The sequence below is a fragment of the Opisthorchis viverrini genome (assembly GCF_000715545.1).
Source record: "Opisthorchis viverrini unplaced genomic scaffold opera_v5_308, whole genome shotgun sequence".
In the NCBI taxonomy this organism is placed as follows: Eukaryota; Metazoa; Platyhelminthes; class Trematoda; order Opisthorchiida; family Opisthorchiidae; genus Opisthorchis; species Opisthorchis viverrini.
Genome location: NW_008751957.1, coordinates 499,816 through 557,839, shown reverse-complemented (window position 1 = coordinate 557,839; position 58,024 = coordinate 499,816). Strand labels below are relative to the sequence as shown.

At 44.3% G+C, this 58,024-nt stretch overlaps 2 protein-coding genes across 2 annotated transcripts; one reads left to right on the top strand and one right to left on the bottom strand.

The window, feature by feature from the left end:
* Positions 1-4,289: 4,289 nt before the first annotated feature.
* Positions 4,290-43,577, top strand: T265_09726 (hypothetical protein; the record flags this gene model as incomplete). Its single annotated transcript, XM_009175889.1, has 10 exons — positions 4,290-5,746; positions 6,659-6,821; positions 7,785-7,896; positions 10,383-10,505; positions 27,724-27,823; positions 31,504-31,646; positions 33,523-33,819; positions 36,622-37,364; positions 39,382-39,576; positions 42,787-43,577. The coding sequence occupies 10 exons, from the start codon at positions 4,290-4,292 to the stop codon at positions 42,955-42,957; spliced, it is 3,504 nt and encodes a 1,167-aa protein (XP_009174153.1).
* A 374-nt stretch (positions 43,578-43,951) lies between these two features.
* Positions 43,952-44,266, bottom strand: T265_09725 (hypothetical protein; the record flags this gene model as incomplete). The annotated part of the gene is made up of 1 exon (XM_009175888.1): positions 43,952-44,266. The coding sequence occupies one exon, from the start codon at positions 44,264-44,266 to the stop codon at positions 43,952-43,954; it is 315 nt and encodes a 104-aa protein (XP_009174152.1).
* Between the last annotated feature and the right edge of the window lie 13,758 nt (positions 44,267-58,024).

The window sequence follows — 58,024 nt, the reverse complement described above, 5'->3', positions numbered from 1 at the left end:
GTAACCGTAGTCTGGATCTCACGGAGCTGTTGCAGCAAACCTGCTTTCAACCCAAGGTGGATGTACATTCCACCGGCCTTCTGTCGCACGCAGCTACGACGGGGGGTTTTCATTACAGTCCGTGGATCTTTCGGAAGAGACGGAAAAAAGAATCTGAGTTCGTCCAACACAACGGCTAAACCGGATAAAGGTAGGTTCAGCCTTCGCGCCATCCGACGAACAGCCGTTAAAATAATTCTACCTGATTGTGAATGGTTTAAAAAGGATACTGATGAAAAGCAATATAAGTGCAAGCAGAACATACGGACTGATCCCTTCAACGACTTGCAGTGGGCTATCTTATGGCAAAAAGCAGGAACCGAAAGGTTCTCCAGGGAGCGCAGTGGTGAATGTCTTTCTGGCTCCGAAGTCCTGAAAACAGGGATCGGGGAAACCGCCGGCCAACATCGTGGTAAATCGGAGCCCAGTTTATCACCTGGAACCGTCAAATTTGACATACCTAAGCCTATCATCTGATTAGTCATGAATTTTACCCTCAGACAGTCGACTAGAGGCATTATGGACGCATTCATCAGTCGGGCAACGAAAACAGCCACTTGCCGCAAACGCCTGTCGTACTTTCCTATATAGCGTTGTTCTTGAAGAGCCTTTACGAGCAACACGAACAAATTTCGGGCACAGTGACGGTTACTTGAAATGAAAAATATTTTTTACGGTTTCGTTCACATAAACACACCACGAGTAAAACATATGAAAGCACAACAAAACCCACTCTCAGCCGTACGTGAGGACAAGCAGAACGCAGAGCTTCCCGCGAGCAATGGCACCGCACAGTAAAACAAAACCACTTAAATCGGTTGACCGTTTGCATTTCCTAGGCACACGGAAATGTAGGGTATTGTGTTTTTTTTATTGCTGTGAAACGAATAAAGAAGCTTTGATGTCTATTAAACGTCTCAAGCTCCCGAGGCTTAAAAGCCGAAAATTAGTGCAGAAGTTCTGCGCTAATTCCGCACAGGTTCTGCACACAGGAGCGGACGCGTACTAACTGGGAAATGATGAAATAACGATAATGCCTGTGTTTGCAAGCCTTCTTATCCCCAAACTAGTGTTACCGGCATAACAAAGGCCAAGGACACAGTAGGTGAGATGAGCAAACAGTACAAAACTATGCACGATGTGTCGTACTTGTGCTGCGAGCATCCACATTGCTGGAGAAATTTCAGAGCCCTCTAAGCATATCACCAGGACGTGATATGCAATAGGATACTTGAATATGATTGGCTATGTGAGCTCATATTTGCGACCAATCAAGGTCGTTAGCAAGAGTGTTACTCAATCGCTCGCGAGCCTAGTCTATTGAAGCGTGCCGCGTCGATTCTCGTTGTCGCATTTTGATGTTCGCCAGCTGCGGTTGTCGAAATTCATAAATTTTTCCTGAGGACCTGTATGCTACTTTTTTTAGGCAGACCGTTCCACACGTCTGCTACCTTAGATAACTGAGTTTTGGAAGGTTTCATGAAACCTGCAGGTGTAGCCTCTTGTGGATAAAAATGCATATTTATACTAATATTATTCAACTCGATTCTGTTATTACCGAGATCCCAGGATCATTCACTGAATCTTTCAAAATGTTCAGCCCTATCTAATCAAGAAATGAGGTTTGTTTTTAAACCTGCTGAATATGCGTTAATTACGGTAGTGAAGTGTCGGTGTTGATGATGATGTGTTACTAAAAGTCGCGGAAGTCAGAGATCTGGGATTTGCAACTGGCACATTGCGACTTCCGACCACAGCGCATGGATAACGCTGGATGTGGAGTAGGGACCGCAGGTGAAGAGAAACCGTGACTAAAGTTCTAGCCCATGTAAACGCAATTACGGAAACCGGCCCATTGGTAAACCGGACAGCATTTGCCTCACACTTGATGAGGAAACGAAAACAAACGAGAAAAGGAATTTGCCGAAGTATGCAGAAGAAGGAACCAAGCGGGCGCTCACCAGGATTGGTAAAAAGACATCTGGGTGGGCTGAAGTCGTGAGAACTGATCCAGTAAAATGTAAAACGGGCACGGTTGCTTCCCCGGTGAGTCGTTCTTGGTGTGTTCCATTTACGGAAATCGGACAAGCAGATTGGATTTCTCTCGGTGATTGAAAGACCGCTCGATGAGAAATAGACTAGGTACAAGATACTAAGGACTGTCCGTGTCGCTAAAGTGATAGAAAGGTCAGCACACTCGAGTGCGTTCAACTGAACAAAGGTCCGTTTTACGCCCACGAGCTTATAGGCTATAAAGCATGTCATGGATCTTCCGTTCGGCTGGGGGCCGAGGCCAATAGGTGGATATGAAGCAATCAGTCTGTTTATCAGCCATAAACCTTGTACCAAGGGTTCATTTGTTCCAGCTGCCACAGTTTCGTTCTACGGAAAATGGGAAGACAGGAAAGACAGAGTCAATCACTGGAAGTGGTGCCATAACCAGTTAGTTCTGCTACGCATTGAAGTCTGACCCACAAAGTAGTGAGCGGACACGGTTTTTTCTGGGACTCTTCGCCCAGCCTCTGACTTAAAAAGTCTGAATCGCGATACTGCGGTCCTCAAAGTTTTCTTGAGGGACCCTTCTCAGAATCAGTGATGCAATAGTCGAACCCACTTGGCTGCAGGGGCTGGATTGGCCTGAGCGATCAAGAAACAAAGCCTAATTGTCTGACTTCTAATGCCGGTTTACACAGGAAGTGTCTTGTGCGCAGCATCAGACTGGTTTTTAAGCGTTCCAGCCGTATTAACTAATTCATCAGCGATCACGATCAACCTTTGAGCAATCGGAGTGTATGAGTTTTAGGGCCTACGTTTTCCAACCCGTCCTTCGGGGAACATCTCTGCTTCCTGAGCTATGGACACACTGTTCGCCTGGAAGAAAACATTACTATTTTCGCATTCCCATTGCAGGGGACAGTACAACTTAACTTCCAGTCCGATTTTAACAGTCTATTAGCAATCTAAGACGCGTCATAATATTTACTAGAATAATCCTCTGGATCCTCACTAGCTTGAATGCCCTGTTCTTCCCTGTGGTGGAAGTGTTTCGAGTCATTCAGCACTAACTTGGTGCCCAATTGTCAAGCCGCACAACTTTATCTGTTATTCACCAACTCTGATGGCAGACCACATCACCTGAGGCACCAGGAACCTTTGGTGTTCAGTAACTGCCTGAAGCTAGTGATCCGTGCAATCCAACTGGGATGAATCCCTTCTGAAGTAAAGTTATTTGTAGTGCGTGCCAACCGCAGAGGAATCGGCTTGGCTTCGATTGTGACGTGACTTTCCATCGCTTACCCAACATCGTTTTACGAGGGAGCATGAAGACCTGACTCGATAACACTAAACATGAAGGAATGGGCCGTGTGAAACATATCTTCATACTCCCTCAATTCTCACAGCAGTGGCATGTGTTCAGGCAGCCTACTCTCTCGACTTTCTCGTACTTCAAAGATGCATTTAGTTCTGTCGACCGGTCAACACTCTTGCGATACGATGTGCCCCAGAAGTCCGTGAACATCGTGTGTTGTTTGTATTCACATGCTTATGGGTGCGTGAAAGTGTATGGAGAGCTCTCCAAAAGCTCTCCTACAAGCAGTGGTGTCTGGCAAGGTTGTCCACCATACTTGTTTAGTTTCGCCATTGATGAAATAACCAGGCGAATTTTCGAGGTTCCCGAAACTCCGATGTTCACATCTCTCCGACCTTGTTGACCTGGAATATGCAGCCGACATTGTTCTCATTTTCGAAAGGGAACAGGAATTGCAAGCATTATTAGGACCATGTTCAATTCATCCAAACCTGTGGAATGTGCTTCGCGCCTACAAAGTGCCATGTCACGGTGCGGGACTTACGGTTTTTGAATATGCCTCTGAATGATCAATGGGTAACAGTTGAAGTCGCATCATCTATAATGTTTTCAGAGGGGGCGGGATTGCTCAGTTGTTAGAACGCAAATTTACTGTCTTGAAGGCCCGTGGTTCGAACCCGACCTCTGCATCGCGACTTGGACAATCCGGCAGTATCGCAACCTTCATGGCAAAATGTGAAAGGAGCTATGCTAGCGGCGTTCAGTGCTGCCTGCCTGACTTCTCCAATTCGACCACAAGACCACTGGATGTCGTCGAGGTGCTAAGAAAACGATACCAGTAGGCAGCGAGTACGACGGCGCGCGCAAATCCCTCAAACACCAAATAGTGAAGAGTCTAAGGAAAGACCGAGAGCTCTGGTGGATATCGAAAGCTCGGGAGATGGAGAAGGCTTTTGCTACGGGGAACAGCCGTGCCCTTTATCAACTGATACGATCGACTGGCCCTAGGAAAGCAACGGTCAGCGAGACGATAGGTGAAAAAGATGGCTCATTAATTCACTCGCAAAAACGTCGACTGGAGAGATGGGCCGAACACTTCGAAGAGCAGTTCAGCTGGCCTCCTGCAACACAGCCGGTGGAGATAGTGCATACGGGCGAATGGAATGTAAACCTTGATCGCCCTTCGGAAGAAGAAATAAGGTATGAAATAGCCGTACTGGAACGTGAGAAGGCACCAGGACCGGACGGTCTGTATCCAGCCCTCTTCAAAGAAGGCGGAAATTCCCTGGTGACCCACCTGACAAAGCTTATTGGTACTATGTGGGACGAAGAGAAAGTGCCTGCAGAATGGGGCATGTCGACAGTTATCCCTATCTTCAAAAAGGGTGCGCGGACGCTATGTGATAACCACCATGTCATCAGCCTGTTAGCTGTAGCATCGAAGGTGCTCTCTGGCCTTATCCTTCGAAGGTTGACTGAACACAGGGAGAGGCAGATCCGTGAAAACCAAGCTGGGTTCCGTCCTGCAAGAGGTTGCATCGATCATATCTTCACCCTCCGACAGATTCTGGAACAGCGACACTGCTTCCAGCAACCAACAATGGTTGTTTTTCTTGGTCTGAAAGCTGCCTTTGACTCTGTGGACCGCCAAGCACTATGGCAGTGTCTGTGGTGCAAAGGTGTCCCGCATAAATTCTTGACCCTCATTAAGGCGCTGTACGCCAACTCCAGCGGCCGTGTAAAGGTCTACGGGAAGCTTTCTCCTGAGTCCACCACATCCAATGGTGTCCGACACGGCTGTCCTCTTTCACCTTTCCTGTTTAACTTCGTCATTGATACGATCATGGAAGACTCACTACCAGCCTCTAATGCCCGTGGGGTCGAAGTGCTCCCTGGGCCTCCGCTCACAGACATCGAGTACGCAGACGACATAGCTCTTCTTGGATCTGACCCCGTGGCAATGCAAACAATACTAAATAATCTAAATAATTCTGCCTCGCGGTTTGGTATGCGCTTCACACCTGCAAAGTGTAAAGTGCTACTGCAAGACTGGGTGGGCTCGAACCCTAACCTCATGCTTGCGGATGAACCGATTGAGGTAGTAGACAAATTTGTTTGCGTGGACAGCTGTATCAGTCCCGGTGGTTTGGCGAAAGATGATATTTCTATCCAGATTGGAAAGCAGCTTCTACAAACCTACGTCACCTGTGGCGTAGGCGTGACATCAGCTTCTCTGTCAGGGTCAAGTTTACAATGTTGCGGTGCGCTCCATATTACTATATGGCTCAGAAACCTGGCCGCTGCGCGCCGAGGACGTCAAAAGACTCAGTGTTTGACCATCGATGTCTTCGGAGCATTGCCCGAATCTGGTGGGAATACCGGATCAGCAATTCTGAAGTACGTCGAATAACTCACTGATCACACTGCATAGGTTGCCCTGGCTTGGCCACGTGTTGCATATGCCAGTCGACCGACTTCCTCAAAGGGCTCTTTTCGCACAACCACGTGAAGAGTGCAATAGAGCCAGAGGCGGTCAAACAATGAATTATGAAAGCCATTACCAGCAAACCCAGCTGCGCTGGTCACTGCCGTCTTCCTGGATGGGGACCCCGAGACGGGCCACATCAATGGCTTGAGACATTATCAGACATGGCCCAGTCGCGCCCTCAATGGCGCTCATGCATCAAAGCTATTGCCTTCAATGCATAGCTCCTTTTCCACAACCCCCCAGTTGACAGCCCACTGACAGTGCTGGATTTATGCATCAATTTATCAGCTCCCGCCTGCAATGCGCAGCTTTCTACCCCTCCCCCGCAAATCATCGGTGAACGAAACTGCGACAGCTACAACCAGTGTACGACGAGTACGTGGTTATTACAACTAACAATGATGATGATGATGATGATGATGATGATGATGATGATGATGATAATCTACCGTTTGTTCTGTTCTCTATGTTAATGGTGCGCCCTCAACAGAATAAACTCACATTTTCCCAACACGATTTGAAGCCCCACGCAAACCTTTCAGTGATATAGACAAGCTGAGCACAATAATCCAAAATCACTTACTCTCGTGTTGTGAATAAGTTCTCAGCCTTCACATGCTTCCAGTTAAGATTGGGAGTAGGCGACGTACTTTTTGTGTGAGGTTACAAATCCATTAATTTTCGTGTTTGATTGTAGTTTTACTGACTTTTCAGCCCCCCAAAATTATTTGAGCCTCATTTGCTATGGCGGAGGTGTTTGTTACGATGACTCCTATTCATTTCGACTCCATGAAAACCATTCGCTTTGAGCGATCAAGTAGGGTGGATGTGAATTTGGCCCACCACGTTGCCGGCGGACAACATTCCGGGATAGTTGTGAACAAGGGGATAAAAGGAACTGATGGCATGGTCCTAGATGTGCCAGAAATGCAGCTTGAGTTCACTTGTATTATGTTCAACAAAAGAACATCGGAAACACACGCAGTGAGTTCCCAATCTGGTTTACATTAAATTGAATGTGTTATGGTTTTTTTGTTGGGTTGCAGGGACCAATTACGAGATTCCTTTCCTACCGGGGGTCTTGTAAGCCGCCGACGGGCTGAGGCATCTGGTTAGTTTCGAAAAAGTATCTCGTGAAGAAATACTTCTTAGCGGACACTACCCTTGAACAGACGGTCGTTGTCAAGTTGTCAGCTCAGGTCATATACTTGTCTGTCACTGTTTCGCTAGACGGTGGCTTCTTGGGTTTTAGGAGAATATATTGCATATTTATGCACCCTGCTTGTAAATGCTGCATTGGCCGACAGGTACATATCCAAGAAGATCAGATCTTTCAACTGTCAGATTTCCAGGCGAAGTCAATTTTGAATGAAGCGAAGGAAATCAGCATCTCATTTTCTAACTGGGAAGGCTGAGAGGCTGACCAGGTAATGGGTTTCCGAATGGATTTCATACTTTATTCAAAAACGCCTATCTGGTTTGATGCTTTGGTGAAAAAATAACACGACGTTGCTAAAAGTAATCTCAATGGACACTATTGCAAACGGTCTATTCCATGGTACATACGGTATTTAGCGAGTGTTTAAGCAGTTTAAAGGGAGATCGGTGGTCAACGGCCTTTTCATATTTTGTGGTTTCACTTCATCCATTTACCATTTTTTGGGGTATCTAGCGATGGGTCTTCCTTTTTGTGCAATAAAAAGGTAATTGTGCAAAATTTATCAGTACCCCCACGGCGCGTTATCTTCAGGGCTTTGTTTCTTCGCGTCCATGAAACGCTTTGCAGCATTGCTTTTCGGAATCTATCTCTTTTAATGTTTGAATCAAAGTATTTGATTTGGATCTCGCGTGACACAACTCAAATAGCTTATCTTTGTTATTTTCCATCAATTGTTGTGCACGCGCAGCAAGCTTGCAATTACAGTTACTATTCAACTTGTACTATAGGAAAATCGACGTCTTAAATTCTGGTTCACTGAGGGCACCCAACAAATCGCTCGTCTCAATGAATCCTACTCGTTTTTTCAAGATCTCGTCAACCCTGATGTGTTTCCACGAGGTGAGTCCATCAGTTTTTCCACCCAATGTGTCGTGCCTGTTTGTCCACCTGAAATGAATGGTAGTTACATTTGTATATTCGGTCACACCTTGAATTTCATCCGCTTCACTCTGGTTTTTATTTTCTCAATGATATTGCTTGGCAAACGCATCCTGAACTTGGCCAGAATTCCGTTTGTAATATCAATAGGTCGAATTGGGTTTTCAAGAGGCACCACTGTTGTTTCTATACCCAGCCTAACTCCATAGGTAATTTCACAGGCAATATAATACATAAGCTGAGTTACGCTGTTGCCTTTGTTCGATGTCCATGTATTTTGTACTCTGATATCCTTTTGATCTCTCAGCTGTTATGCTTCTTTCGAGTTACGGCTATGCATCGAATGATTTCCTTGGCTGAGCTAACGATGCTTGTCGGTGGAAGCTGCGTAACAGGATCGTTCATGTAAAACGAATCGCACGAACCGGTATCTGTAGAGTGTGGTGCACTTTGAATGTTTGGACAATCCCACCCCAGGTCTTTTCTCTCTTGGGCGGAGCAAAAAGAACGAATGAAGAACAGGACACTTGGCAAATTTCACATATCAACCAACTGTACACTTGAAACTGTCTCTGATGATCGTTCTCAGGGGTTGGATGTAAAAACTGGATCACATGAAATTCGTGTTCACTAACTTTGCATCATTTTTTCTTCACGTACTAATTCAATTGATGTTTCTTCGAATTCTCTCCCCATGGTCGCGAATATATACCCCAAAATATGTGCACAGTTTCGAAAAGCCTATTCAGAGTGAATGAAAACCGACCAATTTTAACTCATGCCTTGTTGCTCGAATATGGGGATGTTCAGACCTTCCTGTGCACCTGAAGTTGACAGTTGCGATCACTCGACAACATGCTTCCTTGTCAGCTTTCCATTCTTATCACTCGATTGTTTGTTTTCTTAATAGAGTCAAGGTCGTTCTGTTTCTTTGGACGTCCTGCAGATATTAATGTTTCATATGTTTTTAAATCAGAGTTCCTCTAGATCCTGTCTTGAAACGTGCACTTGAGAATTACATTGTCAGGTGTTGGTCTAAGATACCAACCCTACTGAACTGAAAAGAATGTTGAATGAAAAGTTCAAATGAAGGCTTAAATGAAGAATAATCTCTAATAGTGAGAGGTGGGTGTTTTTATGAATGCCTCATCTGACTTGCCTTTCCATGCTTCTACTGTGGATGCCCTGTTCACTGGTGTCTTGTAGTAGAGATGTCTCCTCTAAAATGAAGTTCGAAAGCCCTACAACCGGGTTGATAGGTTATTGGCTGTTCCCCCTAGGGAAGTTCTTAACTTCTTATTTAAGCCATCCTTGGATGATGTATGAGGCACACAAGATTGTCTCTTGGACGCGGTTGGAATTGCTTTCATGAGGGGCAGGGGGTAAACGATGCACCAACCACTCCGAACGCATAGTCCTATGCAAAGGACAAATGAATTGGAACTTCATCGATCAGCCCCCAGTTTATTGGATTACGGTTGCTTACGCAGCTTCAATGCCCTGCTGCTTAGGCGTTTTTGCCGGAGACTTTGGCAGTCCCAGGGTTTCGGGCAGCCGAGGGGTATCCTACCTGCAGGAAACAACTGGATTCATTGAAGTTCAGGTGGCATACATTTCGAACTCCATTTTTCATCATCTCAGTTTGTTGTAGGTGACCGCTTGTTACATCACAATCATCGTTCATGACCCACCGTTGGACCGTGGTGGATCATATTGAAGTCAGTTGTCGATAGCTGCAATACCCTCGGGTCTATGTAGGTACCGACGGTTTGCACGCAGAACTAGATTCGGATCAGCACAAAGCCTTCGTGGCTCTCTTAGTGTTTACAGACGTCCAGTGGTTTGACCGCTGTTGACCGGGTGGTTGATCGGGTGGTAACCATATATGTTCATGTAGGCGTGGGAATTGGAACAGTTATATATCGAACGGCTGATCGGAACGACACCACTCGCTTATTACATTCAACTGCGCCTACGCATTTTACTTTTCATCTACATCATGCTACGTGGATGGGCAAGTCATACTTATATCACCACGCAATTACTTAGTGTTACTGACGCCGGACGGTGAGGCGAGCGCGTAGGACGGACATGCAGCATCTCTATCAGTCTGCTTAGAAAGGTTTATAGCAAGCGAGGATTTTTTTCTCATAACATGTTCAATGCATCAATCACTACAACAATAGCTCAAATTTACAACCGCATCGGGTGTCAGAATTTTATCCTGCTGACTGCTTAAATTGCAAGTTGGTTTACAACACAGCCGCAAAACACGAATCAATGTTCATTCAAGAGTTTCGCGTTAGGATACCCTAGATCGTCACTCCAGTCTAGGTTGTGACCAGCAGGTTAGTGTACAGCACGCCATCTCGTGTCCAAAAATTGTTGTGGTGCCTGCGTTTCACCTCCTTCTTTCTACTCATTTTACCCTTGTGTAATTCCCTTAGATTATGCCGGATTCATCAAGAAAATACTGGACCAGCTACACGGGTCTCGTTTCCCTCGACTCCGTCGCGTCGACCTGGATCTGGTAACACTCGACCCTCGGGAACAAGAGGCTCTAGTACCAGGTATGTTTGACTGTCTTTGTATCTAAATGTCTATTCCACGACCAATATCGATTACTGATGTCGGACTTAGTGTGGGGTTGGTGCGTATCGGAGAACTCAGTTCGAACAAGCTACTTTTCGATCTAGCGCAAGTTTTTTTTATCTATATGTGGCATGCGATTGGCCTTTTTTTAATACGCACTATCAACCGATGATCACAACCGCTTGGTCTGCCTACTACTAGAGAGGAGCCGTTTCTAGTTGCATGCATTGATGGTATACACACTTTGGCTCGTAGGAATGTCCGTAACGCCACAGGCCACTGTCCATTTAGGCAAGTTTCAATTATAAGTGTCCGGCGAGTACACATTGTTTCACATCAGTTTTACTTCCAAACGACTCGGTCGATGTTGGATGGATCTAAACATGTGGCTCTTAACTTGGTGTATGCGTACCTTTTGGGAGCTTGAGACAATTCGACTTTTTTGCGAGTTGGTTGCTTTAAAGAAACGATTCCCGAGTTAATTACCTCTCTGTGCGTAACGCCATCACGTGCATTTCACATGCATTACATGAACAGTCAAACCAGAATAGCCATCTGATGTTGTAAGGTGTTTTAAGTCATACTTCAATAGAGATCCTGTTGAACGAAGGAAGTTACGCACGGTTTAGTATGCACAGTCCCCGAAGAGAGACTGCTTTCCAGGAGGGACCTAGTGTAACCCCTTCTTAAGGTCCGATTGGCCGAGTGTGTTTGGTGAATGGAGTTTGTCTCGTTGGGAACTATAAAGTCTGTTTCTGAAGTTAGGAAGGCGTAAGATGTTGGCACTCCGCCATGTACCCGGTCCTCACTTTATGACGCTTGTTCCCTTTTTTCAACAACGCTCCAGGGACGAGTTGTGAATCCACTTCGTCAGGGTCATTTTTATGAGATCAGGCCCTTTTGGTTTGAGCTTCACGCTGACAACACCGACCGCTGCGCATAGGCTGGTATGTTCCTTGCTTTCAGCAATCTGTCTTCTCGAGGTGTCTGACAAGACTATTTCAGGTGACCGGCGATTTGCGATGTTTTAAAACCGTCGCGGATCTATCTGTCTCTCTAGGTTAATCAAACTATGCCTCCGTTGCACCAGTAGACAGAAGATTTCGATTGAGACTCTATTATGCACCAGAGAGTAAAACAAAGGATGGCACGCGAATCCACATTCTTGAAAAGTGATGAGCGGTATGCCCATCACCAGACATTCCAACGTTGCCCTAGTGTTTCTCTCACAAAGGACTGTATTGTCCGACAGTCAAAGATGGCAGAGGCCAAAACTATAAATTAGATTAATTTTTTATTGTGACAGTACGCGAGCTGTCCTGAAAACGCTAATTACTAAAACTTGTCATCATCATTGTCATTTTTGGCCTAAAATGTTGGTTCTCTTTGAGAGACCAATTTTTCTCTCTAGGCCATTTGTGTTCGCATTATCCATATTACTGTCCGTTCCCCAAACAACACTCAGTAGCATTGCTTGTTAATTTGGTGTACATAAGCGAGTTTTCTGAGGTTGAGGTCAGATTTCTCCAAGAACCATGCGTACCTCAACAGTAGTCAAATGGTCGAACTGTCGCTCGCTGCTTGTTGACTGACCTATCAAGAAAACATCAGTGCAGAGTTAAAATATATCAGTGGAGGCGAGAAGTTCATCAGTGTCAAATTATATGTTTGGGGGAGGAGGAGGAGGGTTCGAAGAACAAACCAACTGGGATACACTGCATGCTGTGCAGCCATGATATCACCAGTATGATAAAGTAGCCCTTGAAGGGGCGAGAGAAAGTTCGACCCTCGTCTCACATATTGGGCAACCTATCCGAAGAATGAACAGAGAGCAATAGGGCTGAAAGTTATCTTACAGTATTCGCCTGTTTACAGCAACTGAACTCAACGAAAAGTCAAGAAAAGTGTGAATTATGTTGGACCTGTCTCCACTTACGATTGTCACGGTTTCAACAGACAGTAACCACAGGGTAAAATCTGGTCCGAACGGGCTGGTTCTAATCCCCGCTGGGCTTGGTCAGGACCGGGTGTTTTGTTGAATACAAAACCCAAGGAATAATGATTCGGAGTACCTTTTGACCCTTTGGTTGTACCTTCTGACCAGTTTATGGTATCCTGTGAGGTCTTGGCCGTGGAGACCTCAGCATGCCAGCCACATTTGTCTCCACAGGGTTTCCATAGTTATTTCATGTAAAAGTCAGGTATAACAGAACACACTCAAATGGGTAAGCGAGAGTGAAAGGACTATGCACAGGCTCGAACAGCTTCTGGACACATTCGAATGTTTTGGAGAACCAACGGAAATATTCTCAACTGCGACTTCCATCACAACTCGACATTTGTTAGCGTACCGGTTTATGGACATCTTCAAAGCGTTCTTACGACACTTCGTGTGAAACGATAAAAACATCTTAGCAAAGTTTTTAGTATGATTATCGCCTTTATTAGTATTAATATTATTGTTAGCAAGGCTCTTGTCAATTTGGTCGGACTTGATCTTAACATTCCCTCGAACTGCACGACAATGCTTCTGTCTTTAACACCCTTGCCACACCTCGTCCTCAGTTACTACGATAGAAAAACCAATCAATAACCAGTCCATCGTAATTGGGCTGTTTCTTCATCTTCGTTGTATAAGACACTCTACCCTGAGTGTTGACCGTCATTGTTAAGATTTGGAATCGCGGAACGTGCACAGTCTGTCACATATCCCTTTTTCACTTGCCACTACACCTTTAGCCGGGCCACATCCAGCAGGTAATCTCAATTACTAAAAGTCCGTTTTCCGGCTATCGCTTCACCTAACAGTTTCTTCATGAGATATGCCGGCAGTGAAATAGCCCTCTTTGTATAGGGCATCACTCTACGCTGCAGACCGTATTACAAGTCCTGACTGGTATCAGAAACGATATACCTCTGCTAAATTCCCCTGCTTGAGCTCTGAGTAGTCAGTGGCAGGGCGAACGCCGCATGTTTGTCATGATTTTTACAATACTGGTTTGCGGTGCTATGGTAAGATATCATTCGTTTCTTCTGCCGAACCCTTTTTGCTCAGCAGTGGGACCAGATATTTTCATCGGCAACTCGTTTCGCGTAGTTCATATCCTCTGAATAGATTGTGACAGCATATAGTTTGTTGACAGTGATTTCGCTAACTGTAACGTGTGTACAATCGATACATCTTTATTTCGGAGGCGATCTCCATTAGAACGATGTGATACCGTCTCGGGTACGTTGGAATATCGGTATGGTGTACCCGATGCCTCGTTTTCATTCGATTACTGACCTTTACCTTCGTGGTTGCGTTATCAGTTCGACGCGCTTATGGTAAGTGTCCGGTAACTGGCCGACCATTCTACGTGGCGCATGCATGTTTTGCGTGCTTATACCTACTGGGTACCGTATGGCTGCGTGATGTACTTTTCGTCAGCGACTACTCAACGATGGCATCTTGTGACAGATTTCGGCTTTTGACCGATTTTCCAATGTGCTTCTGGCTTATATTTTGTCTCGACCCCATCATATACCCAGGAGACGTGCTGTTCGCTTAGTTTGAGACTGTCAAAAAAACAAACAGCGTCGCTTGTGACTCACCATCGCTTTTCTGCCGCACCAGCTAGGTGTAAAGTGGTGGTGGTGGTGATGATAATGCACAGGAGTGGGTCTTTGTGCATGGAGCGGTCGCATGTAAACAAACGCTTGTTCGGTTTGCCTACGTTCGTTTGGTTTGGCCATGGATCAATCTCGCTATTGGTCCACGATACACACCTATGTGTGCGGCTCTGCAAGTTATTTCGGTTTCCGTGCATGAACTGTGGCTAGGCGAAGCACTCACCCTAGCCTGCTTCCCTGGCATGTTTGCCTTCGGCTGTTCACAAGGCGGATTCGACTTGAAATCTGATAGGCTCGTTTCATTTCATAGTAGCTTTTTTACTGCTCATATGAGCTGAAGGTTCAGGCAGCACAACTATCCTCACATTCCGTACCTCCGTTTTTGGCAAAGCCTTGACATGTATGCTGAGAAAGCCTGTCTTAGTTTTACCTAACGCAACTGAACAAGTTTTCGTGCCTGGACCTACGTTCACCTGATTTGTTAATCTTTTGAACCGTGTACCCTGTGTAGGGACTAGTGTGTCTGACCCAACAGTTTCACCTCCCCGCGGTTGATCTATTTGTTTTCGTGTTCAAGTAGCCAAATTTCAAGCACGGTTTCTCTTAAAGAGGAAGATTTATGCTTACGGTTGTTTCAGATGGTTCGCTAGTCAGTGGCCTAGCGGTCTCTTGTATCAGAGCTTCGAAGTTTGTTAGCCTGAATCAACCTTTGTAGGAACTGTTCGAATTGGAGAGGAATTTCCAGTCGCACGATCAGTTGGCTGAAGTCATGGATGTATATGGCTTGACTCGAACGTGATGTTTGCCAGTCTGCTTCCAAAGAAGACCCAAATCACCAAAAGTGGAGTTAAATGTCTATTTTTAAGCTGAGATCCTGTTAACGTGAAAATCCACTAATCGACTTGTCTGTGTTCTTCAACCGGATATGCAGTACGTAGGCTGCCTTCTAACCCAATTGTTGTCTTATTTCACGATTGGTTTTTGCCTAAACAAATGGTTTTGTTTCGATTGTAGGTTCGTAAGTTTGTGTTTGTGACCCTCGACTCATGTTTTTACTTCACCATGTTTTGGATTACAAGGTAAACAGCAGCTTGTGTTCAACATCAGTTGTTCAGATCTGTGTTTGGTTGCGGTGCACTTGTTATGTATCTCTCACATTGTTAGCTGAAAAGTTAGCTTTATGTTTGGTAAAGCTGGTGTGCATCATTAGCCAATATGCGAGGTGAAGTGGAGTTTCACCACCAAACTGGACCACCTTTTTATAGCTTTTGTTAGATGGTGCTAACTCGTTCGCACTGAGGTAATTAGATGCTGAGTTTACAAACAGTTCCATTGAGAAGTGCGTCCCACTTGTTGGGTTGTGGGCCATCGTCTACCCAGAAGATCGCTCTTTCGCTTGCCTGGTTCGAAGTGTCTCCATGATGGAACCATTTGGAGGACTGCAAGAAATAATCTTGTGATTCCCGGATTCGACCACTTGACTCTGCGCCGAGTTAGAGAAGCGATAAGCTGACTGCCACCCGGTTTCTGTAGCATACCCGCTACCAGTTTGAATAAGTTATTTCATCGAATGTTATGTTTGCAACTACCTCCGAATGTCTCTGGCAGGAAATCACTTCCCTGCCTCTTTTCACGATTTCAGTAACTTAGCTTGGTACACAGGTTTTTGACACCCGCGCTAATAAGTGCTGCTGTTTATCTCACCAACCATAAAACCCCAATGGTACTGCCAACATCTGCAACCGTTTGGTATGAATAGTCTCCCCCGGTATTTTTGTCAATTTCAAGCCTCCCAACAGCAAGCGTCAAGCGGCTATTAACAAGGTTTCAATAGTTGGTTCAACATAGCCTCGTTTTGATTTAGTGCTAGTTGTTTGCTAAGTCTTACATCAGGGTTTGTTGATGCAATTGGTTTTGCCGATTTTTCTTCTTCGCTTTAATTTGTTTTGATCCATCTTCGGGACTGTTAGTTCCGTGACATTATTCGCCGGGTAGCCTTGCTTAATCTGACGCTCATTGTTTACTGGTTTGTGGAACTAACCTGTCATTGTTATTCAGGATTCAAGTTATCTCATCTCAGCGCATTCTAATTGAAATTGTCTACTTTGCTCAACCGGCAACATCGCAAAACTGCAACAACTCGGTGGTTAACCTACTACTGGGGTGTCTGGGTGGAGGTTGCTGCAGACAGGTGATTAACCCAAATGACTGCGCTGAAAACCACTTATTTCAGAATATTACTGTAACATCTCGACCGTTAACCGGGAATCTTTACTGGGACCTACTGTGGGACGGTGAATCAGCCCCCCACCGCAGGTCATTCTGATGGTACACTTAATTGGTTGTTGCGTTTTATCTGTGACTGATGGCTTTCTTCGATGAGTCACTGAACTGCAGTTGACCTTGTCGAAAATGTGGACTGTGTCCCTATTTAGCCGAGGTTTTGGAAGCCAAGTGAGAGGATAAGCGAATTTGACTTCTTGTTTGAAAAAGGTTTGATTCCTAGTTCCTTCCAAATTTCTTTACCGCACAGGTAAGGAAGTTATAGTGTACACGCCATGACTGTATTTGTTTTGTTTTCTGCGACCAGTCGTTGAGCTTGGTGTACAGGGGAAATTATAGGTGTTTTTTTATTATCCCTGAATCAAGTCAATTCGGCTACATGAATTGTCAATAAGAAGAAAATTCACGGAGCTAGTTTAGATAAACAGCATAGTTTGAACATATCGGGCATTCTAACGGGATTCACCTGATATCGGCAAAATAAGTAGTAGTTCTGGCCAATGAAAGTCTAAACTGAGAACGTCTGCACATTGGGATGGTGCCAAAAACCAAGCATTATGAACATCCATTAGGATTCTTCGGCTGCAATCTGGGCCGGCAGGAAAGTATTGACTGATTACACACAACTAAATAAGGCCATCTTTGGAATTCCACTGCATCCGGAGACGTGATTTAGAGATCTGACCATCATACAGTATTCTTTCTCAAGCAGTCCACGGAAAAAGACCACGGAGTTGCAGATCCATCAGGGTAGGTACACGGGAGAGTAACCTTAGCGGTAAGTTATAGGTAATGGTTTCATTCTTTAATATAGCAGCATAGAACGATAAGGACCGATTTTGATCAGAGCATATATGATATCGTTGACACAGTGTAGATATAAGTGGAGTAGTGGCGCGTGGAAATTTCTCAGAGGGGTCTTGATATCACGTACTTCAGGGGATTTAAAACCGGAACTCATTACATCTAGGTGTATTGAGTAGGGAACGCTGATCGCGCCAGTTTATTAAGTCTACTGCCTAAACGAACGCACTTCAGAATCAAAATGGTTACAGCTCGTTGCCTTGTGATCCGCGTACTTGTGTTCAGCGAGGAGTTCCCCGACGGGAAGACCACGTGTGTACAGGTTGATGGGAAGAGGGGAGAGCAGTGTGAGCTGGCACGAGAGAAGAAATTCTCTCATTAACATAGGTGAAATTAGTGCCGTTGGTTAAATCCTCATTAATCCTATGGATGAGATGAGTCTTTACATCTCCTTTAGTCTACTGGAGCGTAAACTCTGTCAGCGCCGTCGAAGGCACTGGTACAATAATAGATTGACAGACCTATGACCTTAGTCTTTCTTTCTGTGACGGAAGCAAAAAAATGCGCCAGCCACAGATGTCAGTAAGTGAATCAAGGAGATTCAGCGCCAAGTAAGGGCCATTCACGGGAGCACGGATGTAAGTGATACTGTTATGAATCTCGTCACAATATATCGTACCACTGTTATTCTTTCTGCTTGTCAGGCATTTGTCTAATGAATTTCATGGAATTGCGGCTGTACGTCAGAGTAATGTCATTGAGGTGAAGGCAATGAATATTAACCGGTTCATTTAGGTCGAAGTGGTGTTACATCGTGTAGATCTAAGGTGGATTGCATCGTTGCACTTTATGGCTGATTTTAATGGCCCTGCCTTACCATTGTCAAATAATTTGGCTAATCTATACGGCAGCCACCGTTTACATCTAATTTCCACTGTATCCCAGGGATTACAATATTGGTATCCATGTGGGTTTTGGAGCAACTCCAATGTGCCCCTTATCGTTCGATCAGTGCGCTCATAGGCGCTCGGGGACGATATTAAGTTGGGAGACGTGCTGTATTTGGTCCAACTTTAAAGGACCTGAAGCTTGACGCAGTCGTCAGGTATTTGGTGCCCATGCTCATCGACTGATTCTAGGAAATAAGATTTCGTATGTTTACCGGCCAGTCTTATACTCTCGGGTTGAAGTATTCATTAGAGAACTTGTCGCGATGTATTTTGCTTTGGCAAGCGGTTGCGATGAACGTCCCCTGCGGAAGTTGATAGAGTGTCACCAAACATTAAAATTAGCGTTTGGAAATTACTGCGACTTTTGCAGCTTGGGCGCGTTCGTTGGTAGTTGATCAGGTGGCCATTGATTTGTTCGTTGAGCTTGGCACTTAGCTTGCCAACCTTTCGTTACCAATCGAGGTGACGAATTCAAAGAATACGGACCATAACGCAGCAAGACTCGAAACCCACTAATGGAATTCCGAGGAACGTGTGTTCCCTCCAACCAACCACAATAGTAGACATCAGCTAGCCTTTAACAATTATATAAACTCAGGCAGGTAAGGAGGAATCACGGACGTCGCCTCGATTGGTGACAAAACGTTTGTAAGTCAATTGCCAAGCTCAGTGAACAGATAAACGGTCACCTGAACAACCACCGATACCCATCCACTGTTGGACGGAATAAACTAGTTGTGAGCCTGCATCTGTTGCGAAGCTACTTGATACCAGTCTTCGTCCAATACTCTTTTGAATAGCTTCAGAATAACATAGGTACACGCGATTGGTCCCAGTTTGTTTGTCTCTTCCTTCGGTAGGGGTGTTTTTTAACCACTGGTCAACAGTCAGGAGTTTTTCCATTCGATAGGTAATTGATGAATACAACGGATTTTGGCTTACTACGAGTGTCAGAACACACTTTAAACAAGGGGGCGGTAAATAATGGAAATCAAAAGCTTCCTCAGACCTTGCTGATAGCATGTTCGTGTACGCTTCTCCTTTGTGTGCGCCATCCGTGAAGTACGGTCATCAAAGGTGACACTCGGTGAACGGATTTTACAGCCAAAGCTGTTGGGTTTGTCAAAATCAGGGCTGGAGGAGTAGAACTTTGATCCTTGACCCCACAGCTGGTTGAAAGCCTGCAAATTTTCGCAACAGCTTTTGTTGTTGAGCTCCGCATTGACATAGATTTCATTTCTCGGATAGAATTCATTGTTTGATCAACTCTGTAAGTTCATACCTCTGCACATCTTCCTTTTTCTAAGCGCTTTCCTTTAACTGGAATAAACAGAGGAAAACCACTTTTCAGATCACAGATGCACTCTGTCCAACATCGGGGCTATCTCAAGGCTTCAGATTCCAACGTTTTTTGTTCGGTTCTCTCTCCATCTCTCTGTGTGTGGGTTTGTGTGTGTTGATTCTTGTGATTATGGAGCGATTGGCAACGACGTGTCATTTAGTCACATACTTTTTTCCTAGTTCACACCATGCTAGCGAAGTTTTCCGTTATGGGACCATACAGTTGCAAGTAATATGGGGCATTGGGCGAAGTTTTCCCGCAATTACCTATGCGAAATTGACTAAATCATCTTTGACGTTAAAATGTTTGACTTGACTGTACTTGTCTTGTATTCACCAAACGACTGTCACATGGCGAATGTAGCGCGCATGGTGTGGTATGTGTACTGGGACAGGGTCACACGGCGAATGGAGACACACGTTTTCCCTCCCCTTGAATTTGCACAAACTGCAGACTCCACTTCTCAGTGTGGTAGTTGGCATGCACCTGGGCAGATTTCAAAAGCCAGTTATCTGGGTCTTTTGGAGGATGGCTGAAGATCCACCACCTCGGGATCTGGTGGTGTAACTAGCTGTTTACCATCGACTTCCGTGGTTGTTCCCCTTAAAATGGGTGTTCTGACCAGCCTTGTTATCCCCACACCCCACCGTTGTTATGAACAGCTGTGGAACCGTTCGGGTTGTCGGAACGATCTGTTGGTCAATTGATACTGCAGTTTCCTAATGAGTGTATTTCGATTTTTTTTTAGAGCGTTGAATGCCAGATGGTGAGGTTCGTCTGTACACGAAATGAGAAAAGCCGTGTAATTTAGATCTTAAAGGTATTGTTCTTCAATAATCCCCTTGATTCTTGAAGTGAGAGAATCGGGATCGAAATTTCCCATGAATTTTCGATGGTAGAACGGTTGAATAGTAAAGTTTATGACGCAGTTAATCGTTTCACATTGTTGTGCAGTATAGAATTTATGGGTAGCAAAAAGGTGGCATCTTCAGCTTTCTACAACGGAGCTTTCATTCATATATACTGGGTAATTACCGTGGCTTGTTCATAAGTACCCAAAAGCGTCTTCAGTGGTTTCCCAAGGGAGTACATTTTGGAGACGAACAGAATTCGTGCTTTTCTTGGGGATGTGCCCTCTCCAGGGGTCCAGGTCGAGATTTCCTAACGTGGGGATCTGGTCCCACGGAGCGAAGGGGCGCGGGGCGTTCCGTTGAGGATGGAGGGTGTCCTCTGTTTAAAAATACTTGATCTAGGAAGACCTAATACGGAGTTCGTTTGCAGCAACACTACTGTCTTACAAATTTAAATGGAAATCGAACTAAGGCGAAAAGTGATTTCTGTCCTCTCCTCAAGCGGACTCTCTTGTATCTCGAATTAGTCTAAATGCTTCCGCCCATACGCACGTGCCACTTGGTCAGATTCCTGGAAAGGAGCAAATCTGGATATCCAAATTTGCTTATTTTGAGGATTATGTACCGCTGAAGATGTTGATTATACATGCTGCTTTGACTCCGCTTACTCTGTAACAGGAGCAATACGAATACTGCGAGTTATGAGGTCCTGTTAGTTTGTAGTGCTTTGGAAAGCTACTCCTTTGGCTTATTTGTAAAAGCGAGGATATTCCAGACAAATTTTACCATTTGAGGTTGAAATCTTGTACATTTCTTTCGGTGATCTGACCAAAAGGAAAAGAAACGTACGATTCCAAGATCAGTTGTACGCATCCATACTTGAACGGTGAAACTAGAAAATGACGTTTAGCGCTGTTGGAAATTTTCTGGCCAGGCGGATTAATCAGTGGCGTGGAAAGCGTTGGAACACTGAAGCGATCATCCATAGATTCTTTCAGGGAGAAATTTCTTCAGTGCATTTCTAATCTATTGACTGATGAAGGCTGTCGGCACCTCACCCTTTCCCTCATCCTCATCATGCGTAGCGTTACACCGAGGATTGCGACGAGTGAATGAAGAAAGAAAGAAAGCGTTCAGCTGTAGCATCCTTCCGGTGTCTAGCTGCCATGCCACCCGAAGGAAGCACGAGGGCTGGGATACTGCCAGGTTGCCCAAGCCTAGACTGGGGAAGGCGAGTGGCGGAGGTCGGATTCGAACCACGGACCTTCCGGTCAGTAAATTCGCGCTCTAACCACTTGGGCCATCTCGCGACGAGTGCGTAGTTCTCATACAGGTAATCATGAAATCGTTTGGGTGAAAATACAAGATGTAGCTCGTGGCAGAAGTATTATCGAGGGTAAGGCAGCATTGGTTAAAACTACCGTGAGGGAAGAGAGTGGTCAGGGAAATTAATGCGAAGGATTTTCATGTTCTCAGATAGGGCCGAAACAACACAACACACACCATCATCATCAGTACTGACGTGTCATGTTTCTCGAGCCTTACCCTTACGACGACAAATAAATCTTAGCTAAGTTGACTAGAGGGCCACAGCGTGCTCATCGCTGGGATCGATTACGTTCATGTCTTGTTAGATTTTCAGCAGCAGTTCGCAAGGCGAATCATGTTAGACCTAGTCAGGAAGGCGAGAAGCTCCAATTGCACTGCCGTGTTATGGCCCACCCTATGCGAACTTTCAAGGCTGTAGAATTGGAAATACAACATCCTTCGACCTGCGTCTTGCGCGTCATAACCACCGTAACACTAAACTTTATTTGCTACAAATTGTAGGGAGCATACCAATAGGGTTATGGTCGTTAGAATTTGAACGCGTCAGGCAAACACACAAGGGGGAGGCACAACCAAGTAAACATGCTTATCACGTGAAAAGTAATGGTAAATTATGGAAAATAGCAATAGGGCAACAGGTACGACTATTTCAGTGATGAAACCGGTTGGCTAGCAATTCTGATTTGTTATCATGGATGCGCTTACGCATCATTCCCGTCGGCATACTGCAACTGTCCAACTCCTTTAATATTGCGAAAGCACGTTTAAAAACAGAACCAATTGAAATATATTTCAGTTGTAATTTCGTCGTGCAGTTGTTCCTGCGAAGACCACTTGGGATATAGTTTCCTGAGAGGTGGCGCTTGTGTCTCGAGATGTCGGCGAGGTGACTGTGATGCTACTTAAGCCTCTAACCGAAACTGATTCCCATGTGGCCTCTTATTTCCAAGGTGTATTTCTTAAGCGGATATAATTTTGGAATGACCATGAAAAATATTAGGGATTCTTGTTTGCCATCGATACCGATTTCGCATTAGGACGCAGTTCACGCTGACATGAGTATGCATATTTGTGCCATGATGCGTTCCTCAAAATACGGTGTTAAGGTTGTATCTGAGAACCGCTTTTTTGCAGTCATTGTCATTCTTTCTCGGGGTCGAAGTCGCTCCGTCTACTACACTGTCTTGCTGTTGTAGTGCAGCGGAACATACTGTTTCTCCTTCGCTTTCGTCTTAACCATTTTCAATTTTTCGGAACTGCATTTGTTTGATTGTTGGTCCATTTGGTCACGATTTGATCACGTGGTTCGCCAAATGACGAGATGCACGACCCACAGAACTTCCGGTTTAGTTTTGCACTGAAACATCCAGTGATTGTTTTGTTGAATGGTAGGTGCTTCAACTTGCAGTGAATAGGTTCTACTGTTTTTTGAGTCTCGTTCTCGTCTGGGGGTTTCTGATCTAGGAAGACATGGAAATCGAAAAATTCGTGTTTTCGGAGATTACCTTTCACCGAGAGCGTTACACAGTGGGATTCTGTTCTCAAGTAATTCGTTGCACCGTTTTTGAACAATCACTTAAGATTCCAACAGATGCGTTGGACCAGGAGAGTTCTCGCCACTTATACAAATATTTCCAAAATTCGGCTTTTATAGGATCTGTTTTAAGCCGTTAAGAGAGAACTGGTTAACTACTACTCAGACTGTTATTCTCCGGAAGAGCTAACTCTGTTATAAACCCAGTGGCTTCTTCGCTTTGATTTTGTCCGTCCCCGTCATAACTTCATGGATATAGATTGTGCTAATACAGTATTCTAGCTGATTACTCGGGAAGCTATCTGATAAAGGCAAATAATTTCAATTCCTTCAGTAAGTGCGGAGGGCTTTTAGAACGCAGTGCGTCACCATTTTGTGGATAGTGAATTGCCACGGTAACCAGTTGCTCCACTGTATTGTCGATTATTGAATGCTGGAACACTCCTGTCGGATCTGATTGAAATTTCGTGAAGACTTCGTGTAATACGACCGTTTTTTAGAATCCATTGAGAAGCACTTTGTTTTACGCTGCTGTGTTGTGTGCATAAGTGTTTGTGAAATCTTTCCCGATTCATTATGCTGTTCGATTTTCTAGTTTCAGTCGAATGCGGCGCCCCCTTAAGCTACGGCGGTTGTTGGTACTCAATTAGCGTGAGTTTTTCATAACAGAGCAACAAAGTAGCTCAGTGGTTAGGACCCAAACGTACTAATTGGAATGTCAATATCTCGAACTCAACGTCGGTAGTTCGGTTACTGTCGGGGTTTAGACAACTTGCCAGTATCTCGGCCCTCGTGCTTTGTTTGGGTAGCACGGTAGCTATTCACGGAAAGGGTGTTACAGCTGAATGGTTGTTGCTGCTATTCTTGTTTCACGGACGTATGCTGTCGTGTACTATGGTCGGTTTAAAAGCCTTCTGCCTATAGATAGGGCAGCAATGTCTGGTATGTTTCCCTATTCTTTTTTGGTACTCTATCCTCCGGATAGGTCGTCTTACTCAATGACCGCAAGAATTGCTAGTCAAATCTAAATGAATCTTCACGTGTTGGTTGATTTGTTTTCAATTTTGGTAGGAAATGTTGGTTACAGTCATCCGTTGAATTTGATATCCTGAGACACCCGTACGTCACAAAATGTTGGGGATCGTGAGGAAGCATGGGCCTCGCAAATAACATTGCGAACTGACTACTATAATTGTATTTTATCGTCGATTTTATTATTGATCGCTCGTAATGTTGGCGCAAGACTGTTCTGATACATGGTGATGGAAGCATTGCGTCCCTAAATCAATTGCCAGATCATATCTCAATTTGGCATTGGTTGCTTTCTCACTGCCCAATTTCATTGTCATCCTGATTCAACAATTTTACTTGCTGGATCCCACAACTATGCTCACATGTGATTCCGATCCTTCGTATAAGACTAAGTCGCACTATGAAGTCACCAACCTAAGGCCTTTCCAGGGGAGGAATTCGGCACTCAACGCATCTTATCTATAGAGGAATAAAAATTCTGCCGTATCATAGGTTGTTGGTTTTAGAGGGGAGTAATTCGTACTGTACAGTGAGTTCTGATAAAAAGAGAAGCATTTATTGGTGCTTCTTTTGCATGGACATTTGAGTCACATCTGTAGGGGTAGGAGGCGATGCGGGACCTGCGGCGACAGCAACAAGCCACATGACAACAGCACAATTAGTCATTAGCTACTTGGACCCGGTACCTGTCGACCAATCACCGGAGTATTTCGATGTGTACAGCTGAAGGTGAATGCAGGTCAAGGTCATCTAGATAGCAAGTTTCACTTGTTTCAGTCAGGATTCAGATACCTAATCTGGAGCATTGCAACCAAACTACTGCCAGGTGACACAAGTAACTGAGGAAGCAAGCACCCGTTAGATCAGTCGTAGTGAAGCGAACTTGAACAACCGATGCAAGGTTCGAAAAAGCGTCCAGCATGATTGTGCGGTAATAGGAGCCGTGTAGTTTTCCTCATTAGATCGAAATTTTCAGTGGACTGAGGTATTTTTCTCAATTGATTTCCGGAATCACGACAAGAGCTCATACTCCCATTAGGTGCTATAGATTCTCTCCAAATGTCGAACTCTATGAGGGGCGAAGTGATGAAGAAACTTTTTGTATCCGATTTCAGTCAAATTACTAATTACTTTCTAGCCAGGTGCTAATATCTTTCTATAACCAGTGGGTCTTCATTTTTCTGCGGCACCTGCTCTTTGTTGGACTCAAGGTCTTTGTTAATTGATCGTTGTCTTGGGCGTATAAACGATAAATGCGTTTATGGACTGACAATAGAAGCCCATGTCTCAGATTGCCCATACCACATTCTCAAGATTTAAACTTCTTGTGCATTGGCTACGTTACCTCTCCTTAATGTCCACTATCACTCTGGCGTAAAATCTATAATAATAGTAGAAAACTACAATAGTATGAACCTGTTACTTAAAGTTTTGTATTGGTGATAGTTTAAAACATTTGAAAGCATACGGTCTGAAGGAGTGGGAACTGCACTGTACGAAGTTGTCGGCTAACAGTTTTCAATTTGTGACCGTAACTTTCACAAATCCGAGCGGTTCAGTTTCAGTGATCTTAGCGATACTACTTACTACAGCCGACAATCAAGCTATCCAGGAATCTCAAGCTCGCATCAGGCGGTTTAGGACATAAGTTACGTGATATTGCACAATATGATATTGCCTTGAAGGTACTTTTGCTGTCTGTACTATACCTTTCGATCCTAAGAATATCTGTATCACCCGGCTGTAGCCTAGCGCTTTCGGATTCATGAACTTGAGATCTGAGAAGGCGTTGTACTGGGTACTGGTGAGTGAATGAATAAGGTAAAATAAGCCGGCGTTACTTTTAACCTTTGTTCGACTGAACGACAGGCAGTCTCCAGTATAAAACTTTCATCCGGTTTCGAACATCCGTTTTATGTCTTGGGAAGTAGCTCGGAGCCAGTCACAGCCGTCCAATGAATGAAGGGGCCAGGGTATTTTCAGAACTTGACTTCCAATCCGGTTACTGGATGAAAGTCACATCCATAAAGTGACCCATTTTGATTATTCGAATTTAGGAAAACGCCTTGTGCGCCGGAGCCAGTTTCTCAATGATCGCTGGTTGCTGACAAGTGTTTCATTCGCACTTACTCATTTACTTTACTTTACTGTAGTGGACTCCTACTGGAGGGTGAGCTGTATGTATACCACGTACCGTAATTTTCTCATACTTGACGATCTACGGCAAGGTCTGCAACACGGTCATGTCCCCAACTCTCAAGTACGCGGTTGTACCGTAGTAACTTTCTGGTATCTGGAAATACCTAGGGTCTTTGCTTGCCGTGCAATCCGTCATATCGGTTTCTCCGGTTTATGCTCATGCATTGTGTCCAGATGGTATTTGCGAGCCACTTTTTCTAACACTCAGTGCTAACACAGACTCCTGTGACCCTCACGACAAGGGATGTTCTTTTAGCCCAGTCTTGTTCTGCTATACTGGTAGTGCTCATAGTTCACGGCGTTCGCTTTCAGGACTGCTAAATGGAAGTAACAACCAATTATCGCGGTGCTGTTGCTATGTTAATCAATGTTTTGATTTGGTGTGTGTGAATCCCACCTTGTTTGATGCCACCAGTATGTCTAGAAATTGCTTCTCCCCTTTCTTCAGTTGATTTGGCAAAACATTTGCTTGCCATTTCCAGCCGGTGTTGTTGTTTTTTTTAGCTATCGCCACGCCCTTAAATCGACAATGTGTTCATTCCGTAGGTGTCTCCTACTCGGTTCTCTCTATCCCCTTGCCTGTGGAAATTTTGGTTCTGTAGTTGTAGTGGTATACTCCCTGCGAGTTATTCTCGGAAAACAATGTTAGATTACACATCATCGGCACCGTAGCAACAGCTTCATCAGCATTTCGTTATCGCCTTAATGCACAATCTTATGTACATGCGTACACATCCGATATGGTCGGTGAGGTGTTGGAGGGAGATTACTGCATTGGACCAACACATTTGTTGTTCGGTGCGTGTGTTCATTTCGCACCCTATCATTGGTCCACTTGTTAACGACTTGTTCCATGTTCATTCACCCTTCGATGCCATTGCGTCGATCTTCGTGTTCAAATTCTCGCTCACCCCACGTGATTCAGAATGCATTAACCATCAATGTAGATAGTCGTACTGTAGGTGCGTACACTACTTAATGTCAAACAGAGTGTCCGACCTAGCGCACGTTGATTGCCATTCGGCTACGTGCTGCTGCTCGCACTGTCTCTTCGTACGATTATGATTCACACATCCGACTGTGACAAACTATTCGCCTTCAATTGGGCAAGATGGCTATTCACTCTTGGTCTACCTCACTGCCCTTGTCCACTTTGTCTTTCCTCCTGGATGTTCCTCCCTCCTCGTCCTCCGGCACCACTTCCTAATTCTCCGTTCCGTTCATCTGTTCCCAACTCAAATGCTCAATGGGACTCTGAAGAAAGAGACAAACGACCACCGGAACAAGTGATTCGTGAAGCGATTCAAATGCGTTTGGAGGAAGCCTACCCCAATGTGTTGTCTATGGAGGACCTAGTCCGGTAAGCGGTTATCCACCGGTTTGCAAGTGACTTCGGTGCCTGTACATTCTCTGGTCTATACTTATGCATCATTCCTGTACGTTACAAATTTCGGTAGTATTGTCTTGCTTTGGTGGATGTTATTCGGTCCCACCGAAATCAGTTCCAATCCAGTCACAATTTATTCCCCTCAGGTCTCTATCTCTAGCTAGTTCCCTCAGTGTACCTTGCTGTCTGGTTTCTGCCGTTCCATCCAATGCACTCTGATTGTGTTTCTTACGTGTGTGCACCCACTGAACAGTTTGTGATTAGATTAGATTGATCTGGCCTAGTTGTCTGAAGGGAACACGCACACAAACACACATGTGGCACCAAACACGCTTAAGTAATATTGTTTACCTCGGGAAAGTTTAGTCATTCTGGTGAAGAAAGAATGTGAAAGCGTGATTCTGGTTGCGGGACCCCTTGGTGCGTCAACCCAAATGTTGGAATTCTGTTTATCGCCTTCCACAGACAGTGGTTTTCTTCGTACCGTTTTAATAGACGAACTGAGTCACCTGGCTAGTTATTCATGTCGTGCTATACAAGTGACGATCAATCAACTACCCTTATTCGGACGATAAAATAACGAAAACTCACTCGTCACACACGTTGTATTTAGACTTTGAAATCTCATCACAAGCTCGGTCTGCGGAAGTGTTTCCTGTCATTGAAAACACGAAATGTTGTTTCATCGTTGTTCGGATAGCTTTAATTCGGGTAGAAGCATGTAGTTTCCTATATCGGGGTAGCTAATCTATACTATTCCGACTAGTGACTGTGTTTCGTTTCCTTGTTACTATTGGTAAACTTACGTATGCATAAACACCAGCGCCCTCTGTAGCTTCTAGATTGGCAGTCAATCTAACTGATCATTGATAGTCATGTACTTGGCGCGACCAAACAATCGATCGTGGTGGTTGCCAGCTTGTGTGTCTGAGACTTAGCCGTGCCGGTTACGTAAACTGATTGCACCATTTGGGTTAGCGGCCACTGGGTCCGAAAGTGTGCAAACCACAAACCCTCAACTAGGGATAACCCCGGATTAGGGATTTATTGCTATATCCCTATAGCAATATCTCTCTAACTCGAACAAGGGATGAAATATGGAAACCTTTCAAGGAACAACGTCGTGTCGTGTCGAATTTCTGCTTCGTGAGTTTCTAAGTGAATAAATTCAGAGTGCGACGATTTGGTAGTGACCAGTTCCACCAAAAACATTGTGCAAACACAGCATTTGGTCAAGACCAGTCATATTTTAAGTTGACTTTTTTGTACCAGGCAGGTGTCCTCAGGTTCTTAAACCAAGAGTTAGTTTTGTAACTGGTCATCAGGTGCACAAAACTAGGACGCTTAAGACGTAGAACTTACCTAAAAAATCATCTTTTTGTCTACGTATTGTGTCTGAATCAGACTTTTGTGAACCACTGGAGGTTTAAAATTGCGCAGCTGAACCCAAAATGATTAGCTTATTAGGGTAGCGGCAACGCGATAAACGGACAAGCCATATGTCGAAGCAAAACGTGAATTACAGGATAAGCTTGGGGATATTTTACCTAGATTTAGGTCAATCACTCTTGTGACAAGGCACTCTTGGCCGAATAGCATAGTGGTCAGCCATCAACCGGAAAGTGACTGATTTGAATAACTCTTGAGATTCGTGAGATGGGCACTGTTGGTAGTTCGCAACAGGCATGAAATGGCTGTACGATGCTTTTTGTCTTTTCGGTAAAAAGCGACTTCATTTGCGGGAGAAAATTTAAGTCCAAACATGCATTCTTTTTTTGAAGTGTCAAAAAAACGTTTGTGTGAGTAACGTTTGAAACAATGTGCTTTAGAACGGAATACCGTCCTGCTTTGAGCGGCGTAGGTCTTTTTGAGTTACTATCGATTGAACTTCTCAGTTGATGGTAGAGCTCCAAAATTTAGTAGAGCCTCGGCAAGTGTCCACTCATTGGCTACCGGAGTTGAAAAAATATTCATTCTACATCCGTATATTCTTCTGGTTTAGTGAAATTTCACTCCATGAGGATTACAAAATAGGGTGAATGCTTGATACCGTGCTAGCGACTCTCGCCATCGAACAGCTGAAGAGGAAATTGCATCTCCAGCGTTCAGTGATGTGACCTAAATATCTTTAGATGATTATATACATTTGGTGCTAGAATGAGAACAGCTAGCCGAACAGCGACAGCTACAGAGGAATGTCACGTTTACTGGGTTTCTTCAGCTTAGTACTAACCAACGATGACGTTCACTCAGAACCGGGCTGCGCTGTTAATAGTTAATTGTGATTTAGTAAAACAATCATGTTTAATTTTACGTCATTCGGGCCCCAGTGCAGAGTGAATGATTTTGCATGAGCCGCGTTCACTCGCAAAAGCCGCTTTAACTACGTGACCGATACTTACCACTAACAAGTAGATAAGGAGCTGAAAAGTCACATGAGTGTATTTTTGTAGAGTCGTATGCTCCGTGTGATAACGGTGATTGTGAATAGAGTTGCATTATTTGTTCCAGTTTTTTCGTAAACATTCACAAATTCAGCTAGAAAATGACAGTTTCGGATTTTCAACAAAAGAAAACAGATAGTAGGCTGAGGTGGACCACCCGTCCGGAATTTTTCTGATGGAGCAGCGATCATTGCCATTCATTACGCTATCCTATTTCGTTTTAGCCGATTAGGTATTTGTGAAACAATTAGAACGATGTCAGTGAAATTCATAGATCATAATCGCTACAATGGTGAAAAATGAAAATACTAATAATGATTGGAGAAACCATCCTTAGACAAATAGATGAAAATTTAAATTTTTTGTGGTTAAGAGGATTAAATTTGCTCTGGGAGCGATGATGACAAGCGGCTGGGGCTGATCAAATCTTGAATCCATAGTATGCTGTAGCGATTACGAAATCGAGCACTTTTGGAGAATTATAGTCCGACAGGGTTGTAGTGAATATAAATACGAAGGCCCGCATTTAAATTCTTCGTGTAGAATCCGGAATCTGTACAATTCTGCCGGAGGATGTGACGAGGCTAATAAGTTGAGTAGGATATATCTGTTCCACAGCCATCATTATCTGGCTGTTTAAACTTAGATCATCATTATCAGCTGTAAGAACCTCGTACTTGTCGTACAATGGTTTTAGTTGGCACAATTTCGTCCACCGATGATTTACGGAGGTAGGTAGGTAGCTGCACATTGGAGGCGGGAGCTGATAAATTGGTGTGTAACTAAACGAACAGTTGTGATCAATTTAGCTTGACCTCTTACATGGTTATATATGTAAATTATGGACGAAACCGGTTTGATTTTTTAGGCAACACTACGCACCAATGGTATGTCGACGAACAGCACCCTCAACCACTTTTTATTAAGGTGGCTATATAACAGGCTACTTACTGGGAATATTGTCACCACAACATGGTCTAAATATCAGCCATTCAAGCCTCACGAAACAAAAATTTCTGCTTGAATGCTTGAAACATATTGGAATGCCCTATTTTAATGCTTTGATTAGTCTACGAAACCATCAACCGAATCGATATATTCTCAAATACGAAGTACCCCTTGTTGAAACGCTCCATTTTATTGAATCTACTCGTCTTTCTGATGCGTGAATTGCTACGTTTCGTTTATGGGCTGTCCGTCTCTTTTCAGGATCTTGGAGATTGAAGACCGAGCCTTGCTCAAGCTTCAGCTGGAAGCTTTACAAGAACGTGACTTGATACAACTCGTTCCGTTGGAAGGTAAAAACGTTGGTCAGCTTGGATTTCGGCGTAAGATCCATCTTCAAAACCAAGGTAGGAACTTTATTCTGTGTTTTCACCAATATAAGCCGGACGGGAAGCGAACCCGTACGATCGCTTACCCGACTAAGTGTTTTGTTATCCGCTTGCTTTGACGTCTACGAAAGGAACTTCTCAATGGCCGTCTATCTCACCTAAAAACAAGGATGTATTGCATTTTTCCTTGTTCCTCCTAGTGGCGAGAGTCCATCAAGTCGGTGGCTCCTTTTGTAGACTAATTTGTCAGATGCAACATGATAAGTCTCAATCACTTTGGTGCACAAATCCTTCATGATACGAGTGAATTTTTAGTCCTACTTATTTTGTACATGAAACAATTCAATGTATACCGGAATCCTTCCATACCTTCCTTGATACTGACGCCCAAGGTATCAAGAACCTGTCGTTTGCGGGACTGTCACCTTATTCATCAGCACGCTCCAGTTATCTAAATGGTTCAATGTTTCCATGTCTTTGCGCACGTCCAAAACTGTGCACCGTATCCTTTGCCTCTTCTCTCTGTTCCGATGTATTCAGTTCACCAGCTACAAATGCCGCCAGTAGAACATTAGTTCATGCAGGTGCACTTTCCCCGGTTGAAGATTATCACAGCTGGAGGCGACTAAAACGTTGTCAAGCCGTCTAAAAGCCGAATGATTTAGCCTGCATGGTACTGTGTGATTCCATTCCATAATGTTCACCGCTAGACAAAACATACCCGGACGAAGCGGCCTTCAGTTGTTGCTTTCAAGAAACCGCCATTCCTTCCCTGCCTCTCTAGAGTTATCAACGGCCATTCCACTTGGCCATTGATTGTTCTGCATTCTACTCGTAAACAAGCTAAGCCACTTCGCATCGAAGCACACGCTTTTACCATTGCCATCATAATAGCTAGTGACGATTCAGCGCTCTAGGGTATGATTTATGCAGTTCCGATAAAAGCGGCTGGATTATTGATCGGTTTTGGATTGTGAAATTGTTACCGAGCAAGGCTTTTACACGATTGAAAATGTTTACGAAACTCGCGCGTATTCTTCGTCCTACTGGTTCTGGAAATTTGTATGAAATTGACGTCACAGTTTTTATTCACAAATGTAGAGCAATTCGCAAAGTCGTATTCAAACAATTCGCTCTTCTGTGAGCTTGGAAACAACAAATGTTGTTCCCGTGCTCAGCGGTTGTCTCGTGCACCAACCCACAGCTACGTGACACTGATCGTGCTGTAATTCTCTTGGGTTTAGTGGGCATGGTCAGATCAATGTAATGATCTCTCGTTTGCCGAGCGAGCTCAGAACCACAGTAAGAGTGGCAATAACAAACGTCAGAACCAGATCCATTCCGCTCCTACAACTGGAGCTCTCATGGCGGACCGCAGCTTTTTGTCTCCTGAGGAGGTGACCATTGCCTACGAAAACTAGCGGTATAGTTCGATGCGATGTGCTAAAGTCTAATTAAGGTGTGTTAACTTGTTGCAGACTGTTACCACGCTTGTGTGAATCAGTTCTACTGCCTTCATTCATTATCCCTTCCAAATGAAAGTCTATTTGCCTTCCGTGCTTCATCATTCTACGTGGATTGATAAATTTGATGCTTGGCTTAGTCAGTATTCCCTCGTACTATCATCAAATTCGTGAACAAACGGAAATGGACAACCTAATGATACTCCGTTATCGAATGCTTCCTTGCTGAGAAACCAGAAGAAATGCGAGTGATGTTTGTAGTCTTATGCGGTTTATGTACGACAATCGTCCGTATAACTGGGTAACTTTTGTTCGGGACTGTACCTGTACTCTTCACAAAACTGTCCAGCTTACCTAGCCTGTGAAGTACTTGACATGCGGCTTTCTCTCCGGAGTTTCGTGTGTGTTTTGAAAAGTTACATTTTTCTTAGATCCCTATCGTGGATACCATCATTGTGTGGAAATAGCACCAGGTTTGTGCTATAAAACGACTGCACTACCCCGTCAGTCCACTGAACAATTTCTTATTTGTTTCTCACTTTCTTCTCGCCTTCATCCCCATCTGAAATCAGAGGTCAAAGAAGTCAAAGAGGCGGACCACATGAAACGGGTGTCGACATCGGAGAAGCCGACTATAGCCATAATAACGAATTTGCTTTGTGAGAAACTTGCTGTGGACGCAATGATCGAACAGAAAACCACCTTTGTACGCTATAAAACGGAAGGTGGTACGTTGTCCATTTGGACTTCATTCTTTTATGTAACTGGTGCCTGTTTGCAGCTAACAGCTAGAGACATGTTTGAAAGCATTCAAACTGGAGAGTGGCGAATCATCAGTATGCTCAAGCTGATTGGTCAGGCAATACCTCACCTGGAATATTCAAAGACGGTGATTAATCTCATTTGTACTTCCATCAACTTTTGCGAGCTTATTCGGGAACACGGACGAACCCAGTAGAAATGGGATCAAGTACTCATTGTAGTTTTATTCAGAAGAGATTCCCAAAGCAACCATTTTGATGCTAGAGCTATTAGCCTATTGCTAGCTTCTATGGCTCAAGTACGTGAGATGGAGATCCGAGAGCATCAAACAGGTAAAGGGGTGCAGCGGTTACACATGTCAGATGCTTGAGCAGCGCTATACCTACCAACGCTGTTTTCTTACTCTAAGGAAGCTTTTGACTCGTCAAATGGAAAGACTTCTCTATATATATACTTAGTGGTAGGGTGCAAACATATTTCATACTCTCTGGTCTGACACTTCGTGTAGTGTGAGGTTTTAAAGTTAACTGTTTAAAAGTTTTTCCCTCAGCTAGCGGGAATCATCAGCGTTTTCTCTCAATATTTTCGTTAGATCTTTCATTTCTAAAACCATGGAATGCATCTTCCAAGGATCCTAAAATCTAGGAGTCGATATCCTAACACTTGGAAAAGTTTTTCCTCAGCTAGCGGGAATCATCAGCGTTTGCTCTCAATATTTTCGTTAGATCTTTCATTTCTAAAACCATGGAATGCATCTTCCAAGGATCCTAAAATCTAGGAGTCGATATCCTAACACTTGGAAAAGTCTTCGTATTTGAGCTATGCAGACGACACTGCTCTACTCAGCCAACCAGACCCATGAAGACCAATCGCAAGTCAAGAGTAAATCACTCAGGGTGAAGAGAATAGCCGCTCAAAAATGGGGTATGTAACCAACCAGCCTAACAACAGCAGGTCTGCCTTTAATGCAACGCAGAACGCAATCAGTTCAGGTAACGCTGAACAGCAACAATAATTTGTGGTGGACTAATCGGGCGCAACACAGATCGTGGACTGGCCAAACAGGTTCCAAGTGAGATGAATTATGAACGGTCAATAAGCTAACAGCTTCAGGATACTCTTTGGAAATTGTGTCAGCGCAAGTACGAAGATATGAACTACCTAGTCAACCACGCACTGATAAAATCCTCAGGGTGAAATAGCCGCTCAAAAATGGGGTATGTAACCAACCAGCCTAACAACAGCAGGTCTGCCTTTAATGCAACGCAGAACGCAATCAGTTCAGGTAACGCTGAACAGCAACAATAATTTGTGGTGGACTAATCGGGCGCAACACAGATCGTGGACTGGCCAAACAGGTTCCAAGTGAGATGAATTATGAACGGTCAATAAGCTAACAGCTTCAGGATACTCTTTGGAAATTGTGTCAGCACAAGTACGAAGAGATGAACTACCTAGTGAACCACGCACTGATAAAATCTCCGATGGTGAAAACGCCAGGGAACAATTGCTTTGTTCGACGAACAGATCTACAGCCACCTAATCAACTACAAACTTTACTATTCGACAGTTACTAGTCCACACAGTCTACTTCAAATATGAAGTCAAAAGTAGTTTTGCGTAACTAAAGTACAAAGCCCCGCTTTAGAACTTTCACTCTCCATGTGTCCCTTCAGAAGCTCAATAGGAGGGGCTCAAGACTGTCGATTGGGCTTTGTGTCTTGGCAGTTGCACGAGCCGCGATCATAATTTGGCAGATGATATCTACGCGCTTTGTCAAAATACAAGCAATATTTCCTAATCTGCGTCGCTCCTGGCGTCAAAGACAAGTAATACTGAAACTGAATAACTGTTTATGCGAGACAACCTTAACAAGTCTTAGTTTGCAGTTGCGCAGGTTGGTCCATTGGATCTATATATATCAGACGTCTCCGGCATCGCTGGCTGCAACGTTTGCGCAACGAAGTAGCGTGTAAGGGATTGCTTAGTGATGAAATCGAATCACTAAAGCATTACACACGTACTACGCATACCCAGCTAGTGTCTACAAAGAGCGCACAGATTTCGCTGCTACTGGCTGCACTGACTGATGATTCGCGGAGGACAAGTAGTAACATGGCAATGCGAAATGAAATCTACATTCGGCATTATTGAATCTCTGAGTCCTCCTAGGTGCGGTCCACATGATTTCTCTAGCGCATGACTAAAAAACATACAGGACGTGGCACGCAACTGATCCCAGTGGCGAAAATGTGCTCATCTAATTGGAGTGCCTAGGTTGTTGTCTCTGTCGTGCGCAGGGCTTGTGTAACGTTCACACCTTTAGGTGAATCTCCTGGATAGCGTCTTACTCTGACGTAATGTTCATTTGTGTTTCTCGTTGCCGTTTTAAACGGAACGAGCCCTGTCTTTGATTATTTAAAAAAGTGAGGATTTTTGCACTGGCTTCTGTACTTCCCTTTTCACTGTTTACTCGGGCGCATTTAGGCATCGCTATTTACTTCTGGTTTTTCGCCCTTAGTGATAATGATGGTGAAGCAACTCCTCAATTAAGCCACTTATCGGGTCATTGTGTTTTTTCCTGCAAGTTTCCTTTTTGCAGCAGTTACCCATCCCAATTTTTTCTTGAATAAAACGATTATCAATTTCAATCTCAACTTGTTTAAAACCAGTCGACATCTCACTTTCCTTGCCTGCCATTTTTACCCAACACAAACGACGGCGTTCCAGACAGCAATTGTCCATAGTTTTCTGCGATCTCATTACAGGTGAATCCAATGTCTACACCATTGGAAACATCGGTCCTCATCGTGTCATCTCCACGAAGCTAGCAATGGTTGGAAGAGAGCTCCAAGCAAAAATATCCTCGGCCAGCATTACCACACGTCTTTTGGGTAGGTTATCATCAAGTTCATTTGAGTCATCTTACCACGTGCCGTTGTTTATCAAAGACCTGTTTTGTGAGCTGTTTCTGTTGATGCTCATTCCCCATTGGTCCACTTTACCACCACTTTATCGTAATCCGTCGCTTTCACATATGTTTCCAGGTGCATTCCAGACGGTACAACATGTGTTCCTAGTCGGTGTGGGTGGTAGCGTGCCACATGTGTACGAGTTCGAGAAACATTCGAGGCTCGGAGATGTTGTTGTCAGTGCCCCAGTCCGGTCGTCGAACGGCCGCAGTCCCATGGGAAACGGAACTCATTCATCTGTTTGCCCTCTGGATGTGAACAAGCCGGGCGACCCGGTCTACATCTATTGTGATCATTTGATCGAACGCGACCCAAAAACACCGAAATCCACTCCATTCAAATTCGTACTCAAGCGATACGAAATTAGGGACTCAACTTTGTTGAATTGTGTTGATCGGGTGTTGGACCGTTTTGAATCCGACCCGAGCAACTGTCAATGGGCTCAGATTCTAACCTCATGCACAAATGCTGTGGGTGAACATGAATGTTCCGTCAACTTCAGTCGACCTCCTCCAGAAACGGATAAACTCAAATTGAAGGTATTTCCAACTTCTGATCAGCGTCATTTTTGCAATTCCATACTTTTTAGTGCGATTCCACAGTGAGTTATTGGTTTAAACCGGCTCACCGTAACATGTGGTTGCTAAGCTTCTGTTAGAGAAGTCTCATGTATGCCAAAGCTAAGCGAGTTCACTGTTCACCAATAAGATCTTGTACGTTAGCATGTGTTATACCGTATTTGAGTTTACCCACGGGTCATGCAGTTGACAAATGTTTTCCTTCAACCCTACTGTTACATCTTGCCTCCATCGCTGTTCAGACGAACCCAATTCCTTGAACATAAGCAAACCATTCAGAAGAGACGAAACATGTTTTCGTCAAACTGATTTTCGTGTTATATATTCATTGGGATCCACACGCCGTGGGCACTACAAAAATACTCATTTGGTTCAGCCATTACGTCAACAACAAGTAGTCATTCCCGTAAAAAGCTCGTTCTCAGCCTTGCACCACTCAGCACTTACTTTCCAAAACCTTAAAGGGTGTACGACAGTAACTTTTATCGTCCAAGTCAAGTCAAGCTAGGCTTTCTAGACTTTCTAGTCTTCTCCCTGTGAACGGATTTAATAGGATAGTAAAAACAATGAATACTACTCAAAGTGTTGATAGTTAGCTAAGAAATTACAGAGCACTCGTTTTAAGGTTGGGCAGAATCTCCACGGCACGCACATTCGACGCCATTATGTCAAGCATAGGCCGCGAGAAACTATGTACCAAGTAGAAGTTGCTCGTATCAACTCTTTATTGATTCCATTGGCAGCACTTTAGTAGGTGGGAGGTATGTGTTCGAAGGCGAACTCTGAGGAAATAGCTTTTTTCAAGTGGTTCTATATACGGATCTTACAAAACCCGGTACGTTTGTATTGCAAGCAGTTGTTGACGCTAATTTACGCATGTTACCATTGCCGTATTCCTCAACAGTGTTGTACAACGACGCCCACAAAGAACATCATGGGGATGATGCGTATTTGATCTCTCCCAGCAGGGGGCTTGTACTCGTGGAAGTCTCTTGATAAGGAGCAATTTGACAAATTTCACCTTTCCCAGGCCTTGCGGCATGGTACGGTAGCTTCGGTTATTTGAGAATAGATTTCTCCTGGTCATATCTCGGAAACAGGCTTCAGTGAATTCTGAACGAGGTTATTAGAATCAGAGCTTCCGATTCCACAGTGAGCGGTCAAGACGTTGGATTCATTCGTCGACGTAAAGTTTGTTAGATTTTTTACTTGCCACCAGCGTAGCACATGCCGAGAGAGTGGCAACCAGCAACTTGATTGAAATGCGTGTAGATCGTCCAACCACGGTCATACAACTCACCTTCCGAGGTGAAAACTCTTGTGATCCTCATCTTTCTCGTTATTTGTTAATTCAAGTTGTTGCCGTCGGCTGACGTCAGCGGCGTCCTTGTTGTTAGTTCTTACTCGGCTCATTTGACCGAATGTTTACAGGTTTGATACCTCCAATTGTTTGTTTTCAACTAGGTTCCCTTTTCTTCCTTCCGTTCTTTTCAGATTATATGACTGTATGGCACCAGTCATTCTCACTACACTTAAATAGGTAGCTGATTTGTCGCATTCTGTGGTATGCATCGTTCCTCGCCAGGGTGTGTATGAATTCATTCCACCTTGTGGATAAGCTAGGTAGTCTTACTTAAGACATTTTGTTCTGTTGTCATCAGTACCGCTAGTAACGATGGTGAACCAACCCGTCTATCGGAATTTAAAAGTCCACAAAAAGACCACGAATGTTTTAGCCGGTTGTTCCTTTGGTATCATTGCGCTTACTGACACTTGGCGTCCAGGCCGAAGATTACCAAATATATGTCAGTATCTGTCACTGACTTTCAGCCTTTTTCTTTTTCTTGTCACCTCTTCAAAATTCACAATGACAGAAAATTTTCATGTTTTTGAGGACACCGTGTGTGAGCGTTTGCGTCTAGCACAAGTTTACCGAAGCTGTTATCCTCTCTGCCTATATTCTGTCCCTCATTCGCAGATAGATGAAGGTGTACGGGTAGACATAAAACACCCGGAAATTCCGGAGGATTTGGAACGATTTTATCCACCCGGCATCCCGGCCGTTCGACTGGGTTGTTTTGGATCAGGACGACCAATCACGGACAACGACAAGTTGCGCGATTTCTTTGCAAAAGAACACCAGTTGCTATCTTACGACTCTGAATACGATCAAGTGGGTTTTGCATATTGACCGAATTTTTTCGCTTCATTATTATTCTCCCTATAGGATGTAAACGAAAGCAAGCGTTATATCTATAGCTTTTCCCACTCTTATGCGACCTAGCCTGAAGAAGAGTCGTTTGGATGAGGTACAGTACGGTTTGTCAGCGTTGATAATGAAAGACTCGACTCACCTGTTCGGTTATCTTACTTTTTCGACTATCTACAGAAGGCTTTTTGGACTAAGGACCACTAATGTCCAACTATAGCTCTTGTTTGAACGATATTTGGTAACATCGTCTCCTCCTATTGTGTAGACTGTCAACACGTGCCCTTCTCTTTGGTGGACCCTCTGGGTCCAACGTATACCCCCACCTCAGAGAAATGCTTTAAGTTCTTTGTGCAGTCGAGTAGGAATGTGAACGATCTCAGTTATGCATTTTCGCTGGGCTTTTGGACAATCGTTGTGGTCTTCGGGTATAAGTGTTGTGAAATGGTGACCTACATTATTTATCCACTGATGGCTTGCACCGTTAAAATGCACATAAACGTTATTTGCGTGATCCAGCGGTTTCGAACTCGTGTTTAGTTGCCTGACTTCACCTCCAACGTAGCAACACAAGACAATGGAAAGGTAACTTTTAGGCATAACGATGTAAACGGGTAAGTGAATCTTCGTTCTGTTCAAGTGCTTCTCGAAATGCTCCGCACAGAGCCCTACCCATCTATCTAGGCTGCTTATTTCAGTAATGGCTCCAGTGCTGCCAACGTGCATTACAGTGGCACCCAAACCCATTTAAGGTGCACTTTGGGTCCAGCAAGTTTCTCTACCTTTCTGATGTATCGAACGATGGTTTTATGAGCAAGATTGTTTTGACTAACCAAGCCTATTTCAACGGGGTTCGAGGATCGTAAAGGAATTGGGGAGATGGAGTGGTTATATGGTTATCGGACGCCAAGTCATAAAACGACCCTTGTGTACAGTAGCGCGTGATTTGTACTTTAAATCGATCGGCATTCTTGCACGAATATTTTTCACCGGAAACTGATCGTAATGTGATCGGTCCGGGTCCACGGCCGAGTAGCCGTGGAGTCCATCATTTAGCTGGGTAGCCGGTTGCCCGCGCAGAAGTAGTCAAGATTCCAACCGTTTAAACTTCCCTCGTCTGTGCTACCTGTGCATTCATTCGACCAGTATTACTGCGTCTCCTGACTTCTTCAACATTTTGTTCGATCGCTGGTTAAAGTCATTTTTTATCACGGGTGCTAATTGCATTTGGAAACAACGGCAGGTTATCTGCATTAGTACCCGCGGATTCAAAGCCTCAACTAAATCCTGAAGCTTTACTGTTAACAGGATATCAGTCAGGTAAGACGGGTTCTGTAGTTGTGCGAAATTCAATATCCACGCCAGACTACTTGACTGAAGCAGCAATTCAGTTGCCTTGAATATCGATGCCTTGTTTCACTTAGACAATAAACAGTTATTTGGCGAAGCGTCTTTGAAGCAGCTCAAGATAGCTCAGTGGCGCACACTTATTGGCACGAAGGTCCGTGGTTCGAACCCGACCTCTGTATCTGGACGATTCCTGTCTAGGCTTGAGAAATCTGACTGTCTCTCGGCCCTCGTACTACCTTAGAACGAAGTGCATTTGGAAACAACGGCAGGTTATCTGCATTAGTACCCGCGGATTCAAAGCCTCAACTAAATCCTGAAGCTTTACTGTTAACAGGATATCAGTCAGGTAAGACGGGTTCTGTTGTTGTGCGAAATTCAATATCCACGCCAGACTACTTGACTGAAGCAGCAATTCAGTTGCCTTGAATATCGATGCCTTGTTTCACTTAGACAACAAACAGTTATTTGGCGAAGCGTCTTTGAAGCAGCTCAAGGTAGCTCAGTGGCGCACACTTATTGGCACGAAGGTCCGTGGTTCGATTCGAACCCGTGTATCTGGACGATTCCTGTCTAGGCTTGAGAAATCTGACTGTCTCTCGGCCCTCGTACTACCTTAGAACGGCCTGATGTTAGGCACCGAAAGAATGTTACAGCTGGATGATCATTTATTAGTACTACTCAGATTACATCAGTAAACGTACTTTGAAAGCAGCAAGACTGTAGAGGGGACGAGGATGCAGATTGGTGTTGTTAGTTATAGTGGGTGACTGACATTGTAAGTTGTGGCCACCTGTCGAAAGGGACACAGGTTGAATCACCAAATGAATGCTGAGTATTTCTAGAGCGCCTGAATGAAAGCGTACGATGAGGTGATGGGCCGTGAACCGCATTGAGGGTGGGGAACGCGTATCAGAGTGGTGAGCCAATGGTGCCAGTTCATAATATTCCGGATCCTTATCACTTCTACTGTGTAAGACAACTTGTAATTTTTAGGGTTGTGTTTAGTGCGTGCACAAAGGCAGAATACATCCCCGATGATTAGAACAAGAACGGGATCTGGCTCACGGGAATCTTTTCGGACTTATCGGTTCGCATTGGTCCGATTCATGGGGCAGAGGGGCGTATTGTGGGATTCATATTTCATCGAAACTCGATTATTGTTCCCAGTTCATACGTTCTACAACTAGATGTGATTTTTTCAGGATACCCGTCACATCCCTGTCGGACGTCCGTTGAGCCCTAATTCATAGAATCTCTCAGCTTCGGGTATCACTTCGTCAGATGCTTCATGTGCCATCGGTTTGACCTGCAATGGTCTATTAGCCTGATTAAAACATTACGAGCACTCACTTTATTCCTTCACTTTTGTGGAAGCGCCTTTTCCTGAGAAGGCAGTGAATAGGGCTTCTCGAATAGAGGCCACGTGAGTGACGGTTCCTTGACTGAGAAACAGTCAAGCGACAGATCTACATATGCGTCAATTTGATTGACAGTTCACGTTGGTAAGAACGGGTTTGGTGCTAACTTTGTGAACAACTGATTGGTTTCAACTCTGTATACCGCCCCGTCAGCAAGTTTGCTCTAATATAAATACCGAATTTCTGTCACTCCCTTGCGAATATTCCGTGCAATTGACCAACTAAATACAAATAGCATCTACTGTCCATCTGTGGTGAGTTTTGGTCAGTTGGTTGTCCTATTTGAGTTTTTGTGCTTACTCATTTTCTGCTTCCAGTTCGTATGCTTCCCATTGGAGTTTGTATTAACTAAACCAAATTTTTTCGTCCTACGCTTCACCTTCCTATGCACTACTCCCATTTCCAGGTCCTGGAGTCTGTATTGGGCAACGGATTGAATTCATTCCTCATCATTCGTGGAATGGCGGATTATGTAGAAGGAAGACAAGACACCCAATGGCAACCGTATGCAGCACTTGCCGCAGCCTCGTTTATGAAGGCGGTTATCCTCGAGCTTCCTTCGTCTTATAGCCCATAGTTAGGCACAGTTCATTTGCTATCGCCTTTATTTTTTTGTTTTCGGCTCCGCTATTTGCCAAAGACATGGATGTTCAACCTCATTTCCCCACCGTTTATATGTTACTCGTTTGCTCACCATGTTGGACTATTACTAGTAGTATGTACAGCCTTATTCACCCGTTCACAATCAACAACTTTACCTAACTTACAATAACACTTTTGGCCTCATTTCATTTGATTTTGTTTTCCCTCTCCCCATCATTCTATCGCAACCCGAGTGCAACTTGTGGGAATTCCCGGTTCTTCTTTTCTTTCGACCGATTGACTATTTTATACGTTTCAATCCAATAGCAAATTTCGCCATGCTTGTTCACTCTCGGATTTGCACAAATTAAGATGGAAGTTGTCCCGTTCATTCCTATTCCATCTGAATCTCACGGAACTAAATCGGTCGCTGTTAGGTTAATACTTATTCGTTTATACATTTTTGGGGTAAAACCTGTGAAAGGCTGGTTGCTTCGGCATTATTCAGGGTACCTGGTGATTTATTTCAGGTCAAATTCTGTACTATTCACCACCACCCTCCATGCCTGCAAGGGCCTCTAAGGAGTTTCAGTTTTGACCGTCAACCGATTCAACTGACCGTCTGGCTACTCGTAAGTAGTCCGAATTTTTCCTTACTAACCGTCGACTTTCACATGGAACCGGATATTGGCGAAGTCGAGATCGGATTTCGACCTGCGTTTATGGAAATGTGGTCGACAGTTCTTCAGCATCGTAATAAGCTAGCCGACCTAGTTCCGAATTTTCTGGTTTACAACTCAGAAACATTCATTTAGATATTAACACCTTAGGGAACGGATACCGTTATTTCCTTTCCCGCCGAACTCTTTCTCGGTACCCCACCTGTACAAAATAGCAAAATGTACTTTGTGTACAGTGACTTTCAACATATACTCTGGGTTCTAAACGATTTTCGAAACTGACATCCAGGTCAATCGGATCTCACAAAATTATCGGTATTCCGATGAGCAGATTGCTTCGAAACGGGCCACCTGACGAGCCATTAAACATCGTACAGGGAAGTTTTTGTTGCCGATGATGTACTGCTTTAGGTTGTACAGGCTAGGTAGGTATTTCAGTGCCACACTTTCCATATGGCTTCGTTGGGGTCTATTCAGAGTGAAGACGATCAGGATTGATGCAGCCGGTTCATTGCCACCGTCCCACTCACTCATGCAACACATGGGGTCCTCTGGAGTTCGTGAAGTTGTCTGATGAGAGAAGCATAGACTCGCATGCTCAAAGCAGCCATGAATGTTTGCCATGTGATTTTGATGGCACAGTAACACCAAGGTTTGGGCCTGTCTACCAATACCCCCAAATTTGTTCAGATCTGGCCATATAAAGTTCGGAAAGCCACTTAGTAGTATTGAGTAGCTAGTTATACAGTGCTCATTGACCCATACCTACCAGCACAAATTCGCACACCCTCATCTAGGCACCTCTTTTAAAACCTGCGATATGATTTTATTCATGCATTACCCTATCGAAACTCCCGCTTTTGCACTTGTTGTGATTCACGCTTGTTTACTAGGGAGAATTTTTCTGAAGATCTTTGCTCCGGACCTCACGTATTTCGATTAGGGTACTCCATGTGTTTGACTTTGTTGTTTCTCATTGGGATGAACGACTATTTTGGATCGTTTCTGATATCATTTGTTTTTCGGTGAACGTGACCGAGTCATGTTTTGTGACAGACATTTGCTGGAACTCGTCGCAACTGGCGACCTCAAGAACGGTTGCTCTCGTCACCTGGCTGTCCAACACATTTTTAGTGAGATTATCCTAGGAAGATTCCAGGTAGCTTTTGACGCTTGTCCGGTTGCAATTTCACTGATTTATATACATGAAGTATGCAGACAACATAGCTGTTCTTGGATCGGACTGCATGCGAGAGAAAAACAGTATATAGTCACCTGTAGTTCCGTTGTACTGTTTGGTGTACCCTTCAGTTGCATACGTCAAAAATCAATCCGCGCACGAACTGAACGTGTTCCGAATGACACGGTCAAAATTTTGAGCTTCTGCCTGTATTATTCATCAGTGAACCGGACCGACAAAGTTTATGACCGATTGTGATCGGGGTGAGGTTCGCACTTTGGTATCTGCTGACACAGAATGAACGCTTTAGGTCAGGCCTTTCTAAATCTTACCAATTAGATATAGGTCTCTAATCCGGATGAAAAATAGAGCCGATGGGCAATTTTCTCATTCAGTTGGTTTTATCGCAAAAGAAATGAAACTAAACGAGGATGACTTCATGAAGAATCGAACCCTTGAGTTTCTGTCGACAACAATAAATAACGTTCAAGCGAAATACTCATTTGCATACCAATTTGGTTTTTGACGGTAGACTCACCTGGGACTCAGCTGACTCTCAATCGTTTTATACCCAAAACATCACGCCTCTGTTTCATTCCCTCCAAAACGATTTTTCGTTTCCGCGTTACTAAGTAATGTTCAACTGTAGTTCTTCGTGCTGTCTTCGTCGGTGTGACGAACCAAATTGCTTTTATCTACAGTGCTGAATGCATAAACTTGACTTGATTAGTTTCAACGATATCATGGCTTTCACGTCCCACAATTCCTTTGAACTTCCACTCCCCGGTTGATAACTTGCACTGCGGTGTTTGGCGAAAAAGCCTCAAGTAAGTGAGACTCGGTTACTTGTGAATTATCTTGTTTAATGGCTGTATTAGTTGTAAATTGTGATGGTTGGATAACATCGTCTTAGGGATGACTGGATTGGAGCAAATAGACAATATTTCGATGGCATAATTTACTACACTTCAGTCGTGTTCTCGAATATACGTTCAATGGTTCATTATGGGGAAAGGAAGCTGAGTTGAGTGACAACGGGTGAACACAGGGGGAAAATGTACAAAGAAGGTTGCATTAGAAACCCTTTCTGCTGAAGCTCACAGATGGACAGAAGCGGAGATGGTGTTACCATCAGCGATTGTATGCCGTTACTAGACCGTAAATCTGTATGTATAAAAATTATCCACATTAACATTTTGAAACTGTCATCTGCGTTGTCGTTCCGAGCATTAAATCCGGTCTGCGGGTAGGACATCCAGGCAAGTTAACGAATGAAGTGATAAAATATCTCGTGGTCGACGTATTACTGTTGTGCTAATGAGGAATTAATCCTATTGTGTAGATGTAAGCAAAACGTTTGCGTGGATGTAACCAGATTTGAACATCCGGTGCATTTAACTAAACCCAATCAAAGTCAGGTAAAAGGTGTATCGAAACGATGTATTCTGATGTTACATTGAAAACTAAGTGATATCTGACGACTGGTGAAAATCCGCAGACAGCCTGAAATCCAGTTCGAAACGGTTGGGGAGTCAGAGTAGTCCTCTCATACCACGTATACTGCAGCGTCTGAAGATCGCATCTGTGCTACATAGGCAAAGGAATATCTGTTCGCTTCTTACTGCGAGAGACTGCGGAATCTGCACTGTGAACTATTCCACTGTGCATGTGCGCTTTAAAGGCTACATTAAAACGGTTGCTAATATCGTAACCTAGACAGAAACGCCGTTGTCTTGAAATAAATCGCTGTCTTTAATGGGTGTCAGCTGTATTTCCAAAAACCATCGTTCTGAAATGCTTAGTCCACTTTGAGGTAAGAACAGTTCACGTGATATCAGGTGTTGTCGGTCCTTCGAGTAAATACTGGCCAATAAGGGTAGTTTGACTTTACCTTTCCAGTTGTGGAGAAAATCAGCCTATTAGGAAGCTGAAATTTTGTACTGTGTGGTTTATTTGAGCTGTTTCTGTCCATAGTATCGCATGAGAAAAATTCCATCTGGTCATCGTACACTACTATTTGACATTAAAGTAGTGCAAAATACGGCAAGAGAGCTGACGATGTACCTCGCGAAGTCGACAGGTGAAATTTCCAAACTCCCAGGTATACCACTTTTAATCTGTGCCTTTGAAATCACTGCACTTGATTGGGTTAACAAGAGGGGTTCATCTTGGATTGATTGATATTCTGTGATCTGGCCTCATTCATCTCGTTTGCATGCATACAAATGTCAGTGCGAGCAAGCAAATAAGTGAAATAACAGCGGTGCGGAGTGTAATCAAAGGTAACGTGACCCAGAGCCACAAGCCCAATCCAAGTCGCTTCACTTTTTGTTGCGTCATTGTGTGAATGTGAATATCGATCTGAATAATAGGGACTACCGTAGCTGAGTCGTGACGAACAGGGGAGGTTACCATGGTGTGACGGTTTGTGTGACTCCGTGACCCGCTGAGCTATACTGGATGATGTCCGTGGGACACCCACAGGATATCTAATACAGTTTTGGTCACCTGGTAGAGGCCTGACGAACACAGTCATCTAGTCCTCCAGGTTGGATGTCAGAACATTGTGGTGACTTGTTCTACTAACAAACGCCAAACACCATTCTGCCTTGCGGTCAGGCTTTTGAGCCAAAGGCTGTGCACGAAAACATTATCCTCCTGTCCTGGTCTGGGCTTCCTTGTAGCATCCCAGCCCATGTACAACCAAGACGCTTACAACTAAAAATGCTCTCATGCCGGATCGGCCGTCACGTGGTACCATCAGCCTTAACTGCTGCATACAACCGGGCGGATAAACGAAAACAGGCTACTGCTGACGCCTTCCTTCTTCCTCTTTCCTACAGTTCCCCCCTCCTCCAACTCCATTACTGACTCTGCTTCTGAGCTCATTAATTGGGACTGATGACTCCGTTTGTAGTGCATCGGTTTTGCAAGCAAAATCTGCGCATCATCCGGCGCTGACCTCAAGCACTCCAAGAAGTCAGTTTATCTGGCCGTTTTCACTGGTCGAACTCCGAATCAAGCGGGATAACAACCTGCTCTTGCTTTCACTTGACACTGATGTATGCTGTGAATCAAATCAAGAATTCAGTATTCAAGCACAGTGGCTGAGCTGACCGTCCCCTCACTCTCCACTCGATTCCGGCTACGTACCTCTAGCGATCCGCGAATTGCCTGGGTGTTGGTTTCATTTGAAGTCATCGGGAGAAGGAATCGCTGCTTGAATGAATACCCATTATTAGCCGCCTGTGTGCGGTTTGTCTGGCGAATTCCGTGAAGAAATCTCACAGGTGGGACGCTAAAAGCTGTCTATTTGTCATGTCTGCCTATGCCCCGACAGACTACAGCTCTAGCACCATCTAAGACAGGTGTTATTTTGCCTTGGGTGCCCTGTTGCGGCCAGATACCATTTTGTTTGCCAGTGATCCGAATGAATATGTAAGCAGACATGACCGAAGTCGTCTGGCCACAGCGCTGAGCTATACTGGATGATGTCCGTGGGACACCCACAGGATATCTAATACAGTTTTGGTCACCTGGTAGAGGCCTGACGAACACAGTCATCTAGTCCTCCAGGTTGGATGTCAGAACATTGTGGTGACTTGTTCTACTAACAAACGCCAAACACCATTCTGCCTTGCGGTCAGGCTTTTGAGCCAAAGGCTGTGCACGAAAACATTAATTATCCTCCTGTCCTGGTCTGGGCTTGATTGTAGCATCCCAGCCCATGTACAACCAAGACGCTTACAACTAAAAATGCTCTCATGCCGGATCGGCCGTCACGTGGTACCATCAGCCTTAACTGCTGCATACAACCGGGCGGATAAACGAAAACAGGCTACTGCTGACGCCTTCCTTCTTCCTCTTTCCTACAGTTCCCCCCTCCTCCTACTCCATTACTGACTCTGCTTCTGAGCTCATTAATTGGGACTGATGACTCCGTTTGTAGTGCATCGGTTTTGCAAGCAAAATCTGCGCATCATCCGGCGCTGACCTCAAGCACTCCAAGAAGTCAGTTTATCTGGCCGTTTTCACTGGTCGAACTCCGAATCAAGCGGGATAACAACCTGCTCTTGCTTTCACTTGACACTGATGTATGCTGTGAATCAAATCAAGAATTCAGTATTCAAGCACAGTGGCTGAGCTGACCGTCCCCTCACTCTCCACTCGATTCCGGCTACGTACCTCTAGCGATCCGCGAATTGCCTGGGTGTTGGTTTCATTTGAAGTCATCGGGAGAAGGAATCGCTGCTTGAATGAATACCCATTATTAGCCGCCTGTGTGCGGTTTGTCTGGCGAATTCCGTGAAGAAATCTCACAGGTGGGACGCTAAAAGCTGTCTATTTGTCATGTCTGCCTATGCCCCGACAGACTACAGCTCTAGCACCATCTAAGACAGGTGTTATTTTGCCTTGGGTGCCCTGTTGCGGCCAGATACCATTTTGTTTGCCAGTGATCCGAATGAATATGTAAGCAGACATGACCGAAGTCGTCTGGCCACAGCAACTTACAAATGATGCTGGCTGCGAACTCAAATCGATCATAGTGCACTCAGCTACAGCGTGGATCAGTAGCTGACTGTCATTTGTTTTGGGATACATTTGTGGTTTCCGACCACGCACTTGTTCGGAGTCGCTTCTCCCTTCTCCCAGAGCATAAGATGTGGACACAGCGATTAGAAAGTGAGAGGCTGGCGGATCCGGATGTTAGACCGGTCTACCAGAAGCGTCTTCTGAGGTCTCTTCCAACTGCTCCACCATCTGAAGTGGATGCATACCGGGACGAGGTCACCACATCTTTGCACAGCCGTGGGAATTTTGTCTGAGGCACCGCACTACCGGGCTCACTCAAGCACTGGATATCAAACCGAACAGTGTCACTAATTTATTCTCAGAGAAATGTGTCCGCATGTCCCCAACGTAGTTTGGCCGAATGAATTGTCAGAATTTAAGTGCAAGTGAGTTTGAGCGTCGGTCGTGAAGCCTGGTGGGCAGAGAAGGCTACGAAAATGGGAGGGGCCCTGAAAACCTAGAATGCCTGAAAAGTATGTTAGCTAATCCATGGGACCGGCCTCCAGAAATCACCCGTGGGCAAAACAATCAATAATCAGAATAAAGTGACCATCTTTAATAATGAAGCCTCCAAGCGAATGGCTGAATGCTTTGAACAACCATTCTCGTCGCCATTCGCCTTAATCATCTGGAGCATACAGCTGAAGAATACTGGACGGTGAACTTGGAACCCTGTTCGTTTTCGGAGCCTTATGCCTTCACATTTATCAAGCACCACCAAACTCCAAAACGCATGTCTTTCACTCAGATATTTTTATGATGAAAGTGTATTACTTAGTCAGAGGTTGTCTGATATGTTTGCCTCCATCTGGGCGAACGAGACTGTTCCACTCAACTGGATGAAAACCTGTGATGGTACCCATCTTCGAAATAGGGGATCGTTGTGAATGCGGTAACCAAAGCGGATCAGGTTGACCCCAGTCTTAACGTGACATCGAGTTCTTTGTGCTTTGTCGCCTAATGGTGGCCCGTGATGCAGTGAATCAGTAGTTACAAGCGGGATTCCAGCCTGGTAAGCGTTGCATTGTTCAAACCTTTGGCTTGTTTGGTGCTAGAATCACACCTACGTACAAGCGACCCACAACTTTAGTATTCCTGGATTTTCAAGGTGCGTTCTGATCGGTTGACCGGTCTGTCCTCCTTAACACACTTTCTTGGCAAAGAAAACTTTGGACGTTTATGAGTATCATAATTTTTAGAATTCTAAAACTTCCGGGCTTGTGAGTGTATACCGAGATACCTCCAAGGGAAGAGGCGGCGGGTGTTTGGGGTGAATTGGCCAAAACCATCCCGTCCTATGCAATATGCTTTGCACCTTCAAGGTTTAACGTCATTGTTTTGGGCATGCATTCACTGAAGGCGCCATTCGCAACCCATGGTTAGCCACTTGAAGTTGTGGAGCGTTTTACGTATCTCGGACTTTTCGTTGTTTCCTATTATAATTTAACGCATGAGGTCAATACATGGGCCACGTTTGGCAATATGGACTACCAGGGGCGGCATATCCTTGAGTCTCAAGGCACAGTATGGGCTGTCTTGTTGTATGGCTATGAGGAGCGGCATCTTCAAGCAGCGGAACTGAGTTCTTCAGGCCTGCGACAACTGGTCGCCTTGTAACCATCGCTCGTATAGACCTATGCCGACGAATCCGATAAGAAACGATTAAGAAACTGGTAGTGTAGCTGGACTTCCATCGAAGAGTGTGGTCTGCACCATAAACTTTGATGGTCAAAAAAGAGTGCTGTTTTTCATACCCAATTCAGAGTGATACAAGCAGAGCGGTTGTCAAGTTAGACGTAAAAGAGGAATACGGTAGCGTTTGTCGAAACCTGAATGATCTTGGTGTGACTTGACTTCCAGAATCGACTCCGTAAGATCTTCGTCTGAATGGGTGGGAAAGCCGCAAGATATGGCTGCAAATGGAGGTCACCGTCTTTTCTGATGATAGTTTCTGTCCGAAGTGTCTGAGTGAGTGTCTGGATGTGTAGACGTCTTAGAATGAGTGTGGTAGTCTAGCACCACGCACCTTCATGACAAGATTTTCAATATAATTATGGCTGTTAAAGAGACGCATCAGTGTTCGAAAAATTGTTATTATTATTATTATCATTATTATAAGAAGGAGAAGGATAATTACGACGGCGATACTGTCGACGGTGACGATGATGATAATAATGAGTCTGATGATGATTATGATAATGAGGATGATGACTACAATGATGATAGCGATGACCATGACTATGAATACGGTACTGATAGTGATGACAGTGATTATGAACATGAAGGGCTGACCATCAAAATGATGATGATGATGATGGTGGTGGTGATGGTAGTCGTGGTGGTGAAGACGACGCTTGGAGAGCTGAATGGGGGCATGGTGATGATAGTATTGAGGACGTTAATCATGATAACGGGGAGAAGAGCGATGTTTCTGCTGCTGCCGCTGCTGCTGGCCACCCTGTTTATAATAATGATGACGACGTCGACGATGTTCAGTATGCCGATCCTGATGAGCATCATGATGAGTTTGATGAGCATGTTGTTGAGTATTTTGAGGATAATGTTAATGATGATGATATTCGTGGTGATGACGAAGATGGTTATGGTAGTGATGTTAACGGTGGTAGTGATAGTGGTGGTCTCAGTGATGATGCTGATGATAATGGAGATGATTATGTTTGAATTGAAAACGTTGGTGACAATGTTCACTATGACGACGTGGTGATGACGATTTTGACGGTTGTGATGACGTTGTTGAAGATGGCTCTCATGGGGATAGTAAGGATGAGGACTGTGATGACGCTGACTACGCTAATTATAACTAAGACAATTGTGCTGATGCTCAAGGTGATGATGGTGACGAACTTCATGATGGGACCGATCATCCTGATTGGAATGATGATGAATAAGATGACGACAATGGTGTTGACGAAGATGGTGGTGATGATGATGTTAATGACGGGGATTATGATGATGATGATGGTTGGGGCGATGATGATAAGGAAAACAATAGCGTTCACGATAATGACGATGATATAGTGGTGTTGCCGACGATGATGATGTTGCTGATAATTTTGTTGACGATAATGGTGATTGCAATGATGAGCAAGATGGTGTCGTTGATGGCGATGATGCTGGTGAATACTGTGTTTTCGTCAGTGAGTATCCTGTCGAGTCGATAATTGCTCCCGTTTGGTCCATTGATGTTGGCTGGCGTAACCGTGCGGAACCGGAAAAGGAATTTCACACAAAACGTTGTTTAGGATACCCATAAATCGCCCATACATTGCTGTATTTAAGCACCTTCAACGGTATGCAAAGTAATTTTTCCCGGAAGTGTGCTAAAGCAAATGCTTGTGTTCCCTCAATCCGTAAGTATCATCGCACTTTATAATACGATTTCGCTAAGTATGCCTAGCTACTTGGGGCATCCGTATTTATTGGTCATCATGAATTTGTTCCTACAGTTGTAGATCGTATCTTAAACCAAAATCTATCTAGGGTAGTCTGATGTTTTGTTTATCACCGAACTCACTATCACTAACTATATCCGATTAGTTCCTGTGACATTCTGTTATCGCATTTGTTTGTGGCTTTACAATTCATATCCGCAAACCAAACATGCTCACAAAAATCACAAGTCCCCTAATGATTCTGAGGATGATTTGGCAATCAATATTTGCGATGTAATCTGTACTTTTAACTTCAAGGTGATAACGAAGGTTGATTTAACAGTAGACAACAACGTGATTATTGTCCTCGCAAAGTGTAGTCTTTTGTGGTACTTCCGCTGAGTAGAGCAGTGTATACGCACGCACTCAGCTAAAGTCAAAAGTGTTTGTACTGCTGACTGAAACTTCCATAAATTCATGCGGTTTTATGAAAACTCCAGGCATACAAATAAAAACTGAGTGGAGGCAGGAACAAGAAAAAAGTTGGGAAATTCGGTATGTAAAAACTGGTGCTCCTAAGGAGAGAATTAGTAATGAAACGGACATTGTTTGTGGTGTGGTCTGCCTTGGCACGCTCCACCTAACGTGCGCAATCACACACATTGTACAGGTGTGTAAATTTAGGATGAAGGAGGTCAATGTCGGAATGTGGCTTACCAAGAAAACAGCGCAAATATCCCACCCAGCTGATGTCTTCCTAAAACATTGTTTTGACTCGGACCTACAAATCAGGCGGTTTCTGGAGGTTCAACATTTAGTTACAGTTGATAGGACCTTTGGACTCATTGACAATATACGCTGCTTGTCTTTTAGGCCTGTGACTACCAACTTTATGCTATAAGATCGTCATTTACCAGGTTTCAAGTAGTAGAAAACATTTTTTAATGTTCGTATCACTTTTGGGGACTAGACTATTTCCGATTGTTCAGACCGTAGTCCGGAGATATTTTCGATACGTCAGCAATAAAACTTGGCCTACAGTGTCATCAGGTCAAAATGAATTGAATAAAGCATATAAATATGACTCCTAATGTTGCTGCGTACAACAGGTGCCCTTTGAGCGTGTCTTCGTGTCTTCAAAAGGTTCCATCGTATCGGATACTGCGCCGATGACCACTAGATAAATTTGGGTGATCGGAGTATTTGGATTTCATCAATCATTCTTTGTGACCGATCGTCACTTCAAGGAGGGGGGGTGTAGGAGCCGTGCCGCCTTGATAAATGTGCTAATACTTGTCTCATGAGAGGAATATCGAACTTTCAACACAACTATCATAGCGAGCTTTACCATTTTAGCTACCAACTACCCAGCAGAGGCTTGGTACTCCTTGCTTGAACTTCCTCTGTTAGCATTCTTGTAACAGTCGCACACTAAGTGTTCCTATGGCGGAGTTTTGAGGCTAATCTCTCAGAAGGTATGACTGAAATTCATCCCGGATAGACAGCCTGATGTAATGGTTCTATAATTTTGTCACGCTTATTTTCACCTATGGTGGAAACTCAATAATGACATATTGTACTGTTGGCGGTGTGCAGAGAGTTCATCATCATTGACAGCATGATGTCATTATTCAACACTCATGCTCCGCTGCCGTACAACCATGATTTATTTGAAGGCCGTATTGCGAAGAAAATAATAAAAGTGGACAGAAAATGTGCTTTCCAAGCACTATACCGGTTGAATCCGAACCAGTCATGGATTGTACGATTCGGATTCCCAAGTTTATCGACTATTTGATTCAGAGCTGTATGTATGCAGTTTGACGTCATCCGTTTGGTATCATGACCCATCGTGCATTTTGTCCCTTCTTGTGAAACTATCCCATCATGCACGTGATTTGTACCCAGTTTGTTATGTACACTTTTGATGTATTGGTCAAAGTGAGTTTGCAACTGTCGCTCCTACCATGGTTTCGGTACACATGTGTTCTTCGCTCATTGGTAATACATTCAACGCCTCCTGCATCCATCCTTTCTTCTCATACGAACCAACAACATAAATAGCGTAGGATGATGTGATGTCACAACCAGCGAGCTGGGGATGACATACGGATTACGGAAAAAAACTACGGACATCCGGTTTAGTGGTTCGATTCTCCCGGACTATGCTGTTACCGTCAAGGCACGAAAAGCCTGGTAACAACTCAAAACTCAAAGATTTGCGCCCAAAGCTTACCACAGGTGAACAAGCTGATATCACCGCGAAATGTTCCTTATATCTTGCGAGACGCAACAGGTCAAATTCTGGGGGGTTTCCAGTAGTTCGAATGCGAAACGTCGAAATCGCTTTTGGGTTTATGTATATAAAGGGGCAACAAGGGTCGCCTTGTCCATTTTTTCAGGGCAGGCCTCTATGATCGAGTAATCTATTCAATTTTGATAATCATACTGGTGTAACTGAGACCAAGACTTCGATTCATGACGTTTGGGATTTCAAAAAATACTGCGATATGCGGATTGCAAGAGGAACCAAAAGAATAGTAGTCGCCTGATTGGCTCGTTGAGGTGGCTCGTGAGTTACTAGGCTCAGCGTAGTAAACAAAAGATGAATTGGCAGCCAGTTCACGCTACAGTGATTAAAATTTTCCGGTACACTACATTGTTGTCCCACTACTTTTTGCTTGCATATTTCAATTAACTTAGCACAAGGACGAATGGCGGTGGTCGTGTATCTTTTGATGTACGCTGTACGCTTCGCTACCTACAAAGCTGAGTTATTTATTTGCTACATTGTTACGGAAGACATCAAGACAGTCTAGCTCAGTACAGTTAACCGCCTGTAAACCATACTGGAGTTAACCAGTGAGGCAAACCTACTGAAAGAAAAGTTGGTGATTCGAACCCGACCCCAACATCTCTCTAGTACAGGGCAACCAGGCATTATCACACACCTCATGACACCTTTTGACGACACGCTAGTTAAGCACCGAAAGTATGCTACATTTGAAGGTTTATTAACGGTTAACCTGTGGTGCAAGAATATTTAGAAATTCTTTGCTATTGTTCGTCCTGTAAGTGAAGCCAAACTGTGACGAAGAACCTTATAGAGAATTATCAACAGTGTGCATCTCGCGGAGCTCGAGTCCCGAATCTGCGACCTCCCTGAATAGCAACACAACTGTTCGACCACGAGCGGCTGATTAGCGGTGTGATTAATCCGAGTTTAGGCAGAACATGGCCGGTTGGCCGGCTCATCCAATGACGATCGCTCGTTATCAAACGGTTAAGCGTTCAGAGTAATAGTCGAAAGGTCGTGAACTTGAAACTCCCTGAAATTTGGAGATGCACACCGCTGACAAATTCCAATAAGGTTTTCCTTCACAGATTAGCTTCTCTTACATGAGGAATTCTTCATTGATTCACGATGACCGTCTTCTTAAAATGCTAACTTTGGGAGTGAACTATATGGAGGCTACTAGCAACTGATCTCAGAAAATAACCAGCCTAATACATGATAACTATACACAAGCGAAACAAGCCCGATTTCAACGACTTTTCTACCAGTTTAGTGGTTAATTCTAAACTTCTTTCGCCTGGGCCGGAGCGACCGCTCCAACAATACAATATAGGGGAATTTTTCTCCAAACATGACTGGTGAATGATAGGCAATCCAATCAGCTTCAGGTAGTCTAGCGTTTAAATCAAGCGCACTTGGTTCATTCTGTCACGAAGTGATTTTCCCTGACCACAACCACAACTCAAACCGAGGTCAAGTGAAATTGAGTGCCCGTTCGAATCGAGAGGCTTGGTAGACCCGAAGGACCGAAGAAATGGAAGACAGTAAAAAGCCGGAAACGTCCGCTAGCTGTTACACTTGATTCGACTGGTTCTCGGAAGGGCTCTGCCAGCGGAATTATCAGACGAAAATGCCCCCCCCCCTGATATCTAGCAAACCAGAACATCTGGACCAATGGGCACAGTACTTCGAACAGCAATTCAGTTGGACACCTGTTACCTGCAATCCGGAATCCTGGCCTTCAACAGAGGTAAACTATGAACATGGAGCTGCCTTCTACCTCAGAAGTGTCCAAGTGTATATCCCTACTCAAATGTCGTCGTGCTACTGGTGAAAGGAAAAAGGCCTTCGCTGCGGAGTTGTTTATTCGGAAATGTTAACTGACCGGTTACAGACCATTGAACAGGGAAGCAAAACTCTAATCTGTATCTTAGTTACAAACACTGAACACCGATCTTCTCCCGAACGAGTCTTCCTGAAATTTCCTGGAGATTCATTGACTCCACTCATTCGTCCGGTCGAATCAAGCAAATGTTACAAAGTGGCTCCACGAAATCCGCAACAGATCTCTTTTTCAATAGGCGCAAAGCGAAATCCTACGAACAACACATACTACTCGCGTGCCTCCCCATCAGTAGTATCACCGTTACACTGGTATTGACGACCTTCCACATGCTATATTCAAGGATGGCGGCGGGTTTCTCAGTGCTATAGTGCCTGTGTAGCCTAGTTGGGTTGATCTGAGAGAAAGAGACCAATCCAGACAACTGGGGTGAATCGATAATAGTGCACATTTTCAAGAAGGGTACTCGCAGTGAACCAGAGGTGTTAGTTTGACTCCTGTTGTGACAAGCCTTCTGGCATCACTGAGTCTCCGTGGTCTTATTGCGGCATGAGAAACTTTGACTCGTGAGAATCAAAACTCGTGGGAATCTTCAAACTCCGTCAGGCCTTAGAGCAACGCCACAGATGACCGACAATCTTGGTTTTCCTCGACACCAACTGTGCGTCCGATTCTGTCAATCGGTCAGTGCCGTTAGCTACAACTCAAGGAGAATCACTGGAGGCTGTGGAAAATTGTAGATACCTCGGTAGTTGTATTAGTCTTGGCGGAAATGTGTCTGATGAAGTCAGTGCAAGGATCTCAAAGGCTAATTCAGGCTTGGTAAGTTGCATCAAAAGGATCTTAAGGGTCACGTGCACCAGGCTACGGTAAGGGCAGTTTCGTTCTATGGGTGCAAGACGTGACCTCTGCGGATGTATGATATGAGGCACCTTTAGGTTGTTGACCATCAATGCCTAACAAGCGTTGCTGGCTTTGGATGGCGTCAGTGGATTACTGAGGTGATTGGAAAAGGGCTATATGGTTGTGCGGCACGTAATTCAACCGCGGGAAACATACAGCATCACCAACTGGGGCCGCTCGGTCATGTGCCACGCAA